Genomic DNA, 72,089 nt, shown 5'->3' with positions numbered 1-72,089 from the left:
TAACGAGGGAGGAGGTGAAACAAGTCTCAACAGGGTCTAAGCCACCAAGGCCGACCCTTTATGGATTGTATCCAGTTATGGCATGATATGTTTATTGGTTTGCATCCTGGTAGTTAGGATGGGGTTATGTTTATGTTTAGTGACCTGGTTAGTGTAACGCCCGTAGATCTGGGCTAGTCAATTTAGAGACGATAAGCATCAAAAATTACTTTTTGACAGAAGAGTGTTTAGAATAAATAATCTTAACCAAGTTGTGGTATATGTCATAAGGTTTCCGTACATATAAAGAACGTTGAAATCCGAGTTATAACGAAGAAGTTATGACCTGTCGAAGTTTCGCGATAGATTCGGCACGACACTGTAGGAAATAAATAGTGAATTTACGATAGAGCGGTATTTAGTCTTAGTGATCTAAACGAAATTCGTAGAATATGTTAAATTGAGAGCGTGCATAAAAAGGACGTCTAAATCTGACTTCGTATGAGGAAGTTATGATTTTTCGAAGTTCCAACTTAGCAGTATGCAGCCCAAAGTTCGAATATGAGATCGAGTGGTTTCTAGCCAAAACAATCTAAACGAGGATCGAAGATCTCGTCGATAATAATGCAACAGTAAAAAGACAGATGAAAACGGACTTCAGATGAAGAAGTTATGAATTTCTAACGGAGTTTTCCTGTCCCGACCTACTAAAAGTAATATAATAAAAATCAAGTCAAAATTAGTCGACGGAGTCTAAATGAGAGTTGTAGAGCATAATCTCACCTACGTGTGGATATAAAGAACATCGAAAACGGAGCTCGGATGTGAAAGATATGAATTTCTGAAGTTCGGGCACAAACCCCGACACCGTGTCAGAGTTCACGACGTGAACATAGGGTTCACGACATGAACTCAGTAATAATGTCTCCAGGAGCCTATCAGACCCAAGTTACGATGACGCACCTAATGACGACTGAACTCATGACGTGAATATTTGAGATTCACGACGTGAATCCAGAAAAATAGCCCTATAAATAGAAACCGAAGGGCAGCCGGCCATGGTTACTTATTCCTACAGTCTCTCACTCTCTACACCCTCTCTAGCCCTCTTGAAGCACCCCCGAAGCCCCTGTATCACCCTAACACCCCAAGCAAGTCCCGAAGCCCCGAGGATCCCGAGAATAAAAGAGTTTCGAGCTGAAACTCTGCCCGCGAGAAGCCCGGTTTTTGGAAGATATCCTGGTTACATCAAATGAATAGTACTTATAGAAACGTACTGTTGTCTGAGCATCGTCTAATCAAGTGATTATGTAGTCATTTTCATCTTACGCATAGATATGAAGTATTTGCTATAGAATATGTGCTATGTGTGTGTGTGTATATATATATATATATGTGTGTGTGTGTGTGTGTGTGTATATATATATATATATATATATATATATATATATATATATTGGTTGTTTATTTGAGATGGACGTTGGATGAATGTTTTATACAGGTTTGTATATAATTTAAACTATATATGTAATTTATATCTACAAATATTTTGGGTAAAACATGTGTAGATGAAATAGTTGGTGTGTGAGGAAAGATGAGTTTGAGGATGAGACGAAAGATGATATAGATCATGAGATGAGGGTGACAGGTGAAAATGAGTGAAACCTTTACCCAAACGATGGCCCCGTCATTCAGCAGAGTAGGGATGACAACCACGAACTATTCTAGACAGTCCTGTGGAACACTAGCAGGCTCGCAACTTGTAGGTGTACTCTAAAAACCTTGGCAACTATGAACTTAGTGCCTTATAGAAGTATGATGGTAGCTATGGATTTAGTATTGTGTAGATGAACGATGGTAGCTATGGATTTAGTACTTTGTAGATGAACCTTGGTAGCTATGGATTTAGTACTTTGTAGATGAACCTCGGGTAAAAATGGACTTTGTGCCAATTCCTTAGGTCAATCCTTAGGAATGAATGAATTAAGGATAGTTGAAGACCCAATGTCCTCTTCTAGCCACCAAGACGGCGCAGGCTTCAGCGCCGGCTACATTGAGGATTGCAGATGGGAGGCCAGTTAAGGCAGAGTCTCTGAAGGCTCAGGGACGTGCCTTCCACCTTACGATCGAGGAGGCCAGGGTAGCACAGGATGTGGTTGTTGGTATGTTTCTATCTTTTATCTCATTTATTATATTTGTTTTATGCTTATCTGTTGTACCTGTGATTAGGTACGTTTCTAGTTAACTCCTTGCATGCATTGGTTTTATTTAACTCGGGGGCGAGTCGGTCGTTTGTATCTCAGACTTTCAGTAGGGAGTTCAGTGTGCCAGTAGGTGAGCTAAAGTGTCCGTTGCGAGTCTCTATCGCCAATGAACACGGGGTTTCTACTTCTTTGGTCTATCGAGGATGCGAGTTGGAGATCATCGGAGTATCCTTTCCAATAGACTTGATTCCTATTCCCATGGGGGACGTGTGCATGATTCTGGGGATGGACTGGATTAATAGATTTGGTGTCATGATAGATCGTGAGGGCCAGCGGGTGATAGTTCGAACCCAAAGTGGGGGAGAACTGATTGTATATGGCGAGGGCACCATAGTGGGAGCAAGGTTTTGTTCAGCTGCCAGGGCTCAGTAGTAAATTCAGCACGGGTGTGCGGGTTATCTGGTGTATGAGGTGGATACGCGAGCCAGGGATCAGATTTCAGTTTTAGAGGTTCCAATAGTCAAGGAGTTTGCTGATGTGTTTCCGGAGGAGTTGCCAAGGATACCTCCGGAGAGTCATGTTGAGTTTCGAATCGACTTGGTGTCGGGTGTGGCCCCTATCGCCAAGGCGTCGTACCGGTTGGAGCCACCCGAGATGCAGGAGCTGTCATCACAGTTGCAGGAACTGTTAGGCAAGCAGTTCATTCGACCTAGCAGTTCTCCATGGGGAGCACCAATCCTCTTCGTCTGGAAGAAGGACGGTTCGCACCGGATGTGCATTTATTATAGGGAGTTGAACAAGTTGACGGTGAAGAACTGTTATCAACTCCCGAGGATAGATGATCTCTTTGATCAGTTACATGGTACATCTTGGTTCTCCAAGATAGATTTGAGGTCGGGGTATCATCAGGTCCGGGTCAGGGAGGAGGACGTGGAGAAGACCGTGTTTCGGACTCCTTATGGTCATTACGCGTTCGTGGTGATGCCATTGGGCTCACCAACACACCAACATTATTCATGGACTTGATGAATTAAGTGTGCAGACCGATGCTTGATCGCTCGGTCATAATGTTTATTGATGATATCATGGTATATTCCAAGACCTGAGAGCGGCATGAGGAGCACCTCAAGGAGTTATTGGGAGTTCTGAGAAGAGAACGGTTGTATGCAAAGTTCTCTAAGTGTGAGTTTTTGTTACGAGGGATTTAGTTCCTCGGAAATCTCGTAACCAGGAGGGGATTCTGGTTGATCCGGCCAAAATCGAGGCAGTCATCCAGTGGGAGGTGTCGAGATCTCCTTCAGACATTAGGAGTTTTCTGGGATTAGCAGCGTACTACGAAAGATTTATACAGGATTTCTCCAAGATTGCAGTACCCCTCATTCATCTTACGAGGAAGGGGGTAGATTTTCGGTGGGGCCTTGAGCAGCAAATAGGGATGCAAACGGATCGGGGATTCCCCGCTACCCGCGGGTACCCGACCCGAACGGATCGGGGATTCCCCGCCCTAGCGGGTAACGGATAGGGGATGGGGTTCAACTATCTTACACGTAACGGGGACGGGGCGGGGGCGGGGATGGGTCTAGGATCGGAGGTCGGGTACGGGGACGGATATTGTAGTCTCCGCCAATATCCGCCCCCGTTTGCATCTCTAGCAGCAGAGGACGTTTGAGACCCTCCGTTAGCGGTTGTGCGAGGCTCCAGTTTTGACACTCCCGAAGTGAGTTGAGGATTTTGTGGTGCTCTGTGATGCATCCATCATAGGCTTGGGGGAGGTCCTCATGCATAGAGGATGAGTGATAGCGTACGCATCACGGCAGTTGAGGCCGCATGAGATGAGATAACCTACGCATGATTTAGAGCTGGGAGCGGTGGTGTTCGCTCTCAAGATATGGAGACATTATCTATATGGGGTCCGTTGTACCATATACACGGATCACAAGATCTTGAGACACATCATGGATCAGCCGAACTTGAATATGAGGCAGCGTAGGTGGCTGGATGTATTCAAGGACTACAATTGCGAGATCCTTTACCACCCCGGTAAAGCAAAGGTGGTGGCGGACGCCTTGAGCCACAAGTTAGCTGGGTTTTCCACCCAAGCGATATGTATGAGGATAGCGGTGGATTCTCCGCTTATGAGTTTGATCAGAGATGCTCAGGTTGAGGACATGCGACCTGAGAACTGGAAGTTGAAGAGGATCAGGGGTGAGAACACCCGGTTTGTGCAGGATAGCCGAGGATTATTAACCCGATGCGGTTGGGTATGGGTTCCGATGTTTGGTGGGGTCAGACAGAATGTCATGGAGGAGGCTCATAAGTCTCATTTCTCTATTCACCCGGGGACCACCAAGATGTACAAAGACCTGAGTTTGAGTTACTGGTGGCCATGTATGAAGCGAGAGATCGTTTGGTACGTCGAGAGGTGCTTGACCTGTAGGATGGTTAAGGCTGAGCATCAGAGGCCGCATGGTATGCTGCAGCCCCTGGAGATTTCCATGTGGATTTCATTACCAAACTGCCGAGGACGGCGAAGGGGTTTGATGCTATATGGGTCATCATAGATCGATTGACCAAGAGTGCCCATTTTTTGGCTATACGGGAGAGTTCTTCGGCCGAGAAGTTGGCCGACGTGTATGTTCGCGAGATCGTTGCTTGCCATGGGGTTCTGGTATCCATTGTTTCTGACAGAGATGTTAGATTTACCTCCCGGTTCTGGCAGAACTTCCATGAGGAACTAGGAACGCGGCTGCACTTTAGTACAACATTTCATTCGTAGACCGACGGTCAAAGTGAACGGACCATTCAGACCCTCGAGGATATGTTGAGGGCGTGTGCTATTGATTTTAGTGGGAGCTAGGATTACCAACTACCCCTTACAGAGTTCGCCTACAACAACAACTATCATTCCAGCATTGGCACCCCGCCTTTCGAGCTGTTGTATAGGCGGAGATGTCGCACCCGAGTTTGTTGGGGTGAGGTCGGACACTGGGTGATGGGATGGACGGAGGTACTCTTGCAGACTACCGAGAAGATTCAGTAGATTAGGAAACGACTGCAGATCGCTCAAAGTCGGCAGAAGAGTTACGCCGACAAACGCCGATCTGAGTTAGAGTTCCAGGTGGGTGATATGGTACTCCTGAAGGTCTCACCCTGGAAGGATGTGATCCGCTTCAGGAAGAGGGGGAAATTGGGTCCCCCCTACATTGGACCGTTCAGGATTGTTTCTAGGGTTGGGAAAGTGGCATACAGGCTAGAGCTACGAGAAGAGCTTAGTCGGATCCATAGCAATTTCCAAGTTTCGCAATTGCGAAAGTGCATTATGGATCAGGAGGCAGTGGTGTCGTTGGATGATATTCAGGTCGATGAGCACCTGAAATACGTGGAGAGGCCTGTGGCTATACTAGAGAGGAAGAAAAAGGTACTACGGAACAAGGAGATACCTTTGGTAAAGGTACCATGGGAGCATTCGAGGGGGTCTGAGTGGACGTGGGAGCCCGAATCTGAGATGCGGGAGCATTACCCGGATCTATTTGCCACAACAGACTTCGAGGACGAAGTCTAAGTCAAGTGGGGGAGAAATGTAACATCCCAATATTTGGTAGGTATTCCCTGTTGGATAAGGTTTCCATGTCCATAACTATATTTGGTATGTACTTGACCCGATTTAGCATGGTCCATTTGAGTTGCATGACATAAGAACAATTTGGATAGACTTTTGTGAGAAGAGCATATTTATGGTTTATTAATATATTATAAGTTATAATATATTAATATGAATTATTTAACTAGTATTGATCAAGAATTAGTTTGGAATTAATTTTGTGATCAAAAGAGATTAATTAAATAAATGGGGATTGATTTGGTAAATGATTCATTCTTATATAGTGGCCTTGTGATCCATAGTTCTTCATGATGGGATAAACCCATGTGGTTACCCATTGATACTCCATGAAGGTTTAAACCCATGGATCATGAGGAATATGGAAATGCATGAGTTACATGGTGTAACCCTAATGTGCACACTATATAAAGAAGCCTCGTCCTTGTAAAATCGGCACTTAAGTGATACAAGTGAGGGCTAGCCGATTTTGGTGCATAAGAATCTTCTCTCAATTATTGCAAGTTGTTGGTGGTGCCATGTGAAGCATTTGAGGCATCACATTGGGGTGCTAGGCTCACAAGGTCTTAAGGAATTAAAGCTACAAGAAAGGTATGTCATTCTACTAGTTTTTATTGATGGGTTTTGGTCCTAAGAACATCCTATGTGCTTATACAAACCCTAATGCTTGGATCTAGGTTTCTCTATTGTACATGCAAGTTATCCAAGACTATAAACCCTAATTCTAGCATACAAGTAATCATATTAACATAAGAATGGGTTTAAGATGTTACCTTGATTGTTATGTAGCAATAACAATCACAATTCCTCCTTGTATTGACCTTAGAAAGCTTAGAGTCACAAATGTCACTACTCTAATGGTTCACAAACACCATAAGCAAGAGCATGAAGAGGAGAGAGGATGGAGGCTGCCCCAAAACGTGTGAAACCCTAGAAGGATGCTTAGCCACGTTTTTAGGTCATAAGGGATGTATATATATATAGGAGGTAATTAGGGTTATCTAACAAGGAAACCCTAATTTGGATGCTTAAGCCCTAAGCAACCCATGGACCCCTTTCCTTAAGGCCTTGGATGATTTCCTTATGTGTTTCCCCATAGAATTCGTCCACTCCTTAATTTAAGACAATCCATGGCCCAAATTGCAATTATCCTATAATTACAATTCCGGTCCCTTAAGTTTAATTAATCTCTTTTAGTCACAAAACTAATTACCAATTAATTCTTGACTAATATTAATTAAACAATATGATTTCTCCTTTAATATATTATTCCCATAATATATTAATAAATCATATTTAATCCTTTCTCTCCATAATTCATCCTATCAAGTTGCTTCGGTGAAGGTAACCCAAAAGGACCATGCACCATCGGGTCAAGTACATACCAAAATAGTTATGGACTTAGACACTAATCCAACATTTATATTACATACACCCCATGATATGCTAGTTAGGATGAAACCTTGGAAAAATGAAAGTTTGCATGTATAATAGAGAAAACATAGATCCAAGGTTTCTAGGGTTGCATGTACACCACAGGAGTGTTAGAATGCTCAAAACCCATCAATGGTATCAGAGCCTAGGCTTGTTTTCAGTTATACTTTATGCTACATGTTTTTGTAAAGTTGAAATTTTGCCATTTTTGCATCTGCCTGCTCACCACGACGTGGTAGTCTTTACCATGACATGGTGATGCACCTGTGTGCAGAATTTTGAGTTTTTGCTTGAAATTAGATGAGGACCATTACACTAAATTCTTTTTTGAACCTAGAAACCTATTTTTCTAAAGGGTAATGTTCTTACTTGTCCAACTGATAGATAATTGTCAAAGTTTCAAGTTTAATATTAAGTTCATATGATTCTTGATGATTGTTGAAATGAATTATGCATGCTTATGAGTTTTGTTAGATCATAGAAATTATTTGACATGCTTGTTAGTTTACTTGTTGATCTAAATGTTTTTATTGGACTCCATAACTTGTCCTCAAGTTATGGAATTCCAAAGGTCTTTTCCATTAAAATCATTAAAACTCATAAGATATAGAAATGAAAGGTTTTGAATAGTTTCAAAACTTTCCCTCAAATTTTGGAATTCGTAAAGTCACTTTAGAAAACTTTAATTCCAATCCCTAGAATTTTAAAAGCTTAAAATTCAACCCTTATACTTTATAGTAGTATAAGTTAATAATATATATATATATATATATATATATATATATATATATATATATATAAGAATAAGTCAATCTTACCGTTAGTAGGCCTCATTCACGAAGCTGGTCTATAAGGGGGGTATAAGGTTGTTGCCTATAAAATGGCAGCTTAATGGGTGTCCACTCTCCCCCACCGCTTCGTTGACTGGTGGAGGGTCGGTAGCTGAACGGGTAGGACAAAGACTATAATCTCATTAACAGTATAATGATAAATATAAAGTAACTAAACCTTTTATAAATTCCCAATCTTAGTTACTTTAGGAAAATGTGAAATTGATGCTAACCCATGAAATTACACTTTGCACTTTGCTAAAGTCATTAGTAGAGCGTTTGTGGTTAACCGACACACTAACTTGGACTTAACAAGAGTGGCTTAAGGTTTATCATAGATCGGTGGAGCGTGTGGGGTTAACCATCACATCGATTAGGTGATAAAATTAAGAGTACCGAGTTAATTTCCATGGTAATTCACACCTTGTTTGTGATCCTCGGTATCCCAGTCACAAACCTAAGGGGCATAATCGATATCAAACATGCCATTGAATTGTCCAATGAATCTTAAAAGATATAGGAGTTTCAATCCAATTAAAACCTAATAATCTATTGATGCCACTAAGGTATCTTGTATCATGTTGGCTACCATGACAGTAGAACTCCAGAAATCCTATGAAGATTTATACCCTTATGAGATGCACCAGGACCTGATGGAAAGATACCATCAGAGTGCTCGTCAGGAAAGGTATGAAATCATCAGCTCCATGATAACAACAAAATTAAAGGACGAAGAGTCTATCACGGGCCACATGCAGAAAATGCAGAGATTCGTGGGCCGTTTGCTTAAGTTAAATTTGAACTTTGATGAGGAGTTAGCAATATATATCATTCTACACTCCTTACCCTCCTGTTATGATCAGTTTCGCATGACCTATCATATGAACTAAGAGGAGGTCACACTTAGCAAACTTCAAGGACTTTTGAGGACTGCTGAAAGTAGTCTCAAAGGTAAGAATATTGTTACCACTCCTACCACCGCCCCTGTTATAGCAATCGAGCAAGGGAAAGGGAAAAAGAGGAAGACCCCTTCGAAGGGTACCATGGGAAAGTCTCTTGATGTCTCCTATTCGAGTGGAACCAAAGGTGGTTATGCCACTCCCTCTTCCAACCCGAAGGATGCACAATGCTTCTACTGTCAGGAAAAAGGGCACTGGAAGCGAAGCTGCCCCAAGTACTTGCAGGATGTAAAGGATGGGAAAGTTAAACCCACCCACGCAGGTATTTACACTATATTGTCTAATAACTCACCACATACTAATTCTTAGGTCCTTGATACAGGGGGTGGAATTCACATTTGTTTTGATTTGTAGGGCCTAAAAGGAAGTGAGTATGTGGAGCACGGGAAGATAAACTTGATCATGGGGAATAGGAAAGCTTCACCTATCACCAAGATTGGAGTTTATTCTTTATTTCTTAGTAGTGGGTTAATATTAGATTTGAATAAATATTGTTACTCGTCTAAAATGGAGAGAAATATTATTTCCTTTAATGGTTTGTACAAACAAGGATTTACTTTTTCATTTGATAATGAATGTGGTGGTATTAATGCTTTTTATAACAGTGTTTTTTATTTTAAAGCATTACCTTGTGATGGTGTGTATGAAACTGTGTCGGTTGTAGACAACTTAGGAAATAATGTATTGCATATTGATTCTTCCACTAGTTTGGATAAGGCATCCTTGTGGCATTGTCTTCTTTGACATTTCAACAAGAAGCGCATAGGCCAACTCTAAAAGGCTGGACTCTTGGAGTTATTTGACTTAAAGTCAGATGATAGTTGCGAATCTTGTTTACTTAGAAAAATGACTAAGTCACCCTTCACTGGTACTTGTGCTAGGGGTGAAGGTTTGTTGGACCTCATACACACAGATGTGTGTGGACCCTACAGAACCGCCACAAGGGATGCTAACCGCTTTTATGTGACTTTTTATTGATGATTACAGTGGATATGGTTATGTCTACTTAATCAAGCATAAGTCAGAAACCTTTGAAAGATTCAAAGAGTTTAAACAAGAACTGGAGAATCAGTTGGGTAGGAAGATAAAGATGCTCTAATTCGATCGGGGTGGCGAGTATCTTAGTATCGAGTTCCTTGACTATCTTAAGGAATGTGGAATTGTTTCACAATTGACACCTCCTAGGACACCACATCTGAATGGTGTGGCTGAGAGGCGCAATCGGACCTTGTTAGACATGGTTCGTTCCATGATGAGTCGAGCTTCGTTACCAATCTCATTTGGGGGGTATTCCTTAGAGACTGCCGCCCGTATCCTTAATCTAGTCCCTTCAAAGAAGGTTGCCAAAACGCCTCACGATATGTAGACTAGGAAAGTTCCCACTTTAGACCATATCAAGATTTGGGGTTGCGAGGCTTTCGTGAGGCGCAAGACTCACGACAAGCTCGAACCTCGAAGTGAGCGGTGTATTTTCATTGGCTACACACATAAATCCTTTGGTTATCTCTTCTACAGACCGAGTGACAATGTTGTCTTTGTGGCGAGGAGAGGAGTCTCACACCCCGCTAAAGCGGAAACATGAGGCGTGACAGTATAAAGGGTCTCATAGCAATAGTTAAAAGACAACACCAACCATAGTATTAAAAATAATTACAAATTTACAATGGGTTTGAACAAAATTTATAAGAATTTACAATGTAAATTAAAATACAACACATGCGAATGCTCCTAACAGTGATGTGTCCCTAAGTGCCACTTACTCTACGATTCCTGAAAAAGCATGTAAAACGAGCGTCAGCTATAAAAATAGTTGGTGAGTACTCACAGATTTAAAAATAATATTAGTTTCATGAATTGAACTCAAAGTTCTGATAAGAGTTTCCATAAATGAAAATATATTCCAAAAATGAGTAAATAAGTTTGCATAAACAAAGCTTGTTGTCATCATGAGAAATGAAGTATGTTGCCCAAATGAGATGTAACGTTCATATTCTCATGGGAAATAAAGTTTCCATAAATAGAAATATATTGCAAATATGAGTAAATAAGTTTTCGTAAACAAATTTTGTTGTCATCATGAGAAATGAAGTATGTTGCCCAAATGAGATGCAAAATTCCTATTCTCATAAGAAATAAAGTTTCCATAAATAGAAATATATTGCAAAAACGAGTAAATAAGTTTGCATAAACAAAGTTCGTTGCTAAAACAAGATACAAGGTTCGTATGTGCATAATGATTATACCATGAGTTCACAACCCAAGCCTGATGACCGAGGGTGCCCTCTTCTATGTCTATTGCTAACATAGGGAAATATGGTAAATTGCACTCAAGCGAATTATGCGAGTGAGGAGTTGTCTACCTCCTAATAGCGCTATCCATAATAACCATAGGCTCAAATGAGTTAATGAGTTGTGTGAACTGATTCAAGGGACTTAAACGCGATAAGGCCTCATGAATTAACAATAACATACACATACATAGCAACATATAACAACCAAGTTTGATACAAGTCAAATTAAATACAACGAACATAAATATTTTAGGACATGCTTTTGCACCCCAAAACATAAAAACCGAAAATAGGGGGAGTCGTGAATACTCACAATGCATTGAGATGATGCAAATGATGCCTTGATCTACGCTCCACCCGTACCACTATCATTTTCCTGCAACGATGTTACAAACTAACGAGTCTCTTATTGAAATCTAATACTAGTATACTTACTACTACAATAGAATTATGCCAATAATGTGTCAAAATTTAATATTGTTAAGTTACAAAAAAAATTCTGAAATGGTGAAATTTTATAACTCATGTGATTAAGATAATTTTGAATATCATTTTCCATATTTTTGTAATATTAATTAAGGGTATTTCAATACATTTAAAGGTGTTTTAAACTCCTAAAAATCCAAAAATACTATCAAACAGTTTCCAAAATTCATCAAATTTTAGATTTTTGTTTGAAATATAGTAGATGTCTTCCAGAAATTTTCCCTTGGATTTTTTATTTGATTACCTATTTTTCCAAATTTTTATGCCTTCATAATAATATAAATTCGTGAAAAATAGAATCCATATGATAAAAATTCCCAAACTTTTTGTATTAATGTTATTAAACATTCTTAAGCTGTGAAAAATATAAAAATGGATTTCTAAACTGTTTAACCAGATTTTATGATTTTTGTGTGTTTATTCTATTAAAAATTGAAATAAATAGAAAACAGTTTCGAAAATTTCCCACAATTTTTGTAACAATGTTATTACATATATAGAAGTTATTAAAAATATAAAAGATATTTTTCAATTAGTTTTGCTATTTTTCTTTGTTTAATCCTCTTAAATAATCATTAATTAAAGAATAATTATTAAATAGTTAAATTAAATTACCAAAATTTTGTAAAGTTCATTTACAGTGTAAATAATCTGGGAAAAATCCCAAAGGTGGGTTTTTTATCTACTGGAATCCAATTTTGTGGATTTAAGTGTATTTAATCTTAGAAAATAAGAGAAAAATAGTATACTGGATAGGAAAATCATCAAAATTTTATTTAGAGTTCTAATATACTTTAAGGTCTTCTGGTAAATATTCATGAATTTTGGATGGTTAAAACTATTTTTCCCGGTTTTTAGTCCATTATAAATACAAAAATAGGGGAAAAATAGGAATGCATTATGAAAAAATTTTAAAATATTTTTCTGAGTCTTACACCTATAATAGAAACTGTGAAAATTGTTAGATACCCTTTTAAATTGTCTAAAGTGGTTTTATGATTTATTGGGGCTAAAAAAAAATTCAAAACCATGCTAAACAGTAACAAAAATCGATGAAACTTAATGCGAAGTTGTTATTTAGCGTAAGGGTCATCCACGAATTTACCTAGGATTTATAGACCTCAGAAAGTATTTTATATGATTTATTTCCCTATTTTATTGCAATAATTATAATAATTCGAGAAAAATGATTTATTTTCTGAAAATTTGTTGAACATCTCATTTTGTTGGTGGAATACAGGAAAAAATTGGATTTGATCAGAAAAGTTGTTTTAGATATTTATTTGGGAATAAATCATCTATAAACCTATTTGAAAGCTTTTTAACAACCAACTTTGATCATCAAGCATCTAAGCTTGAAGATCATCACATGCATGTTGGTTTGAAGACCAATCATTTGTTTGAAATGTTCAAAAATCATTTTTGAAAGAAACTTAGAGTGCATGTGGTGTTTTTCCACCAAAACGTGTAGAAAAATGCATTTCCATGGTTTTGACATAGGTTTAGGTCATGGATCTTCACCATTTTATAACATGCAAGATGTTTTTGGTGAAAATCTACCACCATCATCATCAAAATTGAAGTGAATGAATATTCACACAAATTTTCTAAGAGAAGGTGTAGAAGAAGAAGGAAATGCAAGAAAAACCTTGAAAACTTAAAGGAAAATGAAAGGAAATCGTGTTCTACCTTAATGAACACCACTAGATGATGAAGATTTTGAGTTTGAGGTGTGTTATTGGACTCATTTTCTAGAAAATTTTGTGGGTATAGAGAGGGGAAGAGAGAAAATGGAGTGGTGAAGGTAGAGAGAAATGAGAGAAAATGAGAGAGAAAGTGGAGTGTGAGAGAGAAAGAAGTGATTATGTGTTTTAGGAAGAGGGTGGCTGGTTTTGGGGGATAAGAAAGGACTTCCCTCTCTTCTATTTTTATAAAATTCAAATCTTTTATAAAAATATCAAACTCTTTTATAAAATGTGCACTAAAATCAAGTTTTTATTCATAAACCTTGATTTTTGATTCATAAATTAAGGGTAAATGTTAATGAGTTAAATTTTATTATTTTCTTGAATGCATTTTTATAATTTTAATTATTATAAGAACATATTATAAGGTTGATAACTATTTTTATAGATTTTTTAAGGTTAAATTTTATAAATTTAGGTTTTAGGGCATTTAAGGGTTTTTGAGAGTTTGTAAATCTTTGGATATCAAAATAAATTGAATCTTTGAGACTTTAAATTATTTTTTGAGTTTCATAACCCTTATTCAAATTAGAAATAATGTTTCTAATTTATTTTTACCGGTTTATTGGCATTCTATGTAGTGATTCAGAGATTCAAGCGAAATTGAGGAATCAGGTATACTAGTCCTAGTCTTCAACTTTGACTTAAGTTTCTATGAGACTTTGACCTAATTTCTACTTCTAGGTCAAGTGCATGATGTGTGTATATGATTCATGAAAAGGTGTTCGAGTCAAAGAGTGACCCAAATATGGATAGTCACTACAGTTAAGTAGTAGTAGAACTCACATATCAATGTGAAATCTAAGTACACTATCCTTCAATTCTACTTGTTTCCGAGTTTCTAGTAGGTTATAACTTAGCTTCTAGTTACAAACTCTAGTATATGGCATGCCTATAAGTGCAACTAAGTTTATTCAAATCTAGAACCGACTCGAATTTTAACGGTTGTCACAGAGTCTTTCATGAGAGAGAATTCATAAGCCAAGGAAACAGTGGGAGGCAAACTAACCTTGAAGAACTTCAAGAGTCAAGCGGTGAAGGAACCTCAAACACTAGCAATCAAACTAAGGAGGAAACTCCTGTTGAACCGATTGATGAGTCCGTACCTCTGAGGCGTTCCACAAGAGTTAGGAGCACACCTGATTTTTATTATGGTTTCCATATTACTACATAAGGTGATGTGTTTATCAATGATAGTACACTGATAAATTTGGTTGAACCTAACAACTTTAAGGAAGCCATGGCAGGCCCTGAGGCTGCCAAATGGAAAGAGGCTATGGACAGCGAGATTCAGTCCGTGTATGAAAATCAAGTTTGGAACTTGGTTGACAATGTACCGGGTCGTAAGAGAGTTGGATGCAAATGGATCTTTAAGGAGAAGACCGACATGGATGGGAAGGTACACACTTATAAGGTGTGACTGGTTGCGAAGGGTTTTACTCAAACTCTGAGAGTTGATTATGATGAAACCTTCTCACCAGTAGTGAGGATTAAGTCTATTAGGGTTATGCTAGCCATAACTGCATTTCATGATTAATTGATTATGAAATACGGCAAATAGATGTCAAAACCGCTTTCCTTAATGGAAAGTTGGTTGAGGATGTTTACATGAGTCAGCTAGAGGGTTTTGTTGAGGCAAAGTACCTTAATAGAGTGTGTAAGCTTGAGAAATCCATCTATGGATTAAAACAAGCATCTCGCAGATGGAATCTTTGTTTCGATGAGAAAGTCAAAGAGTTTGGCTTTTTGAGGAACGAGGATGAGTCTTGTGTATATGTTAAGGCTAGTGGGAGTATAGTTAGCTTTTTAGTGTTGTATGTGGATGACATACTACTCATAGGAAATGACATCCCAACCTTGTAGGTGTCAAGTCCTGGCTTGGGAAGTGTTTCGCTATGAAGGACCTTGGGGAAGCTGCCTATATCCCAGGGATAAGGATATTGAGAGATAGGAGTAAGAGACTAATTGGACTTAGTAAAAGTACCGACTTGGATAAGGTGCTGAAAATATTCAGCATGCAGGATTCCAAGAAATGTGATTTACTGATCCAAAGTAACACCAAACTGAGTAAGACTCAAAGCCCAAGTACAGAGGATGAGATGATTCGAGTACCATATGCTTCCGTTGTAGGCTCGATCATGTATGCTATGACTTGTACTCGCCCTGATGTGGCCTTTGCTTTGAGCATGGTCAGAAGATATCAAGGGAATCCTAGCAAGGCTCACTGGACTGCGGTGAAGAATATTCTCAAGTACTTGCGAGGGACTAAGGACTAGGTCCTTACCCTTGGTGGAAGTGATGACTTGAGAGTAGTGGGGTATAGTGACGCCAACTTTCAGACTGACAGGGATAATTTCCACTCTCAGTCGGGCTAGGTCTTTACCCTAAATGAAGGAGCAATTACTTGGAAAAGTTCCAAGTAGGAGACAGTAGCTGATTCAACTTGCGAATCAGAGTACATAGCACCAAGTAAGGCGGCGAAGGAGGCAATATGGCTGAAGAGCTTCATTGGAGACCTTGGAGTTGTACCAGCTGTATGTTGGATATAGTGTCTAGGTCCATAACTTTATTTGGTATGTACTTGACTCGACCCGGCATGGTCCATTTGGGTTGCATGGCATTGCAATACTTGGATAGACAAAATGAGAGAAAGTACACTTGTGATTATTAATATATTATAAGTTCTAATATATTAGTAATAGTATTATTTAATTAGTATTGATCAAGTATTAATCTAGTATTAATTTGGTGATCAAAGTGAGACTAATTAAATATATAGGGTTGATTATGACAATCATCAATTCTTTTATGGTCGATTAATGATCCATGGTTTATGGGTTTGGTTATAACCATATGGAGCTCCATGGATAGTCCATGGGAGTTACAAACCCATGGGTCATGAGAAATGAAGAGTCATGACAATTAGGGTTTACATTTTTAACTCCTAATTATGACACACTATAAAAGAAACCCTATAGCATGCAAAATCGGCACTAAGGGTATTCATAAGATGGCATAACCGATTTTTGAGGCTAAGTGACATTCTCTCAAGTTACTCCAAGTTTGTAGTGTTGTGTGAAACATTTAAGGCACAACATTTGGGGTGCTAGGCTCACAAAGTCTTGAAGGAATCCAAGCAACAACAAGGTATGTATTTCTACTAGTTTTTATGTTTTATGTAATCCCCATGCCATGCTAGTTAGGAAATAACCTTAAAAAAGAAATTTGCATGTATATAGAGAAAACATAGATTCAAGGTTATTAGGGGTTGCATGTACACGTAGGAAGTGTTAAAATGCTCAAAACCCATCAGTGGTATCAGAGCCTAGGATTGTTTTATGTATACTTGATGCAATTTGCAAGAAAAATCGTTTTTCTGGAATATGCCAGTTTACCACGAGGTGGCGACTGTTCAGTGATTTTTTTTTGTTTTTGGCCTGTTTTGGATTAGAATCATTACCACAAAGTGTTTTTGTTCTTAAAACTTGATTTTGATGTTATGTTAATGTTTATTCTCATCCAAATAAATGGTTATTATCAGAATTCCAAGTTTTATATGGTTTATTTATGATTCTTGAAATTGTTGATATGAATATTTGTTCTTATGAGTTTTAGAAGATCATTGGAATTGTGTGTAACTTGCATGGTTGATTAATTCATGATCTTAATGGCAATGATGGTGTCCATAACTTGTCCTCAAGTTATGGATAACCAAAAGTTACTTCTTTAAATTGTGATTAAAGAACTAAAGAGGTTTCATAAAATGAAGAGTCTTTATTTTTGTGAACCATTAAAACTCATAAGTTACAAATTGAAGAGACTTGGAATAGTTTCAAATATTGCCCTCAAGTTTTGGAATTTGTAAAATCTTACACTTTAATTCCAAATTAATTTTTTTTAAAAGTTAAAAAAAAAAATCAAACTTTATGGACTTCATTAAATTAATTAAAGTGTTTAATTAAAAGAGTTAACAATTCCATAAAGACATGGTTTAAGTTTAATTAAATTAAGAGTATAGTTTAATTAATAGATCAAACCACCAAGTATTTTAAATGTTTAAAATACACCCTTATACTATTATTATAATTTTAATTATATAGATATGTATAAGAATAAGTCAATCTTACCATTAGTAGGCCTCATTCACGAAGCCGGTCTATAAGGGGTATAAGGTTACTGCCTATAAAATGGCGTTTAATGGGTGTCCACTCTCACCCACCGCTTCCTTGACTAGTGGGGGGTCGTTAGTCGTAAAAAGTAGGATAGGACCTTAATTCTCATTAAAAGTATAATGAAATTATAAAGTAACTATACCTTAATAATTCCCAATCTTAGTTACTTTAGGAAAATGTGAATTTGGTGCTAACTTACAAAATTACACTTTGTACCTTACCAAGTCGTTAATGGAGCGTGTGTGGTTAACCGGCACACTAAGAAGAACTAGTAAGTGTGGCAAGGGGTAACTTGACCTTATTACAGATCGGTGGAGCTGTGTGGCTAACGACACATCGATTAGGTGATAAAGTTAAGGGTACCAAGTCAATTTGTATGGTTATTCACACCTTGTTTGTGATCCTCGACATCCCAGTCACAAACTTGAGAGGGCACAATCGAGATTCAAACATGCCATTAAAAAGTTCAATGTATCCCAAAAGATCTAGGAGTTTCAAAACCAATAAAACCTAATAATAAAATATTTTGTTCTTATGGTGGAAATTGGTAAATAGTCATTTACCTACCTTCAACTATTTTATAACTTGGATTACGACATCCCTCTTCCAGTTATAAATAGGTTGTTGGATCCTAGCCTTAATATTTCATATTGGGTGTTATATTAAGGACTTTAAATCAAAACCCCCTTACCTCAGCCTCCACAACTTACATTCGTCCTCCCCAAACCCTAGCATTTCCTTTGTGTGTTTAAGCTTATTTACTGTGTTCTTGAGTGCTTTAAGAGGAAGGTATTGCATCAAAGTGTTGGAGAAGAAGATCAAGCTTCTAGATCTGAAGTTAGCTTGTGCCCAAGAAGCTCCAGAAGGTATAAAGTTCCAAACTTTATGAATATATGCATAGATCTCATCATTTTACTTTATTAGAAGAATTTCTTGTCCCAAAAGCCATAAGGTGGTGCATGTTGTGATTTGGACAAAAAGAGTTGTCCTTCTAGACTCTTGAAGGGACCTTGAGTGATAAAAATGAGGTCCCATTAGCTGTATGTGTCCCATGCAAAGAGAAGTAAGGTCTTAATGGATTAAGACAAAGCATTAAGAACTTTATTGACATCAAAAGTGATAAAGTTCGTGACTTTATGGAGCCTAGGCATGTTAGGTCTCTGGATCTGAAGTTTGGGATTAAATGCTTAAGCCATTAACCACTTAATAAGGTTTTGGAAAACTGTAGAGTACACCCAACGTAAATCCAGTACGCCCAACATACTTGGTCAGCCAACCCGATGGTGGTCAACGACTGGATGAGTACGCCCTGCGTACCAGAGGAGTACGCCCCACGTACGTCCTCTGTTGGGCCTCTGACAAAATGGACTTCGTATTTTGGGTTGTTTATGGGATATATGGAATTGGGCCTTCACTGGACCTTGTAAATGAGATATTTTGGGCCCAATAGTGATAGTGGATCATGAGGTTTGGCCCAATTAGGGAGTTGGGCCCAATTTAGTAAATTGGGCCGATAATGGGCTTATTATGTGGACTTTCAAGTCAAGGACTGGGTATTCGGGCCTTGACCCAATAAAGAGAATGGACTTAATGAATGGTGTGGATATTTAGTCAAGAAGGTCATGTTGGGTATTAACTTACTATTTATTGTGTAATAGTTTGGGATTCCCGACGAGACAGCAGTCAGAGATTTGCAGTACTTCAACACTACTTGCAAGGTGAGTTATCCTCACTTTATCAATAGGTATAAGGCACCAAGGCCGACCCATTATGGACTGTATCCAGTTATGGCATGATATATTTATTGGTTTGCATCCTGGTAGTTAGGATGGGGTTATGTTTATGTTTAGTGACTTGGTTAGGTCGGTGTCCTGGTTATAGGATGGTATTATGTGATATGCTAGTATGATATGTTAGATTGGTAACCTAATAAATTGGATGGTATTATGTGTTATATGGTATGGTATGTTTGATCAGTCCGTTGTCTGTAGACTGTTAATGATTATCTGTTATATTTGCACATGTTTGTTTGGCGGTTGAAGCTTATCTACTTTGTGCGAAAGCCAATAGACCTGGGCATTCCAACCTGTTGGTTGTGTGCCGTGAGTATTCCATCCCGAGGATGATTGGACTCATAGTATGTGGGCATTCCAACCTGTTGGTTGTGGGCCTTGGGGTATTCCATCCTGAGGATGATTGGACCCATAATATGTTGACATTCCAACCGATTGGTTGAGGGCCTAGGGTGTTCCAACCCGATGATTGATTGGACCCATAGTGTGTTGTTTATGATTATATGTGTATCGTAGTGGGTATGGGTATTTTGGGGGAACTCACTAAGCTTTTGGGCTTACAGTTTCAGTTTATTGTTTCAGGTACATCAGGGGATCGCGGCAAGACGAAGGCATGATCGTACAGCTCCTTATGTTTTATTTATGTTTCTGGGAAAACTCTGATATTATACTATTTTGAAAACAAATTTGTAATAACTACTGGTTTTAAATTGACTTGAATTTTATGGTTGTTACAGGGGAACTTTGTAGAGAATTTCGTGTGTGAGAATGCGCATAAGTTGTTGGGTTTTGAGCATTCTAACACTCTTAAGTGTACATGCAACCCTAAATACCTTGGATCTATGTTTTCTCTATTATACATGCAAATATGAACTTTCCAAGGTATTCATCCTAACTAGCATAATAACAATGATTCGTATGAATATTTCAAGTTAGAATTGCATACCTTTTTGATGTAGAATGTCTTCATGAAGCTTGAGTGCCTAGTGCCCCAAGTGTGACACCTCAAATGGTTCACACAACACCAAATACACATGGAATGACTTGAGAGAAACGTACCACTCCTTGAAATCGTCTAGCCCTCATATTCACACACTTGTGTACGATTTCTTGAGCCATGGGACTCTTTTATATGGTGGCTATTAGGGTTACACCATGTAACTCATGACTTTACCCATTCCTTATGCTCCATGGATTTTAACCTCCATGGAGTATCCATGGGTCACCCCATGGACTTAGTCCAACATAAGGAATCTTGGATCACAAGCCCACATATAAAAGAATGAATGATTTACACAATCAACCCATATATTTAATTAGTCTCCTTTTGATCACTTAATTGATTCCAAATTAATTCTTGATCAATACTAATTAAATAACCTTATTAATATATTAGAACTTATAATATATTAATAAACCTTAAGTGTTATTTCTCTCATTTTAGTCTATCCAAATGCATGATGCCATTCAACCCAAATGGACCATGTCGGGTCGGGTCAAGTCTTACCAATTATAGTTATGGACTTAGACATTAATCCAATAGTCTCCCACTTGGATAAGTCTAAAACTATTATTGCGTATAACATCAAGAACCGACTGGCAATCGTAGCTCTCAAAAGCTTCCGTCGAACTCTGACCTTGCCGATGATCTCTAACCTTTGTCAATGACTTGTCCATTAGATAAGTGATCATATATTCCTGCATTCTATATATCATATGGACTGAGACATGGATTATAATCATTCTCTCTGTCCATCTGTTGTTTCCGATTTCCGATTCATGATGACCGACTGATTGAACAAATCAAATCAGTCCTGGCTTGGCCAAGCACTCACATGTATCATCCTTAAATCATCGATGGGCCCACAGATATCGCTTTTATCCCAAAGGTAAAAGGAATGGATAAACTTCGACTCATATGGCTTGTTCTACTACTTGTTGAATCATACAAAAAGACACGTTTTATAACATCGAGTTACCAATGCGTTTTCATGTAATCAATGTACAACCAACTCATAGTAACAACTCATATCTCTAGGTTTGAAGAATATAAGATATTATTGTCTCATGATCACTCGTGATAAAATCCATGAAGTGATTTCAATGAGCGCGGGTTGAATCACATACTCAGAACTTATGAGCACTCATGCGTGTTGTAGCACCACCTTGTCCAACATCTTAGACCTCTACAAGCCCAACCCATGACATTCTTGATTCATATCTACTTCCAACATATGACCGACTGTGGATGGTTTGAATAACTTAGTAATTCAGGAAGAACGACCTACTTATTCTGGAAGTCAAAACATGCAAAATGAAACACAAGAATAATTGAATCCAATATGGTCTCAGAACTTATGAACATAAATAAAACACCTTTTATTTATCACCATATGATAACACATTATTCATTGCATACTGTTTCAGCTATCAACTTTATTCTTGAATTAAAACAATAGTTGTCCCATGCTCCAAGCATGTACACTATGTTTTTCTAAACAATAGCATTGCTATACACCTAGTATGCACTCTATGTTTGTCTATGATCCTTACTTTGTGAAATAAATCAATTGACCATAATTTCAATGATTCTAATTTCACAGTCCCGAATTCTTATGTCAAATGCAGGAATTCCAAATTCATGCCATTTACCGAAATCTGTTAGATTCTAAACTTATATGCATTGATTCTCTTGTAATGATTATGAAAAAAGTCACAAAGACTTGTCAAAAAACATTACAGAGTATTCCAATGGAGATCAACTCCATGGAACCGAAGTCTCATATTCGAAGTTCATTGCCTTTGAACATTCTTCTTGCATTAAGTTTCCTAATCTTACACAGATAACTTCCACCTTCCCATATTCCCATTTTGACTATCACTTCTGAACAAAAGTTGCATCTTTTCAGAATATGTCAATATGGTCCTTCCAAAATTAACACCATACTTCAACTGTTCCTGAGCAACCAATCTTTGGTAAACCTTAGATTGTCCTCAACAATTGCTTAATCCTTTTAGTCATATCCAGTTATAGACCTTTTCCCTTCTTAATGCTCCAGGCATTTGGAAACTTTTAGAAAGGATGAATATAGCACATGTATTTGATCCTATATCCGAAGCATATGGGACACGATTCATGATGTCTCACATAAAGACTAAACCAATCTTTTGCTATAATATTTCCATTTCAATTTGCCAAGTTCTCATAATTCAGATTATGAAAAGGGATGTCGTAATCATAATCGAATTTTAGAACGCAAATAATGGACCCATATACAAAATTTTCTTATGTTGAGCCATTCTAACATAACATTCATATATATACTTGACTAAATTTGATTAAAATCTCACGATCTAAGCTTATAGATTTGAGATGAATTATAATTTTCTCTCCCTTAATTATAGCAAAACAACTTTTTCCCATTTGAAACCTTTTGTTTTCTATAATTAACATTGCTAACTTGCAACCTTTATCATAATTATCATGCTCCCACTAACATGATGATTATTAGCATAACACTTATGTTCCCACTAGCTTTGACATGTACTCAGAAATCAGCTGAACTTCTAAAAAATAATACTTTATTGACTTTCTTACCAAAGTTCAGATTTCTGATACTAGATTGCTTTGATAAAACTTTATCAATATCATACACCTTATCTTAGATAGCTCACATGTGTGTCTAAAAAATTTTAAGAACTATGAAAAGGGATGCCGTAATCATATTCTTAATTGTTTAGACCTTTGCCACTTCTCACAAGTCCATGTTAGTGTGTCGGTTAACCACACACGCTCCACTAACGACTTTGAGAATGCAAATATCACAATTGCTATCTAGTTAAAATCTACTTAGTGAAAGTGTTTCCTCACCATCATTTTCATGAATCGGAGAGAAACCTTATGACACTTAGATTTAATGGTGTATGTGTTCTTATCCATGTGAATTGTCAAAACCATAATCACAAGACAAGGTTAGTGACAAATCCAAACTCTTATGGATTGAACTTGTGCAATCTTAACTTCTTGTCACCTAGCAGCCCAAGGGTCTGTCATTGCTTCCAAGTTGTTATGCAACAAATTGAGAACTCTAAGAACTCATATGCAAAGCCAACTTTACCTGGAATGGGCACAAAATATGTCAACACAATAGGTTATAAACCTCAAGTCGTGTGCTAGTGAAGAACTTTAGGTTTTATTCATGATTAGTTCTTGAGACTTTCAAGACCTTTAAGACTCTCACTGTCCTCTTGACATATAAGACTTTCTTGCAAAATATTCAAGAGATAGTGTGGATTCTAATCAAGACAGACACTTAACACAATTAGCCTTAGTTGGTCTTTGTTTTATCAAAAACATCACAACTAACCAATTTCAAATGTACAAGAGTAGAAAACTTTTACTCTTACATTTGACAAGTGTTTTAAACCTTCTTTAAGACATGTCACTCAAGTTACAATCTTAGAGTATAACTCTATGAATTGTTTTTGGAACGAAGTATGAATCATCTTCTTGATTTAACCACTTCAACAATTCATAACTCATCTTCTTAACTATCATAATGCACTTAGAGGATGAATTATAATCATTAAGATGATCTTAAAACATGATAATAAAATACTCTCCCATCTTTTCAGATTTGAGAAACTTTTATCCTTCTGCCTAATTTGATTCTTCTCATTCGTTCTGCCATACATCGAAATTTTTCCAATGTATCAGAATTACACTTAAACTTGTAAGTGTAACCATATTTACTAAACTTTAGTAAATCATGACGAATAATCTTATAGATCTTTTGTGGTGGACTTGATCAGTGCACAAGAATGTGTACTCGATCTCTTAGTCCTTCACTTGATTCACATATACATGTGAACAAGGGACTAGTCTTAATTTTCCAAAGCTAAAAGTTCTCATTCATCATACTATACAACTTGCATGATTTCCAAGTTTCTATCCAACTAAAACCTTGGGTGATGATAATCTTTCCTTATTTGGTAAATTTAGACACTACCACAAACGAAAGAATCAAATCCATTTTTCCAATATTGTTATCAATGGAATCATATAAGCAACACTTTTTCACAAATGCCATTGTAAGGATCCTTAAAATAAATAAAATCAAATATTTTCCTTTTATTTTAAAACTTTGCGGAAAACTTATCCTTACAGTGCAAATGAAAACCTTGTTGTTATATATTCCAAAGCAATGTGTCATAACTCCTAAGTAACAACTCAAAATTCTGATGCGATCGAAATCCATCTTGCGATCAGAATCAGCATATACTTCCTTTAAGATTTCTCTCTTTCTTTGATTCTTATAACATCACCAGGTGACCCAGTCACATCATGTAATAGAATCTCCAAATAGGAGCTTAACAGAGTTAGACAATGGACTTTACCTAAAGTAGAGTCAAAGTTATTGACTTTAACATCCTTAGGTAAATTTGGCAACTTTGCAATCAATGCCCCTTCCTTTGTCAATTTAACATATGGACGCTTTCGTAATGGTACATGGGACTATCACAGACTTAGCATTTCCCGTTACCATTTGGTCAACCGAGTTGATTGTGGCCGAACCCTTTCCATTGGAAAAATAATGCTTTTTCTGGATTTCCAGTGTCATCATTGTCAATGTCCATAAAGTTTTTGGAAGTTGATCTTAGCAAATTTGCTTTACTAGCCCACTAAATCATTGTTGATTCAGTAGCACCAAGCAACTAGATAAGATCATTAAGGGTCTTGTCATAGTCTTTTTCATAGGAGTCCCAAAGGAACTCACTATGTGACTTAGAAAGTGATTGGACATCCAACTTTCTCAAGACTTTGACACCCAACTCTCCCGGCTTGTCAGTATGTGACTTCATCTCCAAGATGTGAGCACACCTAGACCTTGCCTTGCTAATAGGGCTTGAGTGACCTTGAACTTGTGGGATAGGGAGAATAATTGGAGGAGGTGGAGGAAGTGAAGTTCCAAGAGATTTGGGAGGATCATAAATGTCTGAACTAGACATCTTTTGGGAGATATTCAAGATAGTTGATTAAAAGTCCTTAATATAACACCCAATATGAAATATTAAGGCTAGGACCATACAAACTATTTTATAACTTGGAAGAGGGATGCCGTAATCCAAGCTATAAAATATTTGAAGGTAGGTGAATGACGATTCACCAATTTCCACCAAGATAAACGAAATGTATAATTAAGTTTTAATTGGATTTGAAACTCCTAGATCTTTTGAGATACCTTGAACTTTCAATGGCATGTTTGAATCTCGATTGTGCCCTCTCAAATTTGTGACTGGGATGCCGAGGATCACAAACAAGGTGTGAATAACCATGCAAATTGACCTGGTACCCTTAATTTTATCACCTAATCGATATGCCGGTTAACCATACACGCTCCATCGATCTATGATAAAACTTAAGTCACCCTTTGCCACACATTGTCAGTCCCATGTTAGTGTGCCGGTTAACCACACACGCTCCACTAACGACTTAACAAAGGTGCAAAGTGTAATTTCATGGATTAGCACCTTATTCACATTTTCCTAAGTAACTAAGATTGGGTATTTATAAGAGTTTAGTTACTTAGTATTTATCATTAATACTTTTAATGAAGGGAGAATTCTCATCCTTGTCCTACCCGTTCGGCTAACGACCCTCCACCAGTCAAGGAAGCGGTGGGTGAGAGTGGACACCCATTAAACTACCATTTTATTGGCAGTAACCTTATACCCTCCTTATAGACCGGCTTCATGAATGAGGCCTACTAACGGTAAGACTGGCTTTACTCTTATACATATATATAAATATTATTAACTTATAATATTATAAAGTATAAGGGTTGAATTTTAACTTTTAAAATTCTAAGGGCTAACTTGGAATTAAAGTATTCATAAGTGAAAACTTTTCAAATTCCACAACTTGAGGGCAAGTTTTGAAACTATTCAAAACTAATTATTCCATAACTTATGTGTTTAAACTAGTTTAATTAAAAAACTCTTCAAGTTATGGAAGACTTTAAACTAATAAAAGAATGTAACTTTTCTTTATTTTGTAACTTATGGAATTAATTAAGGTTACACATTTTTATTACTTAATGAAGTGACTCTTGAACCTCCATAACTTGAGGACAAGTTATGGAGTCATAAAACTATTTAATGAGAACAAGACTCTTCATTTTTGTAACCTTTGCCAACTTTTATGAGTTTTAAGAAACTTAAATGTGACATTTCATGTAACTTGAGGACAAGTTACACAAACACATTTTAGAATCAACTCTTAGATTAAAATGGATTGAAAACTACAAAATCAATTAACTTTTCTATTAATCTAAGCAACTCATATGAACATGTGACATCTCCATTTTCACGGCTAGAAAAGACCGATTTTGTTTATGCTTTGTTTAAAAATAAATAAAAGTGTTGCGGAATTTGTCCCAAAACAAAATATGATAAAGATTTATCAACAACATTTCTGTAAAAATGTATTTCATTAAAAAGACTCGGGATGTCATGTTCGATACAGATCATAAGCATAAACAATACAACATAGGCCTTACTACATTATTCTGTATTTACAGGCCTAAAATCCATTAATCTCTCATCCCAAGACATCACATCTATGGTCATGCGCCACTACCTGTAATACAAGAAACTGAGTGGGTCAGGCTTGGGAGCCTGGTGAGCACATAGGGTTTTCAACCCTCAATAAATAAGTTTATTAACTTTATCAAACCAAACAAACCCGATTACCCGTTCCCGTTATCCTCACTTTACGTCCCTAAAACATCTAACACAAGGGACCTAATCTAAGGACTATCATCGGGGTGGACACTACTGCTAAGGGGATTCCTCAGCAATAAATGTCCTTAAGGCAACCATGTGGGGGATGGATTACACCTGGTGAGCACACAGTTCAAATAAACACCTACAGGTTGCGAGCCTGCTAGTGTTCCACTGGACTGTCTAGAATAGTCCGTGGTCGTCATCTATACTCCGCTAGATGACTGGATCATCAATAACATCTATAACGAGGTCTCTCATTATTTTATTTTATCACACAACTATTACATCTACTCATGTTCTACCCAACACATTTTGTAGATATAAAATACATATACAGTCTAAATTATTTAAAATGTGTATAAAATTGTTCATCCAGCATAGATAGCAAGTATACATATAATATGCACACACAACACGTAATTTATATAAATACTTCATATCTATGTGTAAACTAAAAGTAACTATGCACTCACTTGAAAGGTAGTAACTCGGCACTCGGACAACGCTTCGATACTCTCAAAACAATTTTCCCTCGATAAAACAGCGGATTTTAAAGAAAACCGGGCTTTATTTGGAGCAGCGTTTCGAAACCGAAAGACACTTTTTCTCGGGACTCCGGGAGCCTTAGGCTTCCTTAGGGTGCTAGGGGATTTTTCCTAGGGTTTAGGGGTGATTTGGAACCTTAGAGAGAGAAAGATTTTAGAGAGAGAAGGGTTTTTGTGTGTTTTTCTTCGGCAACCCTTGTAGCCTATTTATAGGTGCGAGCCCTCGGTCGTACGCTGGGCGTACAGCAACACTACGCGGGGAGTAGTTCGGATAAGGTCACAGGTGGCGCGACTTCGGTGGAGCGACGTGGAGGCTTGTAGACCGAGGATGGTTCTTCGTACGCGGCGTGTTCCGAGCTTGGATGCTGGGCGTAATGCGAGGGGTGACGTGTCGCAATCCGAAGCGACTTCTGAGACCATCATCGGACGGTTGTGGTGCTGCCACGTCATCGATTTAGCAACAGACTTCGCAATTTCATGCTTCAACTTTAAAAATTCGTAACTTTCGCGTACGAGCTCCTTTTTCGACGTTATTTATATCCACGCGAAGGTGGGAACGTACTCTACAACTTTCGTTTAGACTCCGTCGGCTAATTTTGACTTTATTTAAAAAGTTACATTATTAACAGGCCGGGACATGATTAGTCCGTTAAATTCTCATAACTTTTTCATCCGATATCCGTTTTCGTCCATCTTTTTCTCGTTACGCTACTCTTAACGAGATCTTCGATTCTCGTTTAGGTCGTGTCGGCTAAAAACCGCTCGATCTAATATTCGAATTTCGGGTTGTACACTGCTAATCTGAGACTTCGAAAAATCATAACTTCTTCATACGAAGTCAGATTTGGGCGTTCTTTTTATGGACGCTCTCGGTTTAACGTATTCTACGACTTTCGTTTAGATTGCTAAGGCTAAATCTCGCTCTATCGTAAATTCACTATTTACGCTTCCCGGTATCGTGCCGGTTCCGTCGCGAAACTTCAACAGGTCATAACTTCTTTGTTATAACTCGGATTTCAGTGTTCTTTATATCCTCCGAAATCCTTGTTTCGACCACTACAACTTTATTTAAAGATATAGTGCTTATCTCACACTTTAATTTTGACGCTTGTTTTTATTCTTTATTAATTATACATTTATAATTAAATAATAAGCACATAAATACACACAATTCACATAATACTTAAATATTTCATCTTTATTGCGTCAAAAAGAGTTACAATAGTTGACTTAGACTATTACATCGTCCAAAAATGCCTAGGCTTGGAACCCGGGTGTTACAATTCTCTCCCCCTTAGGATGATTCCGTCCCAGAATCATGCATCAGCAAACAGATGTGGATAGCGACTCATCATTTCATCCTCTGTTTCCCAAGTGAGATTCAGCCCATTCGAATGTTTCCATCGGACTAGCACTAAGTCGACCATCTTGCGTCGTAACTTCTTAGTATTACGGTCAACAATTGCCTCAGGCTCTTCAATCAACCTCTTATTCTCATCCATTCTTAACTCTGAGATTGGAATTATTTCGAGAACTTCTCCCGTGAATTTCCTCAGATAACACACATGGAAGGTGTTATGAATACCATCGAGTTCTTCGGGCAATTCCAGCTTGTAAGCTTGGTTCCCAATCTTCTGAAGAACTTTGAACGATCCAATAAACCTTGGACTCAACTTTCCTCGTTTCCCGAATCGTATAAGTCCCTTCCACATTGAGACTTTAAGCAAAACCGAATCCCCAACTTCGAAGGTCATCGATCGTCTTTTCTTGTCAGCATAGCTCTTCTGACGATCCTGAGCTGCAAACATCCTTTCCCTAATTACCTTTAGTTTCTCAGCAGTTTCATGGACTATCTTGGGGCCCATAAACTGCTTCTTTTTGGATTCAAGCCAACAAGACGGCGTATAACACTTTTGTCCGTACAAGGCTTGACAAGGTGCCATCTTGATGCTCGAGTGGAAACTGTTGTTGTAAGAAAATTCTACCAGAGGTAAGTGCTCATCCCAATTCCCTTGGAACTCAAGGGTACATGCTCTCAACATATCTTCCAGTGTCTGAATCGTTATTTCGCTCTGACCATCAGTTTGCGGATGGTAAGTAGTACTCAAACACAACTTTGTACCCAACTCCTCTTGTAGACTCCTCCAAAACCTCGACGTGAAACGACTATCACGATCTGATACAATTGTAAGAGGAACACCGTGAAGTCTTACAATTTCCTTCACATAAGCATTTGCGAGCTTATCCATAGACCACTTCTCGTTGGCTGCTATGAAGTGTGCACTCTTGGTGAAACGATCCATGACTACCCAAATCATGTCGTGACCGTTCTTCGTCCTGGGCAGTTTAGTCACAAAATCCATGGTGATGTCTTCCCATTTACCCATGGGTACAGGTAAAGGTTCTAAACACCCATATGGTTTCTGATGTTGTGCCTTAACTCTCGCACATGTCACACACTCGGCCACATATTTCGCAACATTGAGCTTCATCGTCGGCCACCAGTAGTAGGGTTTTAGGTCCTTATACATTTTAGTGCTACCGGGATGAATCGAGTACATGGTCTTGTGTGCTTCTTCCATCAGATGGTCTCTTATTCCTCCCATCTTAGGTACCCAAATCCGATCTTGGAATACCGTCAGTCCTCGACTGTTTGTACCGAACATTAACGTCTTGCCCAAACGTTCTTCTTTTCGGTAATTATTCTTTAAAGCTTCTTCCTGAGCCTTCCTGATACTTTCCACAATCGTCGATATGATTTCAATTCTCAACGCTCTTGGCCTTTTCCTTTTAAGGTTAACTTTCCGACTGAGAGCATCAACAACACCATTTGCTTTACCCGGGTGGTAAAGTATCTCACAGTCATAGTCCTTGAGTAGTTCTAGCTAGCTTCGTTGCCTCATGTTCAATTCTTTCTGATTAAAGAGATACTGGAGACTCTTATGATCAGTGAACAACTTGCACTTCGTGCCGTAGAGATAATGCATCCATATCTTTAGAGCGAAAACTACCGCTGCCAACTCCAAATCATGAGTGGGGTAGTTCTTTTCGTGTTCTTTCAATTGTCGAGATGCGTATGCTATCACCTTTTCTCTTTGGGTCAGAACACAACCCAAACTGACTCCAGATGCGTCACTGTAAACCGCGAAGTCTTCAACTCCATCTGATAGAGAAAGTATCGGTGCTTCACATAAATTCTTCTTTAGCTTCTCGAATGCCTCATCGTGTTTCTCATTCCACGTATACGTAGCTCCTTTGTGAGTTAAAGCTTTCAATTGAGCAGCTAACGAAGAAAAGCCTTGGATAAATCGTCGGTAATATCCGGCTAATCCTAGGAAGCTTCGAATCTCTGTGGGATTTTTCGGACGTTCCCACTTCATCACAACCTTGATCTTTGCAGGGTCAACCATTATCCCTTCTTGGTTAACCACGTGACCCAAGAACTGTACTTCTCGTATCCAAAAGTCGCATTTGGAGAACTTAGCGTAAAGCTTCTCCTTCTTTAACACTTCCAACACTTCCCGTAGATGCTTGCCATGCTCCTATTGGCTTTTCGAGTAGATCAGAATGTCGTCGATGAACACTATCACAGATTTATCGAGGAATGGTTTACAAACCCTATTCATCAAATCCATGAATGCTGCTGGAGCATTGGTTAGTCCAAATGAAATAACTAAGAACTCGTAGTGTCCATATCTCGTTCTAAATGCAGTCTTCTCAATATCCTGCTCTCTTACCTTCAGTTGATGATATCCTGACCTAAGATCGATCTTTGAGAAGTAGCTCGAACCTTGCAGCTAATCGAATAGGTCATCAATCCTCGGCAATGGATACTTGTTCTTCGTCGTTGCCTTATTCATCTCTCAGTATTCTATACACATTCTCATACTTCCATCCTTTTTCTTCACGAATAACACCAGAGCTCCCCAGGGTGATGAACTAGGTCAAATGAAACCATTGTCCAACAGCTCCTGAAGTTGCGTCATAAGCTCCTTCATCTCCGTCGGTGCTAACCGGTAAGGTGCCTTTGCTATCGGTGTTGTTCCTGGTAACAAGTCTATACGAAACTCCACTCGCCTATCAGGTGGTAATCCGAGAAGATCTTCGGGAAAGACTTCCGGATAATCACACACAACCGGTATATTCTGCACCTCTTTCTTCTCCTTCTTAACATCGATTACGAATGCCAAGTATGATGCACATCCTTTGGACAAACATTTCCTGGCTTTCATCAGGGAGATGATTCCAGAATTCACTTTGCATTTGTCCCCGTACACCATAAATGATTCCTTTCCGGGTAGGTTTACCCTTACTATCTTCTTTCGGCATAATATCTCGGCATCGTTGGCGCTAAGACAATCCGTACCCAAAACGATGTCGAAACCGTTTAACTCTATGGGTAATAGCTCCTCATGGAATTCGTTTCCGTTTAGGTCGATGACTACGTTCTTAATACGATTACTAACAGGTACGAATTTGCCACTGGCAACTTCTACAATTAGGGCATTATCAAGTTTTTCTACAGGCAATGCTAATTTTCCTCTAAATCTATGCGATACAAAGGAATAGTTTGCTCCCGAATCAAATAGTATATTGGAAGGAAAACCATTTACAAGAAAGGTACCTGAAGCGACGTCTACTGCCTCCTTCGCAGCCTCGAGCGTCATCTGGAAGGCTCTCGCCTTCGGCTTCGGTGGTATGTTGGGCCTTCCTGCATCTTTCTTCTTTGGGCAATCCTTATCAATATGCCCTTCTTCACGACACTCGTAGCACACCCTCTTGTTGATGGTGCACTCATTGGCATAGTGCCCCCTTTTCCCACACTTGTAGCATGTTATTTCCTTGCTACATTTTCCCGAGTGCTTCTTCTTGCACTTCTCGCACCATTTCAATTCATTTCCTCCTCCCCCAAGCTTCTTTGAACCGAACTTTCTCTTCTTTTTGTTGGGTTTAGCAGACCCTTCAAATTTCCTCTTCTCGCCAACCTCAACTTTGCTGGCAGCTCTTCCCTTAATCATATCCAGAGTAGGTGCCTGACGCACTGGCACCACGTACTCCCATGGAAGTCCCTTTGCGTACTTATCGATTTTTGCCAGCTCATCCGGAACAAGACGCAAGGCAAACTCCATCTTTTCTGTGAAGTTGTTCATGTATTCATCGATTGACATGCTTCCCTTCTTCAGGGTTAGAAACTGGTTCTCTAGCTCGAGCAGGTTTTGAGCTGAGCATTACTTTTGTTTGAATTGCACCAGAAATTCTGCCCATGTCAGTTGCAGGGGCTCGTTGGGGCTTAAAGTCTTCCCTAAGGTATTCCACCAACGTACAACGCCTCCTCGAAACTGACGCATTGCAAACATGGTCTGTAGTTTTCCTCTGCAACCGCACGTCATGAAGGCTAACTCCATCTCCGAGATCCAATCCATGACCCCAATCGGATCTTCCTTTCCTGTGAAAGTCGATGGCTTGCAAGTCAGAAAATCCTTGTACTTGCATCCATTCCTCTCGACTCCGTCATCTTGGTTGTTTTGTTGAACTATTGGTGGGTTGACTTGACCAACAGTCCCACTGTAGTTTCCCTCCTCAGTCTGCCTTTCGTTCAATTCGGGTTGTTCGATCTGAATAGTTGCTTCCTCTCGATTTTGCTGGAGCAAACGTCTGGTTTCCTCCATTTGACGATCCAATATCGCCTGGATCATCGCTTGCACTCCGGCCATCGTTATTGGCTCAGTAGCGGCTTCCACAACCGGTATTTGCTCAATCACTGGGGGTTGGTTTATGTTCCCATTTGCATTCACGTTTCCGCTACGGGTCCTTTCCATCTTGATCTATACACCGAATAAGGTGAATTTAGATCTTTATTTAGGACTGATGTTCAAATCATCCTTATCTCTCCGAAACGTTTACATGCTAGTTCTAAGATCGTAGTCGTACGTTTAGAATCCTAAACACATAAGGTTTCTATATCCGATCGGCAACAGACCATAGATCCGAAAAAATAACAACATATCATGCACAAAGCATTTAGCACATAAAAGCATTTTAGGCACAATTCCTAAAATAAGCTAGTGCCCACACCTCACAATCATCGCTTAACATTCTAAGTTTAAGTTTAGAAATCCTACAAATTCCTAGTAGGACTGTTCATTATTTGGATAAAACTGAATTGTCCAATTGGACAAATTGGATTGGACAATTTGGTTCGGATATTCGGATTTTTGGATTGGTTTTCAACAAAACCAAATTACTATTTTGGATTTCGGATTAGTTTTGGTTTATAAAATATGAACCGAATAATCCAAAAAAACCGAATAACAATTTATTATTTATTTAATTTTAATATAACTATAATTATTTATTAATTTTATAATTTATTTTTCCAAATAAGTTCAAAAAGTTTCATCTAATAAAAAACATTAATATGCATTTTCTCTTAAAAGTTCTTTATCTATTGAATATTACAATGTATACATTCTTAATAGTTTATACATTTTAAATCACAACTAAATGTTTTTTTTTCTTCTTCTATAAAAATTGGATAATATTATAACTATATCTCATTTTAAAATGTTTTAGTTTTTGAAAACCGAATTATAAAAACCGATCCAACTGAATTGTAATTTGATCGGATCGGATCGGATTTGAATTTAGTTTAGATTATTCGGATCCATATTTTGAAAAACCAAAATCAATTTGGATTTACTTAATTGGATCGGATCGAACCGATCCATCCAAACGAACACCCCTAATTCCTAGTTCTCTTAAACTAATGCTCTGATACCAACTGTGACATCCCCATTTTCACGGCCAGAAAAGACCGATTTTGTTTATGCTTTGTTTAAAAATCATAGTAATATTTTAAATAAAAGTTTTGCGGAATTTGTCCCAAAACAAAATATGATAAAGATTTATCAACAACATTTCCGTAGAAATGCATTTCATTAAAAAGACTCGGGATGTCATGTTCGATACAGATCATAAGCATAAACAATACAACATAGGCCTTACTACATTATTCCGTATTTACAGGCCTAAAATCCATTAATCTCTCATCCCAAGACATCACATCTATGCTCATGCGCCATTACCTGTAATACAAGAAACTGAGTGGGTCAGGCTTGGGAGCCTGGTGAGCACATAGGGTTTTCAACCCACAATAAATAAGTTTATTAACTTTATCAAACCAAACAAACCCGATTACCCGTTCCCATTATCCTCACTTTACGTCCCTAAAACTACTGCTAAGGGGATTCATCAACAATAAATGTCCTTAAGGCAACTGTGTGGGGGATGGAGTACACCTGGTGAGCACACAGTTCAAATAAACACACAGTTCAAATAAACACCTACAGGTTGCGAGCCTGCTAGTGTTCCACTGGACTGTCTAGAATAGTCCGTGGTCGTCATCTATACTCCGCTAGATGACTGGATCATCAATAACATCTATAACGAGGTCTCTCATTATTTTATTTTATCACACAACAACTATTACATCTACCCATGTTCTACCCAACACATTTTGTAGATATAAAATACATATACAGTCTAAATTATTTAAAACGTGTATAAAATTGTTCATCCAGCATAGATAACAAGTATACAGATAATATGCACACACAACACGTAATTTATATAAATACTTCATATCTATGTGTAAACTGAAAGTAACTATGCACTCACTTGAAAGGTAGTGACTCAGCACTCGGACAACGCTTCGATACTCTCAAAACAATTTTCCCTCGATAAAACAACGGATTTTAAAGAAAACCGGGCTTTATTTGGAGCAGCGTTTCGAAACCGAAAGACACTTTTTCTCGGGACTCCGGGAGCCTTAGGCTTCCTTAGGGTGCTAGGGGATTTTTCCTAGGGTTTAGGGGTGGTTTGGAACCTTAGAGAAAGAAAGATTTTAGAGAGAGAAGGGTTTTTGTGTGTTTATCTTCGGCAACCCTTGTAGCCTATTTATAGGTGCGAGCCCTCGGTCGTACGCTGGGCGTACAGCAACACTACGCGGGGAGTAGTTCGGATAAGGTCACAGGTGGCGCGACTTCGGTGGAGCGACGTGGAGGCTTGTAGACCGAGGATGGTTCTTCGTACGCGGCGTGTTCCGAGCTTGGATGCTGGGCGTAATGCGAGGGGTGACGTGTCGCAATCCGAAGCGACTTCTGAGACCATCATCGGACGGTTGTGGTGCTGCCACGTCATCGATTTAGCAACAGACTTCGCAATTTCATGCTTCAACTTTAAAAATTCGTAACTTTCGCGTACAAGCTCCTTTTTCGACGTTATTTATATCCACGCGAAGGTGGGAACGTACTCTACAACTTTCGTTTAGACTCTGTCGGCTAATTTTGACTTTATTTAAAAAGTTATATTATTAACAGGCCGGGACAGGATTAGTCCGTTAAATTCTCATAACTTTTTCATCCGACATCCGTTTTCGTCCATCTTTTTCTCGTTACGCTACTCTTAACGAGATCTTCGATTCTCGTTTAGGTCGTGTCGGCTAAAAACCGCTCGATCTAATATTCGAATTTCGGGTTGTACACTGCTAATCTGAGACTTCGAAAAATCATAACTTCTTCATACGAAGTCAGATTTGGGCGTTCTTTTTATGGACGCTCTCGGTTTAACGTATTCTACGACTTTCGTTTAGATTGCTAAGGCTAAATCTCTCTCTATCGTAAATTCACTATTTACGCTTCCCGGTATTGTGCCGGTTCCGTCGTGAAACTTCAACAGGTCATAACTTCTTCGTTATAACTCGGATTTCAACGTTCTTTATATCCCCGAAATCCTTGTTTCGACCACTACAACTTTATTTAAAGATATAGTGCTTATCTCACACTTTAATTTTGACGCTTGTTTTTATTCTTTATTAATTATACATTTATAATTAAATAATAAGCACATAAATACACACAATTCACATAATACTCAAATATTTCATCTTTATTGCTTCAAAAAGAGTTACAATAGTTGACCTAGACTATTACATCGTCCAAAAATGCTTAGCCCTGGAACCCGGGCGTTACAGAACATGATATTTCAAGTCAAACACTTTTTCATGAAATTAGCCTAACCATTAAACTAATACAAATCATGAATCTATTGACAATTATCTTAGAAATTGGATTAGCATGAACATTACCTCATCAAAAATAGGTTTACAAGTCCAAAAACAGCTTTTGGTAATGTTACTAGTCCAATTCCAGCCAAAAAACACGAAAGTTAGCTGTCAGGGCCCAAAACTCGTCGAGTTCTATAGAGAACTCGTCGAGTTCATGCATTAAACAATGAAATCGTCGAGTTTATTGAAGAAACTCGTCGACCTTTTCTGTCTGGACAACTTCTTGGCTTCGGAAAATGTATTTGCATAAAGTATAACAAGAAAACAAGCCTTGGCTTTGATACCACTGTTGGGTTTTGAGCATTCTAACACTCCTAAGTGTACATGCAACTCTAAATACCTTGGATCTATGTTTTCTCTATTATACATGCAAATATGAACTTTCCAAGGTATTCATCCTAACTAGCATAACAACAATGATTCATATGAACATTTCAAGTTAGAATTACATACCTCTTTGATGTAGAATGTCTTCATGAAGCTTGAGTGCCTACTGCCCCAAGTGTGACACCTCAAATGGTTCACACAACACCAAATACACATGGAATGACTTGAGAGAAATATATCACTCCTTGAAATCGTCTAGCCCTCATATTCACACACTTGTGTATGATTTCTTGAGCCATGGGTCTCTTTTATATGGTGGCTATTAGGATTACACCATGTAACTCATAACTTTACCCATTCCTTATGCTCCATGGATTTAACCTCCATGGAGTATCCATGGGTCACCCCATGGACTTAGTACAACATAAGGAATCTTGGATCACAAGCCCACATATAAAAGAATGAATGATTTACACAATCAACCCATATATTTAATTAGTCTCCTTTTGATCACTTAATTGATTCCAAATTAATTCTTGATCAATACTAATTAAATAACCTTATTAATATATTAGAACTTATAATATATTAATAAACCTTAAGTGTTATTTCTCTCATTTTAGTCTATCCAAATGCATGACGCCATGCAACCCAAATGGACCATGTCGGGTCGGGTCAAGTCTTACCAATTATAGTTATGGACTTAGACATTAATCCAACAGAAGTATCCTTAATATTAGGTTGTACCGATGAAGTAAGAGTAAATGAATCATCAATAAATGATGTTAACAAGAGGCAATCCAACTGTTGTGATGAACCCGAACTTGCAAAGGGAAAGATTGCTCATCAAAACAAGCATAGGTAATAAAAACTCGGGATGCAATTGGATCAAGACATCAATACCCCTTATATTGAGAAGAGTAGCCAAGAAAAACACACGGAAGACTTCGTGGTGACAACTTATGTTTAGCACTAGTCCCGTAGATATGGAAATACAAGACAACCAAAAACTCAAAAATTATGATAATTCGGAACTCGCGAATATAGAATCTCAAATGGAGTTTTGTTGTCGAGAAGTTTACGTATAACAATCTGTTGATGATAATCACACAAACCTTTGAATTTACTACCAAACTCAAAAACAGAGGAAGAACCCATTGTCAGTTGTCTAAGCTGGCCGCGAAGACTTTGAACCTGTTCAACAGATGAGTGACTATAAACATGTTTGAGTGCAGTCCAAATCTCAGTAGAGGTGGAGAGACCCATAACTTCAGAAAGAGCCTCCCTAGAAAGAGAGCGGTTTAATATGATTAGTTCCTTTTGATCATTATCGCACCAGGTAGTGTAGCCGGATTCACGACTTCTTTACCCTCTTGAATGATGGTTGGAGACGGGGCTTTAAACAAGCCTTCAATGCACACCATCATTTTTTTGATACGTGAGAAGAGGAATCATGTGATTTTTTTCATAAGAGATAATTAGAGGAGGTAAGCTTGTGGATAAGCAGATGTAGAATAGTAGCCATAGGAAAAGTACCATCAGAAGAGGAAGAAGCCATAACAACGATGAAGAGGAGGGACGACTAGGGTTTAGAATCAAGAAGAAGAAGAAGAATAAGACGTGATGACCAATTTCTGGCTGATACCATGTGATTGTGGTAAATCTTACTACCAAAATAGGTGAGATACGTGTATATTTATATAACAATAAATTACAATAATGATATTTGAAGAATAAGATAAATATAAGATATAAACAAAATATTATTTTAAGCTATTAGTACTCTAGAATGTGGCGTTTTGGAGAAAATAGTCATTTTTTCAAAAACAAACAAAGATTTATTTTGTTAATGATGTTAGATTTCAAATATGTTAAAATATTAGCAACCACCCACAATGTATTACCATTTACTATTTAGTAAACAAATTACTAAATTCCGGTGACTTAAGACCTTGTGGTATACATACCACGAAGCAATCTGTGGTCTAGCTGGCCACGAAAACTTCTCGTGCACACCACCACGACATTCCGTGGTCGGGCGTGGTCGTGCTCTTCCGTGCTCCCGACGACAAAATCAAATGGAGAACATGATTGGCTGTGGGTTTATTTAGCCGTTGAACGACTATTTTGACTTTTTTTTTTCAAACTTAATTCACTATATAAATAAACATTCTATTTTCACCAAAACTTACACCTCATTTTAATCTTCATTCTCTCCAACCACAAAACACATATACATGGATTCCACAAAACATATTGAATTTCTAAAAGCTTTTGACTCGGATGACGACGTAGAATTCGTCGACACATTCTTCAACGTTGTGCAACACATTCACGACGAAGAAAGTTTGAATGCAGCTCGTACAAGGGCGGTCGTCAATCGTGATCGCCAAGCCGCACACGACTTATTGGTACGTGATTACTTTGCCGATAATTGTCTTTATAATGACGACTCCTTCGAACGCCGTTTCCGTTTGAATAAGGCTATATTTTTACGTATTAGTAATGCTTTAGAATCTCGTTATGATTTTTTCAAACAAAAACCCGACGCTAGAGGAAGAATGAGTTTTAGTAGTATACAAAAATGTGCGGCTGCTCTTAGGTATTTGGGATACGGTATAACATTCGATGCATCTGACGAATACTTGAAAGTATCCGAGAGGACCGCCGTTGAATGTGTAGATTGGTTTTCTGCATGTGTTTATGAAGTTTTTCACGAAGAATATTTGCGCAAACCTACTCAACGTGATATTGAGAGATTATATTCAGCTCATGAAGAGAGGCATGGATTTCCGGGTATGCTTGGCAGTCTAGATTGTACGCATATGGCTTGGGAAAAATGTCCAACTGCATGACGTGGTCAGTTCACTCGAGGAGATATAGGTGAACCAACTATTATCCTAGAAGCTGTTGCATCTCAATATTTGTGGATATGACATGCCTTTTTTGGAGTAGCGGGGTCTAACAATGATCTTAATGTTTCTGGCCAATCTCCACTTTTCAACGATATTTGGACTGGCAAAGCACCTGATATGACGTTCACGGTGAACGGGCACGCGTACAAATATGGTTACTACATTGGTGATGGGATATACCCGGATTATTCTACATTGATGAAGGCATACTCGGTTCCTCGAAGTGAAAATGCAAAGTTTTTTACAAAAAAAAAAACAGGAATCGGCGAGAAAGGATATCGAGAGGGCATTTGGAGTCCTTAAGCAGACATGTAATGTAGTGAAATATGCTACACGACTCTGGGATAAAGAAAAAATTAAACGAATGGTCCTAGTATGTATTATAATGCATAATATGATTATTGAAGATGAAGGTCGAGCGATTTGCACGTATGATCCGAATGACGTTGTCGTTCCAATTGAGGAGTTCGTATCGGGAACGAATGCGTTTTTAGAGCGAGTTGTTGAAATTAATAACAGTGAAACGTGTTTCAATCTTCGAGAAGATGTCGCAGAACATTTATACCAACATAGCATGAACGACGATTAGGTTTTTTATATGTATGTTTCTTTGTTTTTTTAATTAATGTAATTTTTTTTCTAAATTAACTAAGTAATGTAGTTTGAAGTTGTAATTTTATTTTTATAATTAATGAAACACTAGTTTAAAAAAATGAATGCTTTTTAATTATAAAAAATATAATTTTATTGTATTTTTGAATTAAAAATAAATAAAAATAATGATGTGGAATGATGTGTTAGTGGTATGTATCCTATATTAGTGGTAGATGATTTAGGTGCTGATGTGGCACCCACCACATATGTGGTATGTGGTGGGTATAACGAATGATCTAAGCCTATGATCACAAGTATAATTTTATCCGGCTATCCTTCAAATTGTTTTGGGTTATACGCTTTTATGTGAACAAATAAGATAAAACAAGAGTAATAACGAAAAAAAGAACATAAACATGGTGTATATAGAAAACTTCCATATGTTCAGTATTGGTGTTTATGATAGCATTCAATGAAGACCCAATATTTTCAACTTATATTTAAACCGGATGAATGAGTGGATTTAGTTTATAAACCAAAAATTGACTTGCATTAACTCCAAGTAATTAAACCAAACCAGTTTGCCGTCAATTATGTTCAGAAACTTAAAATTGTTTGTAATCGATGATCAAAAACCGAATTACAGATGTATATTATATGGTTAATCGCAAATGTCTAAAGATAAAGAAAATGGAAGGAAATTAAGCATATTTGTGTGATTGAAAGAAGGTGAGTGTTGGTTAATTTAGGGGTTGAAGATGTCAAATTATACACAAGATAAAGAAACACACTGGAGATGTGTCTGTGTAGAGTCATAACGAACCAAACAAACCGGCGTGTGTTGTGGGTGGCTAACGGCGTTGAATGTAATAACGGCAACCTGCCCAACCCCAACCCAACCCAACCCGATCTATCTCCCTCTCTCCTCTCCTGTTTTCTCTCTCTCACACACATGACATGACGACATGATCATCTGGGATTTTCATTAATCTTCGTGAACTTAGGAGCAGGAGTCTTGTTCATCTCCGGTCTTTAATTTTCTTCACTTTCTCTCTGTTTCAATTTCTTTGTTTCTTATTTTTTTTAATAATTCTTTCGGCAGATTATTCCTCTCTCTCTCTCTCCCCCACACTCTCTCTCTCTCTCTCTCTCTCTCTCTCTCGACGGGGGGAGCGGACTGAGGGCGTGGGAATCTCGCCGTTAAACGCAGAAAGACCTCCGCAGGTTCGTACGCTCCCTTCTTTTTAACATTACAGGCAGACAGATGGGGTTTCTTGTGAGTTAAAATTGATCAAGACTTGTGATATTTAAATATTCAGCTAATTTCATGTGGTTAACGTGCAATGTAGGGAAAAAAAGTAGAGAGAGAAAGACAGAAAACACACAGACACAAGGTGGAGAGAGATAGAGAGAGAAAGAGAAGAAGGCATCAAAGGAAGCTTTGGAGGTTCTTGCACGGCACAGAAACCTAGATCCCTTCTCCAAATCTCCTTTCTCCCTTGCCTTATGCCGTAATCCATTCGATTTATCTCTTTCCCATTTAATCCTTTAAATTCTCTATCTCTCTCTCTCTCTCTCTCTCTCTCTATCTCTCTCTGCATCTCCATTTCATCTTCGGGAATTCTCTCTTGATCTCTTATGTCGTTTTTAGTTTGATAAAGGTGCGTGCTTTTCCCTTTTTTTTCTTTACCTTCTCACAATTTTTGTTGCATTTCATGATCCTTTGATCCGTTAAGTTTGAACTTGTTAGTTTTTTTTTCTCTTATTTTTGAAGAAGAGAAGACAAACTATCCAATTTGGTGCTGAATTCTGGGTTTTTGTTGTTGATTTCAGCTCCAAAACAATTTTACTTGTTAGATCGGCTTTAGGTTTCACGGCTGTTGATTTTCAACTCCAAGGCAGCTCTACTTGTTACATAGATCGGCTTTAGGTTTCATAGCTCTGATTCTCAACAAAGATGCTTCCTTTTATGTTTGTTCGGAAAAAATTAATTGCGTCTTTCCTTAAACTGCTGAGATTTTAGTTCCTTAACAATATGAGCCCGTCTTTAATCAATTTTGAATTTTAAGACTTGTCACAAAAGTGTATTTGTTTTTCTGAATTTTTTTTGTGGAAGCTGACCTTTTATTGGTCTAGATTAATATCAAAATCTTAATCCCTTGCTTGTAATTAATAGGAAGTTGGGTGGTTGAATTGAATTGGTGAAACCCCAAAGGAAAGAATTTTGTGTTTGTAGTCTTTTGAGGGTTAAGCATGCCATCTGAACTAATGGACTCACATGGTTTGTCCCCATCTTCATTCTTATCCGAAGAGGTGCAACATCCTAATGAGGTACTGCTGTATCTCCTTCCCCTTGCATTGTTTGTTTCTTCCGGATCAGGTTTTCTTTTCTTCATTTGTATAACTTCCATTTGCATTTGCAGAGACAAACTGGGTTCAGGAAGACAGATGGTATGCCTGACAACTATGGTGAGCAGTGATGGATACTTACTTTAAAAGAAAAAAAAAAGAAAGAAAAAAAATCTTCAAAACTGATACTATGCGGTCTCTGTTCAGGTCTAAACGATGGCAACGTATATGCAGTTGGTGACAGTTCGGTTGTGGAAAAACAAAAACAGATGTCATCTGATTCTCATATGTTGAAGCGCTTTGATGTCCCTAATCTTTACCATAGCCAAGACCATAATAAAGTTCATATTAGCTTATTAGAGAATAACACAGTGGGAGTGGGAGCAGGGAGAGCAGCTAGCCATTCTTTGAGGAGAGCTGCTGATAGTGATAAAGGAAACAGATCTAATCTGAACATGGAACATAAATCTTATTATCTTAATGCTATGGGTGATCACTACGAGAATGGCCTCTTTTCAAGTTCATTATCGGATCTTTTCAGTAGAAAATGTAAGTTACCCTTTTCCATTTCCATTGATGTTGTTACACATGGAAATTTATGTTTGTTTATTTGTTTGTTTGTGCAGTGAGATTATCAGCAAATAATAATAATAATAATAATAATAATAATGGTATGTATGGTCATTCTGTTGGAGCTGCTGCCTCCCAGTATGAAGAAGAGGAACCATTTGAATCTCTTGAAGAGATTGAGGCCCAAACTATCGGGAATCTACTCCCAGATGATGATGATTTGCTCTCTGGGGTGACTGACGGGCTTGACCTTGACTGTAAAGTGCAGCAGCAACCAGGCAGTGGTGATGATGTGGAAGAATTGGACTTTTTTAGCAGTGTTGGGGGGATGGAGCTGGGAGAAGATGGCGGACAAAGAAATTATGAAATTTCTGGGGAACAACACCACCCCCATGGAGAAAACCCATCAAGAACACTATTTGTGAGAAATATCAACAGCAATGTGGAAGATTCCGAGTTACGCATCTTGTTTGAGGTATGTATCCATGTTTCTTTCTTTCGTTATATATATATTGTATATATTGATGTTGATGACTGTGCAGCAATATGGTGAGATCCGCACTCTGTACACAGCCTGCAAGCATCGTGGGTTTGTGATGATATCGTACTATGATATAAGAGCAGCCCGACGAGCCATGCAAGCTCTTCAGAACAAGCCATTGAGGCGTAGAAAGCTTGACATTCATTACTCCATTCCAAAGGTTGCTTTTTCCATCTTTGTGTATGATACGGTTTAGTTCATGGTCTTGTTGTGCCTAAAGACTCGTTGGTTTCAGCTTATCTATACGTCAGTGTGCTATCATATTATTATATTAAAGAAGTTATATTGCTATAGTCTTTTGATTATATACAATGTTTTTTTTTTGTCAGGACAACCTCTCGGACAAAGATGTTAATCAAGGCACTGTTGTGATATATAACCTCGATTCTAGTGTTTCTAATGATGAACTTGGCCGTATTTTTGGCGTCTATGGTGAGGTTAAGGAGGTAAGATTGATTTTGTGATGATTGTGTTTTGAGGTGAGTGTGAGTTGGTGGTAGTATAATAATAGTTCTCCTGGGAATGGGATGATGCAGATCCGTGAAAATCCACAAGGAAGTCGTCACAAGTCCATAGAGTTTTATGATATTAGAGCTGCAGAAGCTGCTTTATGTGAATTAAACAAGAGTGACATTGGAGGAGGGAAACAGATGAAGCTTGAACCCAGCTGTCCCGGTGGTTCTAAACGGTATAGCTGGTTGTAAGTTTGTAATCAACATTCTTTTCTTATTACTATATATTTATAGATATATGTGTTGATGTCAACAGTCCATTTCCCGAGCTGGATCTTGATGAAACTAGTGCGTTGTTGCAAATGTGTAGCCCTCCTACTGATTTCACAACAGAAATATCTGGTATGATATCTGAGTCACATCACTCTTGGTTGTATTGTACCTGATGTAGATTTTATTTATTTATTTATTTTTAGCACGACCAGGTTCACATGTTCGAGTTAACATGGACAATGGAACTCGGTTGGGTGTTCATTCTGCAACTGCTGCTGCCACTCAACTACTAGATGTCGAACTCCAACATCAACATCAACATCAACATCAACATCAACGTGGCATCGGTATTGGCATCATCCCCTCACTGAAATATGATTTCAGGAGCACACCAAATTACCACCCTCACTCACTTCCAGAGTATCAAGATGGCTTGACCAATAACTTTCTATGCAATTCTCCTAGTACCATGGCTGGCAGAATGTCTGAAAGGGTGGCGGGGAACAGGCAGCAGCAGTTTAACAGGATCGGTGGCGGTGGCTCAATTGGACGCTCACTTGAACTTAATGACACTGGTAAGGAGGCTTGTCTCTCTCTCTCTCTCTCTGTCTCTCTCTCTCTCTCTCTCTCTCTCTCTATATATATATATATATATATATATATATATATATTGCTGAATCCAGATCATGATTTGACTCGGTCTCTGGTATCTATCTCAGTGTTTGGCAGCTCTGCTGGGAATGCTGCCACTCATCCTTACATGTGGAATCCTTCTCCCTCTCCACATAGCCATAACATGATGTGGCCCAATTCACCATCTTTAATGAACGGGGTCGGAAATGCTCATAGTGCTCCACTGGTGCATGCTCTTCCCAGAGCACCAACTCATGCCGCCAACACTTTTCTGCATATCAACAACCAGCAGCAGCAGCAGCAGCATGTGGGATCCGCACCCTCTGTGAATCCTTCTATCTGGGATAGACGCCACTCTTATGCAGGGGAATCCCCTGAGGCATCAGTTTTCCATCCAGGTTCTCTTGGGAATATGAATATGAGGGTTCCAGGTCTGGATTTTGTGTCTCATTCGCATAATATGTTTCCTCCTCATATGGGTGACCTGCCAATTCCTTCAAAAACCATCCATCATCAGAATAATGTAATGTTTCCTACTCGAGGACAACTGATTCCTATGATGGGTTCGTTCGATTCTTCTTCTTCTTCTGGTGACCGGGCTAGAATCCGTAGAAATGAAGCCACTTCAAATCAAGCTGACACCAAGAAACAATTTGAACTCGATCTGGACCGTATAATGCGTGGGGAAGACAGAAGGACCACGCTCATGATCAAGAACATCCCTAACAAGTATGTATATTTATTTATTTATTTCATCCATTCATTTTTATTGAATGTGGAAAACTGCAGGTACACTTCTAAAATGCTGTTGGCTGCAATTGATGAACGCCATCGGGGAGCATACGATTTTATCTACTTACCCATTGATTTCAAGGCTAGTACATATCAATATATATATATATATATATATATATATATATATATATATATATATATATAGTGTGTGTGTGTGTGTGTGTGATAGAAATAGAATGGCAGAGATTAACAAACAGTATGCTGTTTATGTTGGCAGAACAAATGCAATGTGGGTTATGCGTTCATCAACATGACTGAGCCTTCCCTTATTGTTCCGTTCTATCAGGTATGTATGTGTTTAACTAAAAACTAGCCTAGCTACTGCTAGTATTTGATTAATGAATGAAAGAATGAATTACAATTTACAACAGGCGTTTAATGGGAAGAAGTGGGAGAAGTTCAACAGTGAAAAGGTGGCATCCCTTGCATACGCTCGCATACAGGGAAAAGCTGCACTGATTGCCCACTTTCAGAATTCAAGTTTGATGAATGAAGATAAACGCTGTCGCCCAATCCTTTTCCACACTGAAGGTCCAAATGCAGGGGATCAGGTAATTCCATTGTGCTTTTAGTTACATTCTTGATTGATTTCTTCTTATAATGTATGAATTATGATGTGATGTTTGGTATGCAGGTGCCTTTTCCGATGGGTGTTAATGTTCGATCTCGAGTCAACAAAAGCAGAAACAGCAGCACAAATGAGGATGCGGGAAATGGTGAGGCCTCTTCAAATGGCGGGGACTCATCTTCAGGTTCCACAAAGGATTTTGAGTGCTGAGAAAGCCCAAGGCTGCTGCTCCTTTTTGTCGTGCTTGCTAAATGCTAACCTTCTTCTACTTCTACTTCTTCTAGATAACAAACAACAAACAAACAAACAAACAAACAACATTACCATAATTAATTGAAGCCAACCCACCTCAAATTTTCTAATGTACATTGAGCCATGGGTGGGCCCAGGAGGGAAGAGCAGCTTAAAACAAATGACATTCTTTTTCTGTACTTGTGGTGCTGACTGAGATGAAGCTTCTAAATTTTGGGTTGTTACTTGCAAGGAGAAGAGGCTTATAGATTTTGATGAATTAAGAGGAGGGTACCTACTGATTTATAGCAGTTGATAGGCAGACCGGGGGAGGTGATCACATCAACAAAGCCTCTTATGGTCTGATAAATCGAGTATCCTGTTTTTTGACCCTAGAGCCCTCCCCTTTGCTTCTATCATTTCTGCTTCCTTTTTGTCCGTGTTCATTTTTGCTTGACATTTTTTGCATTTTATTTTGGAGAAGCTTGCATGAAATCCTTGTTTTTTTTTTAATGAAGTTTTTGAACATTTTGTAGTATATCATGCTTGATTTGTTTGCTGTTTTGGTTCTTGTTGAAAATCAGGCAAAATCGAATAACAATATTAGGTTTTGATCCCCACATTTAGCAACAAAAGCTGTGACCGATAGGTTCTATTGATCAATGATTAAACTGTTCTCTTATCTTTTGAGATCATGAGCACACCTGAGATAAGACCCAAATAACATACTATTCAGCTCTCATCATGCATAAAATAAATCCACAATCTTTGCCAAAGATGACGACTTGCCCTTCAAATGTTATCTAGCTATAAGGTAGATGAACTAGTGACTCGTAACATTCTAGTCCTTTGTGAAGGGTGGGTTCATGTTTTTTGTGGGTGTGAAAAACTTTCAGAACAATGGAAGAGACTCTTGATTTTCTCCATGTTAGCCTTGTAATTTGGCTAGGCTGAAAAGAAAATGCAAACATGATTCACAATGTGGACATGATTATTTGTTTTCATGGAATACAATGCATAATCTCGATTCCTGCACTCCCCCTCCAGCTGGAGCATGAAGATTACGAATGCCCAACTTGACTGCAAAAGAATGTAGATGTTCGGAGCCCAATGGTTTAGTTAACAAATATGTTAACTGATCATGAGAGTTAATTCGAATTAGTGTGATTTCTTTTGATTCTATTCGTTCTCTCACAAAGCAACAATCAATCTCACATGTTTTGTTCGCTCATGAAATACAAGATTGTGAGCTATGTGACATGCTAATCCATAGTCACACAAAAGGGGTGTCGGCTTATTTATGTGCTCACCAAAATTCACCAGCAATCATCGTGTCCAAAGAATCTCACTAACGCTGGTAGCCATTGCTCGACACTCAGCTTCTTCTGTTGACGAACGCGGAACGACCGACTTTTTCTTTTTGATTTCCACAAGATTGGTGCTCTACCCAAGATTAATAAGTATCCAGTTCATGATCGTCGAGAGAAAGGACATCCCAACCAATCAGAATCATTGTAGGCTATTAGGTCTGTTCCTCTTTCTTTTGGTAATGATATGCCTTGACCGCCTTGACCTAAAGTGGTTTTGAGATATCTAAGCACTCTTATGGCAACTTTTTAATGATTTTCTCTAGGATCACATATAAACTGGCTTAAGACATTAACCTCATACATGATATCTGGTCTAGTTGCTTGAAGGTATATAAGTCTCCCAATTAGATGTCTATACATGCTGACATCAATTGGTTCATGTTCATCTCTCTTATCGAGCTTGAGGTTCTGTTCCATTGGAAACCAACTAGGTCTGCAACCAAGTAAACCAGTGTCCTCCAAAATGTTTATTGTATATTATCGTGGGCTTAGACAAGCCATTCTTTGATGCGTGTTAACTTAATTCCCAAGAAGTACTTCAGGTTGCCAAGGTTATTTAATGCTAAAGCTCTTATCAAGACTGGACTCTGTGCTTTCGATCTTCTTTACATCATTACCAACAATAATAACGTCATCAACATAAATTAAGGTTGCCACAAAAGTATTCCCGTTTTTGTGAATAAAAAGGGAATGATCTATGTGTGATCGACGAAAGTCCAAATTGCAAAGAGTAGCTGTGAATTTGTGATACCAATTTCAGGAAGCTTTTTTCAACCCATTCAAGGATTTCTTAAGCTTGCAAACTTGAGTCATTCTCTTTTCGAAAGCCTTGTGGTACTTATATATATATATATATATATATATATATATATATATATATATATATATATATATATATATATATATATCCTTTTCCAAGTCACCATGCAAGAGTTGTTATTTACATCCAAATGATGTATGATCCAATCTTTCTTTACTGCCAATGTCAATAACACGCGAACGGTTACAAGTTTGGCTACTGTTGCAAATGTGTCGAGAAAATCCACACCTTCCATTTGAGTATATCCCTTTGCTACGAGCCAAGCATTATATCGTTCAATGTCCCCGTTTGGTTTGTACTCAATTTTGTATACCCACTTGGAGTCTATTGCCTTCTTTCCTTCTAGTAAGTGTTCAAGTTTTCAGGTTACATTTTGTTCAAGTGCATCGACTTCTTTTCTCATTGCTTCTTTCCACCATTCATCATGCACGACTTCAATGAAAGACTTTAGCTCATTGTGTGTAACAATGGCAACTAAGAATGCTTTGTGAGTCTTAGAAAAATTACTATAAGAAACATAGTTAGTAAGAGGATGTACCGTTGAGGCAACAAGATTGGTTTTGGGTAGTGGATGATGTATCGATGGGGGTAATTTAGTTTCATAGTTGTTGAAGCGTGCATGTTGCGTTTTGGTTCGTTTTCCCCTTCGATTATCCACACAATCACTTTCTTGGGTTACTTCCAGATCCGTTTTCATGGGAACATCGTAAATCTGTATGGGAGGGTTACATAAATTGGGTGACTCAAGTTCTTTCTTATCTGATTCATTTGCTACCTCATGATCACTTGTGTAATCATCATGAGTGGAGCTCTGTAGTGGTGTCGATTATGATGACATATGTGGAATTGATTAGATCTAGTGAATCATTGTACAAATCATGAAAACATGGAGTAAATAAATTTGGGTTTAAGCTCTCATTAGTTTTTGATAGAAAGAGTACAAATAGGTTTGCTATTTCTTTCTCTAAAACTAACACTTCAAAATGATCATTACATAAATGAGTGTCACCCACTTCCTATTTATAGGAAAGACAACTCATTACACAATACAAGATGGTAAGCGCAAAATACATTCAAGCGTGACTTTGCACCCTAACATTATCCCCCCTAAAAGTTAGGATTGGATGTTGTGGCTTCAATATCAAACGAGCTCGCACAATCAAGACCAAACTCCCCCTTGAAGTGATACCGGTCTTCAAATCTGCAAATGAATACCCGAAGCTTCGAATACCCACTCTTCATTCTTCCCCTTTTTATAATAAAAAAATGATTATAAAATCCATTAAGGGTGAGAAGCGCCCGAGAAATAACCTTCACATAACTCCCCCGTGATGTGTGCCAAAAATGAAACCACGAAAAACTTGCATGGAAAAACAATCACGAAAAAGTCTTGAAAAATTTCCGACTTTTGTGTGAGAGTTGCAAGAATTTTGAAAAATCGGGTAAAGACTGTCACTTTCAAAATTCTGCAGGGACCCGTTGTGCCCAAAAACAACCTAAAATGCGAAATACTCCCCCATTTGCGAAACTAGGTATAAAGCGTTAAATCGCATTAACTGTAGGGGTTGAACTTGTAAATTCTTCAATTTCTCGACATTGTTAGTCCAATTTCGAAGTGGGGTATTTTCTGCCAAGTTTTCGAAACTACAGGGACTAAATAAGAAACTTCATCCTTCTTTATAATTTTTTTACACCAATGTCGAAGTTGGACCATTTATGCCAAATCTTTAAAAGACGAGGGACCCAAACCGAAAATAATTGTTTTCTTCCCCAATTCACTTCATTACCAGATAACAAATGAGATGTTTTCACCAAGAAAAGTCAAAATTGAAACAACATCCCTTCGCTTTTCATCTCAACTAGTCCGGAAAAAACGAAGTGTCTTCTGAATAAGAGGAAAGTCGAAAACGAAGCCATTCGAACTTCTGGATCATTAAACCACTAACTCTTCCTTCTTCGCTTTTCATTACAGGGACCCCAAAATCGAATTGTTGATTAACAGTCCCTCAATAACGAACTCCAAACAATTGCTAACGAACCGATATCGACTCCAACACTTCGTTAATGAATCACAAATTGATCATTGACAACGAAATACTCACAAGCCACTTCGCTTTTAATCATCCGTCATCAAACCATTGACTCCAATTTCAAAGAGACGTCTACATTCAAACACAATCTTCCCATTTTTTTTATCAAACAACACTCAACCTCGACCATCGAAGCAAAACTTTAAGGCTCTTCGTTCTCTGCTTTTCTACACCATCGACATCAATTCTCAAAAACAAAACCATTGAGACCCCAAAATCGAATATTCAAATACATTTGGGTTGTATGCCCCTTCTTGTTGCAATTGTTGCAGTGTATTTCCCGACAAGCGCCTGTGTGGTGAAAGTTGCACTAGTTACATTTCGGTTGGAGCGACATTTCCCGACATATTGTCTTAATGGCGTTGGAGCGGCAGGGGTAGTGGCAGCGTGAACAACAACCATTTGTTGTTTCTTGGCGGGGCCCTGGGCTGGATGGTTATTCTTTTTGTTCAAGAACTTTCTTTTATTGTCGCCCCCTTTCGTTTTCTTGGGGGAGAGGGTCATTATGCCTTGGCGGACTCCGTGATCGATGAGTCTATGGGCGAAGCGTTTGGCACTGTCGAAAGTAATCGAATTTGAAGCTAACACGTTCCCTTGAATCTGGGGGGATAGTACCCAAATGTATCTTTCCACCTTTTTACTTTCCGGGGTGACCATCCCGGGACATAGTACTGCTAGATCATTGAATCTGGCAGTATAGGCTGCGATGTCAGAGCCTGTCATTTTGAGGTTCCACAACTCCTATTCCAGCTTTTGCACTTCGCCCCTTGGGCAATACTCTTTTAGCATTAAAATCTTCAAGTCCTCCCAACTCATCGAATTAGATACTAGGAGGTTCAATGACTTGACATGGCCGTTCCACCAGGTCAGGACCCTGCCAGAGAAAGTGCAAGCTGCAAATTTGACTTTGCTTGCTCGGGGCACGCACAAATTTCAAAGACTGATTCAGTTTTCTCGAACCATTGCATTAGAGTGATGACACCTCCGCTTCCATTGAAGGATTTGGGTTTGCCATTAGTGAAGTCTTTGTAGGAACATTCCCTTGTACATCCCTGTCTGTCTCCTTGGTTAGAATTTGTAGTACCATTTCCTGCCCCACTGGTACCGTTGGTGCTGATTTGTGACATGGCAGCAGCAACTGCGACTGTTACCGTAGCCTGGAAAACGACAGGGTCGAATTGTGGAGGTGGTGGCGGTGGTGGTGCTGTTGTGGTGTTGTTGAAACGCCTGTTAGATTTGCACGATGGCATTCTTATGTCATAAGGTTAAAGACGAAATGACGGTAAGTCTTCAGTAGTGGTTATAAGTCGGATGTCATTGCACTAGATTATATTAGTTCTATATGTATTGTGCTCCGTCTTTAAAGTATTTGCAAGTAATTCATAATAGAAGTCTATGTAAAATAAACTTATGAGTTTTAATAGTGATGCCTTAAGTGAAGATCTGTGACCTGATCCATACCAGGTCCTTCTAAAATCACTTGGTGTATACAAGTTATATATAATTAAGATTGAATAGATCGTCGAATAAATGGTTCTACCCTAAGCCCACAACCAAACAAGGAACATGACTTAAAGCGGACTCATCAATCCTAGGTCTATAGGATCTTAATTATATATGACCCCGACATATACTCTAAGCAATCATAGATTTACCATGAGTATCCAATTGTAAAAACAAGGTTATGAGATTAGTGGTAACACTCCTAATGAAATAAAAATGCATGTCAATTTCATTGATATAATTTAGTACATAGCGTTTGGAAAATTTGACCTTGATGCAGGTCTACATTACATCAATGTAAGGGAAAATTTTGACACCATCACGAACCCTCGAATAGTGTAGTCACTTAATCGCGGGGTCTAATCTATATGTAGAAAAGAGTAGCACCAACGCCTACTCGTAAACCTAGTCTATATCAAAATGTGAATAGTGTATGCACTACTTGCGACGGGTGTTGCTCTGAGGGCCATAAAATGAAGATATGAAAGTATGCATTTCCCTAATCTCTGCTCTGGCTTCTGTCACTCGACGTTCTGCTTCTATCACACGTCCTTCTAATGCGGCTTGGCGTTCCAGAAAATCTCTAACCTCGGATTGAGCTGCGGTAACTTCCTCCTGGAGAGTCTCGGTGTGATCTTGAGTCCGATCATGGTCTTCGTCCAGACGGTGAAGACAAACTGCGGTGATCTCAGTGGTGGCACCAACTTCCATGAAGTGGTTGATGGATGCCCTTGCTTGTTCACCATGGCGAGCGATGCGACGAACTATGACAGGGAGAGCCCTGTCTGCTGAACCCCCTCTGTCAAGATTGTAGAAGCATCGTTCCATACCGTAGGGAGGGCGCTGGCCCTGTTCCTGGCTCCATCTCTTCACATCTACCTCCCATCGAGGTGTCAGGCCCTGAAAGTTCCGTCTGGGAGCGGGGACAGGAGGTGGATTGTAGACTTCTGGTTCTGAGTAGGTTTCTTCCTGATCCTCCTCATCCTCGTCATCTTCTTCCTCTTCTGAATCGTCTTCGAGGTCTTCTTCCATCATTTCCTTAGGATCCTATACGATCGAACTAGCATTCCCTTGGTGAGGGAAATGGGGATGTCCTGGTATGTGAAATCCTGCCATTGCATCTGTGCGAGAATAGGGATGTGAGAAATATATGCAAAGCTTAAGTGTATAATTCTTAATATTTGAGGGAAAAATAAATTTTTAATAGAATTGTGGCCCATACCGGGTCCTTCTATAATTACTTAGTGTATACATGTTGTATATAATCAAGACCGAATAGGTCGTCGGATAAGTAGATCAATTCTAAACCCACAACCAAACAAGGAACAAGATTTAAAGCGGAATCACAAATCCTAAGTCTATAGAATCTTATTTATATATAACTTTAATATACACTTTGCAATTATAGATCTACCAGTAAGGGTCTTTAGTTTTTATGTGAATGATTTGATTTTTTTATCAGAAGTTTCCTTATGATTACTAGTTTTAATAAATATTGAGGCCTAAATTTTGTTGTTACGGTTCTTATTATATCATAAAATACTCCCATAATATTTTTAAATTTTTTATGTTTGGTTCTAGAGTTTCTTGCTATGAGAGGTTGGTAAGTTCTAGACTTGTTGTTCTCCACGACCATTCCCCTGCGTACGTTGGTCATATCCCGGATAAATATAGTTGACCAGACTATATTTATCCCCGATCTGATTACATACCCTGAGGCCTACTGATAGTATTCAACCCATCTCAATACTTTTTGTTTTGTTATTGTTACGACACTGAACTAGTGAGCATGATTGTACTTATACTTTTATAAAAATATCATAATATTTTAAAGTATACTCGTACGAAAATGTTACATCAGAGAGTTTTAGTCCCATTGTATTTATAGTTTTTATATCTTACGTGGTTTGATATACTTAGTTCACTATAAACAATGCTATGATACCAATCTGTCACACCCCCAAACCAGAACGACGGAAACGTTCAGGGGCGGATGATATCATGTACAATATCATAATAGTTGAGTAATAGTAAAGAAAGCAAACACAACCATCATAAATATAATTTAAAAGCTTACATTGTTGCATGAGTTACATGTTTCCAAATAAATTACAATATGATGACAAAATGTGTTTTGAACTGATGCCTTAGCGACTCGCCCTCAAAATCTGGAGATTACATGTTTTACTGGTTCCATGAGAATACAAGTTGTTTTGAAAAAGTGTCAACAATTAAGTTGGTGAGTTCATAAGAGTTTGTATGAATGTAAACCTTTCCGTGTAAAGTAATCGTGTTTATTTTCCATAAAATCCGATATTTTCTATAAAATGAATTGTAGTCTTAAAATCTTCCAAGACTGAAATGTATAAGTTATCCGTAATTAAAGTTTGTAATACGTAGTTTTTAATTTGCATAAAACCTTTTTATTGTACGTTAGCCCCGTAAACCAAAATGTATTGTTAATACCCCATGTGAGTTATTATAACCATGCTAGCGACTAGTTGGCCTGAGACAACGTTCTTCAGGCGTCGGAATGTTATGACATTTGTCACCCCAGACTTGTCGGTCTAAGGCCATGTTTGATTTGGATCTGCCTGGGTCAAGTCAGACAAAAATGTTTGACTCGGTTAGCTCCATGTATTTGATATGCCTTAGCTTTGCATCTGACCGGGTCAACAATGTCTGACTCGTTCATACCCAAAAAAATTGTTAAATGAATCTGACTGAAATTCATTCCACCATTTCCCCTGCACCACCCTCATCCTCCTTCCTCAACCATCAATTTAATCCCTGGAAAGGGAAAAAGAAACTAGAACATAGGCGCACAAAAAAAAAAAGAAACATGAACACAGACTTCATCTAATCAGGAGAAGAAGACAACTCAAAATTGGAATTAGGCAGTTTTGATCCTTGAAGATACCCATCTTGGCTGAATCTACCACAACTTTAAATTGTCTTGCATAACTAATTTATGGAAATTACTAGTTGGACCCTGAACTTTTGTAATCAATAATAATAATAATAATAATAATAATAATAATAGTAATAATAACAATAATAGCAATAATAATAATAACAATAATAATAATAATAATAATAATAATAACAACAACAACAACAATAATAAAAATAATAACAACAACAAAAACAACAACAACAACAACAACAACCATCATCATCATCATCATCATCATCATCATCATAATAATAAAAACAATAATAATAATAATAATAATAATAATAATAATAATAATTATTATTATTATTATTATTATTATTATTATTATTATTATCCATCACTAGAGCATCAGGGTAAAATGGTCATTTTGCATCAGTCAGCACATTCAGTCAGATGTACAATCAAACAGAATGGTTTCTTACTCAGTCAGAGTTTATTACTCAGACAGAACTTTCCCAGTCAGCAACTATCAAACGGGGCCTAACTGTAGCTAACAGTTTAGGTGCAAGATTTTTAGTCCCATATAGATCTGTACACAAGTATCACGCTCTCCCTACAAGAGATTCTGGTTTATAATACATGACTTATGTTATGTACTTAAAAGTATGGTGAAGCCAAATGTCTCACAAAATTTGTATCAATAGGTTTATGTATGAAAAATCCATTTTTCTTGTAAATGTATGTATTAACCTTTCATAGTGTAAAAATAGTGTGAATATTCCATCAACTATTCCTATTATAGTTTGTAAATGTATGTTCTGTCAAAATGAAAACCTTTGTATATTAACGAATTTGCATGTAAAAGTTTTTATTTTTGGTAGTAACGTTATTTTACATATAAAAATGTATATATATAAAATGTAAGAAAACATAAGTAACAGTTTGTAATTTAACACAAGTTTCCTTGTGTTTCACTTGTATCCCCCCCCCCCCCTAAAACATAGAAAAACTTTGGAAAATGTCGGGGTATGAACTCACCTTATGTGTGATCGCGGTTAGATAACGAGGTAAAAACGGTGACCTTCGAGTCTAGAATACGGGGAGCTAGTCGTATCCTAATAGTTTAAACACATGATAATGTGTGAGGATATGTAACTAGTAAAGCAAGTGTTGCACAATCACTACGTTTATGAAGTGTACTTACCAAAATCCTAGGGAATAACTTTTGAATAAGAAGTCTTCTGGGGATTGTTATGATCTTGAGGTTGAAAGGAAATTAGTCTGAGTTCTTGAGAGATTATGAGGGGAATATGTTAACTGTGAAATGGGTTTGGAAATGATCACAATATATATATATATATATATATATATATATATATATATATATATATATATATATATATATATATATATATATATATATATATATATATGAAGGAAGGATAAGATGAGGTAATGAGAAGTGACATTTACCTTGGTTAGTGTATTTTATTACCTAGGGAAGCTAAACTGCCAATCAAGTGGGTCCACTTGCCCACCTTTATGGTGATTTCGGCCAAAATGAGGGTGATTTCGGTCATGGTATGACCGAAATCACCTAGTGTACCATTCCTAAAGTTGATTTCGGTCTTGGCATCAAACAAGAAGGAGATTTCGATCCAAGTATTGGAGATTCCGACCTTAATGGGCCTAAACTTGGTGTTTTCGGTCATGGTGTGCTTCAATGAAGGTGATTTCGGTCTAACATAAAAGAAATCCCTAAGATAGTGGGCTTACAACCGAAAACACTTTAGCCATGCAATTCCTTTGACTTTTGATGACCCCTTTGACTCCTTGATGTCTTTTTGATTTGTATTGACTTCAATGGTTTATTACCACATGGTTTTCAAAGGATATGTATAATAATAACTTATATGAACATGCCCTTTTGGCTTTCAATGATCTAATGCATCAAAGTTATGTTTGTGAATTCATTTGTACATGGATAAAGTTTAGACCTTGCTTGCTCTAGAAATTTTCCAGTTGTCACAGATGGAAATTTTGAAGGAAAATGAGCTTGATTCATTTGATATATGTGAATCCTATTTATATGGGAAGATGATTCGCAAGTGTATTTATCTATTAGTAGTTAAAGAACAAAGAGCTTGACATACAATTATACATAAGTGATGTATGAAATCTTTTCAATCCATGAATAGATTTGGTGATAGATGTTTATTCAAATTCACTGATGACTTTTGTGTTGGATAAGGTGTCTAAGTCCATAACTATTTCTGGTATGTACTTGACCCGACCCGGCATGGTCCATTTGGGTTGCATGGCACCATGCAATTGGATAGACTAAATAAGAGAAATAACACTTGTGGTTTATTAATATATTATAAGTTCTAATATATTAATAGTATTATTTAATTAGTATTGATCAAGAATTAATTTGGAATTAATTAAGTGATAAAAAGATAACTAATTAAATATATGGGTTGATTATGTAAATCATCCATAACTTGTATAGTGGGCTAAGAGGCTCCATGGATTATCAAGTTGGGTTAAACCCATAGGATGCTCCATGGGAGTTACAAACCCATGGGTTATGGAAATGAAGAGTCATGACACATTAGGGTTTACATGGTGTAACCCTAGATGTGTTAACACTATATAAGGAACCCATTCTGCACCAAAATCGGCTACACATGAACAAGTGAGGGCTAGGCCGATTTTTGCAAGTGTAAGATTCTTTCAAAGTTTACTCCTTTGCATTTGGTGTTGTGTGAAGCATTTAAGGCATCACACTTGGGGTGCTAGGCTCACAAGGTTTCAAGGATCATAAGCAACAACAAGGTAAGTTATTCGATCTTTCATTCAAGTTAAAATTGTTCCCCATGTATGCTAGATAGGAATATAACCTTGGAATTCAACTTTGCATGATAATTAGACAAACATAGATCCAAGGTTATTAGAGTTGCATGTACACTTAGGAAGTGTTAGAATGCTCAAAACCCATCAATGACATCAGAGCCTAGGCTTGTTTGTTTGTTATTTGTGCAAAATTGTTGGAAAAAGTCGATTTTGTGCTGTCTGCCTACTGAACTTGCCGAGTCCATGGGGGGACTCGCTGAGTTCATGTGTAAATTCATCCTACTCGCCGAGTAGGTTCGTGCACTCGACGAGTAGGAGCCTCAGAATGCAGATTTTCGACTTTTGCTGCTGGAAATGGACTAGAAACATTATCCTAAACTGTTTTGGTGTTATAAAACTTGTTTTAGATGGTGTAATGTTTATGCTAATCCATTTACAATGGCTATAATAAAAAAATACAAGTTTATGAGTATTTATGATTCTTGAAAGTGTTCATATTCATGTTCTTGAACTTATGAAGATTAGATGATCATAGGAATTACTTGTAACCTTCATGGTAGTTTAATTCATGATCATAATGTGTTTTAATGGAGTCCATAACTTGTCCTCAAGTTATGGAAAATCAAAAGTCACACTTTTATTAAAGCCATTAAAAGAACACAAGAGTTATAAAAATGAAGAGTTTTCATTTTTATTACTCAATTAACTCATAAGTTATAAGAAATGAAAAGTTTTAAAAGTTTACAAAACTTGCCCTCAAGTTTTGGAACAAGTAAAGTCTTGATTAAATCCCTTAGAATTTTAAAAGTTAAAATCCAACCCTTATACTTTATAATATTATAAGTTAATAATATATATGTATAAGATCAAGTTGTCTTACCGCTAGTACGCCTCATTCACGAAGCCGGTCTATAAGGGGGGTATAAGGTTGTTGCCTATAAAATGGCAACTTAATGGGTGTCCACTCTCACCCACCGCTTCGTTGATCGGTGGAGGGTCGTTAGCCGAACGGGTAAGATAAGGACTTATAAATTCTCATTAAAAGTATGATGAATATTATAAAGTAACTAAATGTTTTTTATTAAATTCCCAATCTTAGTTACTTTAGGAAAAATGTGAATAAGGTGCTAATCCATGAAATTACACTTTACACTTTGTTTAAGTCGTTGGTGGAGCGTGTGTGGTTAACCGACACACTAACTTGGACTTAACAAGGTAGGTAAAGGGTAACTTAAGGTTTATCATAGTATCGGTGGAGCGTGTGTGGTTTACCGGCACATCGATTGAGTGATAAACTTTAAGGGTACCAAGTGATTTGCATGGTTACTTCACACCTCGTTTTGTGATCCTCAGTATCCCATTCACAAAAATTGGAGGGCACACTCGAGATTGAAACATGCCTTTGAAAAGTTCATTGAATCTCAAAAGAATCTAGGAATTTCTAAGAACCAATTAAAAACCTAATATTTATATTTCGTTTTTCATGGTGGAAATTGGTGAATCGTCATTCAACTACCTTTCAAATAAGTTATAGCTTGGATTACGACATACCTCTTCTAAGTTATAATATATTGTGATTGGATCGTAGCCTTAATATTACATTTGGGTGTTTTATTAAGGACTCTCTTAATATCTAAACTAAAATTGTTCTCTTCTTTCAGATCTCTTCAAACAATGCTGCTTCTGGCTCTAATCCTAATGGCTCCTTTACCCTTATGAACTTGTATGGGAAAGTCACTTTTGATGGATCCAACTTCAATGAATGGATCAGAAACATCAGGATGATTACCCGCTACGTGGACAAAGAATATGTCCTTGACAAGGAGCTTAAGGAGATAGATGAGACCACTGCAACTCCCAAGGAGATCGCTGACTTCCAGGCACATGAAAGGGATGCTACAAAAGTGGCATGCATCATGTTGGCCACCATGACAGCGGAACTCCAAAAGTCCTATGAGGACTTCTACCCTTTTGAAATGCACCAGGATCTGATGGAAATATACCATCAAAGTGCACGACAAGAGAGGTATGAAATCATTTGCTCCATGATAACAACCATGATGAAGGGCGGGGAATCCGTCACGAGCCACATGTAGAAAATGCAAAGGTATGTAGATTGGTTGCTGAAGCTTAATGTGAACTTCCCCGAGGAGCTTGCAATAGATATCATTTTTCACTCCTTACCATCATGCTATGATCAATTCAGCATGACATATCACATGAATAAGGAAGAGGTCACACTCAGCAAACTTCAGGGACTCCTCAAGGCCACAGAAACATGTCTTAAGGGTAAGTCGGTTGTTAACATTCCTACTCCAAACTCCGCCCCAATTTTGGCAATCAGGAAAGGTCGAGGGAAGAAGAGGAAGAGCTCTTCGAAGGGTACCAAGGCTAGGACCCTTGATGGCTCTTCTTCAAGTGGAACCAAGAAAGGTTTCATCACTCCTTCTTCTGACCCAAAAGAGGCTGAATGCTTCTATTGCCATGAAAAGTCACATTGGAAGCGGAACTGCCCAAAGTACCAGCAAGATGTGAAGGATGGGAAAGTTAAACCCAACCATGTAGGTATTTACACTATCTTATATAAAAACTTACCCCATTCTAACTCTTGGGTCCTTTATACCGGTTGTTGTATTCATATCTATTCTGATTTGTAGGGAATAAGAAGAAGTGAGAATGTGGAGCATGGAAGAATAAACTTAATCATGAGGAATAGGAAAGCTTTACCTGTCACCAAGATTGGGGTTTATACTTTATTGCTAAGTAGTGGGTTTAATTTAGATTTGAATAAATGTTGTTATTCGCCAGAGATGGCAAGAAATATTATTTCCTTTCATGCATTGTATAAACAAGGTTTCACCTTTTCATTTGATAATGAAGTTGGTTCGATTAATGCTTTCTTTAATAATGTTCTTTATTTTAAAGCATTACCTTGTGATGATGTGTGTGAAACTGTATCTGTGGTTGATAACTTAGGAAATAATGTATTTTGTATTGATTCTGTTAATGATAATAACTTGGATAAAGCATCATTATAGCATTGTTGTCTTGGACATATAAGCAAGAAACGCATAGGCCAACTCCAAAAGGATGGAGTGTTGGATTTATTTGACCTAAAGTCATATGATAGTTGCGAATCATGCTTACTTGGAAAAATGAAAAAGTCACCCTTCACAGGTTCTTGTGAGAAGGGTGAAGGTTTGTTGGATCTTATACACACAGATGTGTGTGGACCCTTCAAACATGCCACAAGGGATGCTAATCGTTATTATTTGACTTTTACTGATGATTACAGTAGATATGGATATGTCTACTTAATCAAGCATAAGTCAAAGACTTTCAAAAGGTTTAAAGAATTTAAACAGGAAGTCGAAAATCAATTGGGCAGGAACATTAAGATGCTTCGATCCGATCGAGGTGGTGAGTATCTTAGTTCAGAGTTCCTCGACTCTCTTAGGGAATTTGGGATTGTATCACAATTGACACCTCCCAGGACACCACAGTTGAATGGTGTGGCTGAGAGGCGTAATCGAACCTTGTTGGATATGGTTCGTTCCATAATGAGTTGAGCTTCGCTACCAATCTCATTTTGGGGGTATGCCTTAGAGACTGCCACCCATATCCTTAATCTAGTCCCTACAAAGAAAGTTGCCAAAACTCCTCATGAAATGTGGACTGGTAAAGTACCCAAACTAGACCACATTAAGATTTGGGGTTGCGAGGCTTTCGTGAGATGCGAGACTCATGATAAGCTCGAACCTCGAAGCGAGAGGTGTATTTTCATCGGCTACCCACAACAATCCTTTGGTTACCTTTTCTACAGACCATGTGAAAATGTGGTCTTTGTAGCTAGGAGGGTTGTCTTTCGAGAGAGAGAGAGTTCATAAGCCAAGGAAACAATGGGAGGCAAGTTGACCTTAAAGAAATTCAAGAGTCAAGTGGTGAAGGAACTTCAAACCCTAGCACTCAACTTGAGGAGGAAACTCCTGTTGAGCCAATTGACAAGTACGTACCTCTAAGGCGTTCCACAAGGGTTAGGAATGCACCTGAGCATTACTATGGATTCCATATTACTGCAGAGGGTGATACACTTACCAGTGATGAGACACTGATATGTGTATTTTTATATATATTTTTATACACTTTATCTTAATATTTTGGCCTTATTTATTCTATTTTAGAACTAAAAAGTACTCATAATGCTTTGAATTATGTTTTGCAGCTATTTGTTGTCAATAAAGCACAAAAGAAAAGACTGAAGCGGAAACCGGGCTTAGAAGCTAAAAGAAACAAAATGGTGCTGAGGTAGCGGTTACGCCCCGCGTACCTGCTTGCAACAGATATACTTGATCGCGTGATTATCTTGAGTACGCGCTGCGTAATCCTAAGTACGCCCAGCGTACTTAGGTCGGCCACAAAGATTATAAATGTCGATTTATAGCTAACCAGAGAGGAGGATTCGACTTCTAACCTAATTTAGTCGACAATTAACTTCTGTTAAGCCGTTTTGAGGGTCTAGAAGGCGGCCGGAAGGCCGTTAAGCTAACGGAAGCGGAAATCGGAAGGATTGGAGAGCGGATACATGTTGATTATCATATGGTTTGCTGACGTGACCATGTTTAGCATTCTATTGTGGTACTTTTCTGTATTTAGTTTCTGATTTAGGTGTAAAGACCTTTTACTTTGTGTTTATGATTGAATGAAGCTTTGATTATTAGACTAATTGCTATATTAAATAGTTTATTTGTGTTTAATTTATCTTGCCAAGCTTGTTAAAAGATCCTTACGTGTTAATGATGATTATTTTCTGTTAATTGTTAAGTGAATTAAGTTGTATGAACATCTGCTTGATTTACTTGTCTCTTATGATTTTTGATGACCATCGAGATTATAAGACTAGAAATAACGAATGTGAAACTAGGATTAATTTGAGAATAAGTAAGTTAATGTGTGAGCCTTGTTTGATGACCATCAACAAGAGGTTGATTAAATGTCTACATTGATTAACTATATTTACAAGTCTTGCTTGATACGAACTGAACACTAGGAAGCATGTTAGTTTAATCAACTGATCACTGTTTGAATTGACTTGTTTGCTAAAGGATTAGTTATAGTGAACGCGAATCTAATCATTTTAGGAATCGGTGAACATTGAATAAATGAATTTGTGTATGCAATTGTCTATGTTTTAAGGTGCAATTTATCTAAACCAAAGTACCTGAAGAGATTTGCTTTCCTGTTAGTTTATCGAGAGTTGTTAATTGATTTATTAAACCATTTTATTATTTTCGTATAACCTGTAACCTATAATCAAATATATTAAATTAATCCACCGTTTCCTGTGATCGACACCCGACTTACCTAAGCTATACTGTAATTTGACTAGGTACACTGCCTATAAGTGCATAGATAGTCTAAGTTTGTTAGGTTATAAATATTAAAATTAATGGGTACTTTTGTGCACAACAAGTTTTGGCGCCGTTGCCGGGGAGCGGCTTGTCATTAATTTATTTTATTTGATTATTCGTTATTTGTTTTTAGTTAGTTTTTATTTTTAGCTTTTATTTTTAGTTTGATTTTCGATGATATCATTTCACTTGTCGGGAAGGTTCTTGTTTTTATTTTGCAGGAATTTGGGATTGTACACATTGCTTGACTTTACTTTCTGCATGGGTTTCGAGAATGAAAGCGATTAGGGAATTCTTGACCTGCTTAGCCTACTACTTTGTTGATTTGTCCAACTCAATCCATGAGGCGTAGTATAGCAAGGCGTATTGTGGTGGTTAAGTGGAAGACCGAGCTCTTGCTGTTCTTGACTAGTTAGGTCACTTCTTGTTCCGCTTCTAGTTAATGGTGCAAGGAAAACAAAGGAAATATTATAACGGGTCCCGAAAGTGGGTGTTTTCGCAAACCAATTCTTGCATGCAAAGGTTTTTGATCAACCATTGTTGTTTGATCTTGACAAAGATAAGTGATTATGACATCTCAATTTTTTTTATCACTCATCGTGAAGTCATCATTAGCTTAAGAAATTAAAAAGGAAAAAATAAATAAGTTTTAAGTCCCCTAGATTAAATAATTAAAAAGAAAAGGAAGTTAAATTAAAGAAAAAGGAAATTTTCAATTAAACTTACGCCCCGCGTAAGTTATATTACGCCATGCGTAATGAGCCCCGAATCGCGAATGAACATTTCAGGGGGATGGGGTTACGCCCCGCGTACCCTTGTGTTACGCACCGCGTAAAGCGACCAGGTAAGTATATCTTTTGACCCTTTGACTTCTTCGTTATTCTTTTCCCTCTTCTACTCTCGCGCATACACTGTGACGGCCGAGCTCTCCTCAACATTTTCGATTGTGCTTCTTTTCTTGTAAAATTCGACACACGGGTAAGTTTTTCGGTTACTCAATGGCTTTGATTTGTGTTTAAATCGATAAAATAAGCTGCATTGTGCCTTTGTTCGAAATCTAGGGTTCGTGTATTTTTCGAATTAGGGGTCGATTTCACACATTCGTGTTTGGTTATGGCTTGAATGCACCGATTTCGGTTAATACACTAAACCCTTGGACCTAATTTCATCTTAATCCCGTCCCACACCCATCGATTGAAGCTTGGGGACGTACGCCAAGCGTATGTCCTGGAAACTCCGATTAACTGCCCATATGAAGTTTCCTTGTAAATTGTTTGCTAATCTTGAATGGATAAGGAACGATGGTTTATTATTTGGGTAGTTCCGTTTTTTTTTATGCCTTTGGACCACGCAAGCTAAAAATTTAGATATGCCATGCATGACCTGCTGTGTTTATTTTGAATGTGGGTTATGATTTCTGCACAAGTAAAAGGAACCAACACAGAATCGTGCACCTGGATGTACGCCCAGCGTACGCTGGACATACGCCCAGCGTAATGCCCTATCCAGCTCCATTTTTTTTTTGGTTTAAAATTCTATTAATGCTGCCATATTTTGTTGGTTTTGTGTTTTGTGTTAATGTGTGCAGATTATGGCTCGAAGGGCACAAAGAACCAACCCTCCCGAGGATGTGACCGATCATCGCTTTTTACAATTTCCGCAAACGCTGAACGATGCTACCAGAGCGCGTTATGTCACCAACTTGAGCTTGCTTCTCACAAAGGAGATTGACATTGCACCCTCATTCGACTGGGAGTTGGCTACCAGGACTGGACTCGCTGCATTGATCCAGGAGTTTTTGCAATTTACACACTCGGACGCGAGTGGTGTGGAATTGTTTGTGTGTCAGGGATGGGCATGTTTGTTCAGGATCCAGGAGCCTGTGTATCGGGAGTTTTTGCTGGAGTTCTACGCTACAGTTTCCTATGATCCTAGGAAGCCACTCGATGACAGGACAGCCTTTGCTTTCAGACTGGGAGGAGTGAGCCGGGAATGCAGCGTGATAGAGCTCGCGACTCGGGTGGGTATTTACACAGCCGACGAGACGAGGAGTGTCCACTTCCCGGCATTCCTTGCTGACTGTCTCACGGAACGGCCAGCGGACTATAATGAGAACACATTTTGGGCCGAGATTACGGGAGGAGTTTATACACCATTTACCGCTCGAGGGGGGATGATTCGGTCCACTACATACCGAATGTTGCACCGGTTGATTTCTATGTCTCTCACGCATCACAAGAATAGTGAGAGAGTGCCTTCGACAGACCTGTATTTCCTATGGGCACTAGTTACTCCAGGGAGGCACCTGAACCTTCCAGTTGCTTTAGCTGCATACTTGGGACGGAGGGCCAGGGGACTTAGGGGAGATAGCCCGATATGCGGAGGGCATTTTATCACACGGTTAGCTCGATCATACCAGTTGATGACACGTGAGATCACGAGATCGATGGTGTTTCACGACATGAGGCCGATGAGTCTTCAGCTATTGGAGTCGATGCGCGTATTAGAGCGGGGTGGTGATGGTGCTTTGAGAGTTCGAGCAGATGATGAGGCAGATGAGGAGGGTGCTGCCGAGCCACAGCCGAGACGGGTCCAGCGGCGTCGACCTGCTCCTCGAGGAGCGCAGCAGGGACCTGAGCGGGAGATTGATATGCGCTATCTGGCTCAGGGCATTGATCGTCTTAGCGAGTATGTTGCACATGTGGACATGCAACAGCAGTGGTATGGGAATGCGTTGAACGCATTCTTTGCCCATCAGGGGTTTCAGTATTCGGTTCCCTTTCCACCACCATTCCAGTCACGATTTGATGGGGCCGGTACTTCTGGGACACAGCCACATGATGATGGAGATGACGAGTGATCCTTTTTTTTATTTTGTTTTATTTGTTTTGTGTTATTTTTAGTTTAGTTTAGTTTTTAGTATTTGGTATGTAATTAAACTTTGATTTAGTTTGTTTTTCATGTTGATGCTCTTTGGTTGTTTAGATTTCTGCAGAATTTTTCGCCCTTAGGAAGCTGGCAGTAAGTTCAGCAGCTAGGTCCGACTGTTGCTAGAGAGAGCGGTATGAGAGTTGAAGATTATAGTCGAGACCCACGATTTGTCATAAGTGTGGGGTGCATATTTATTTCGTGAGCGATCGTTTTGAAGATTGGCATTATTACGATGTTTTGACTCTTATAATATGGATGAGCAGTTCCCATACTATAGAATTTTATTTCGACGCGAGGAAGAAGTATCGTCCCGGCTGCCACGACATGGTTGACACTTTCCTATGTTATGGGGGATTTTTCATCGCGAGTAGAGGATGTCATTCTTGACGAGACGACGTGGTCGACACTTTCCCACGTCATGGTTACTATACTTTGCATTTATTTGCAATATTTTGCACCACATTTTTGAAGATGGCGGTCTTGATTCTATTTTTCGGCAAATTCAGAGGCAGCAGTTCCAGTTTTCAGTCTTTCGGCGATATTTGAAGCAACTTGTAGCAGCCCCATTCGATCTCGCCACAGCTACCCAGGGGAGTCTGTTCCTTTTTCTCCCTTTTTATGTTCTTAATTTGTTTTAGCATACAATGAGGGCATTGTATGAAATAAGTGTGGGGTAGGGGATCGGTAAAAGTAAATTAAAATTAAGAGAAAAATGAAATTGCTAGAATTTGGAAAATTTAAAAATTTAAAAATTTTAAAACTTGAAATAATAGTTTAAAAAAAATCTAGTGATAATTTAAATTCTGCTAATATTGTATGAAATGATCCGATGAGAACTCAAATGTTTAGTTGAGCCAATACACGTTATAGTGCATTTGTGGCCTCCCTTATTTTAGTGAAATCATGGAACAAAAACACAACCCCGCTTGGTTTGAGGGATGCAATATGTTTAGCAGCCTAAACCTGAAATGTATCCAGGAAAATTATTATCATTAACCAATAAAGGTTGAGGTTGAGCGCCTCTGCTTAAGCATGTAGGGATTTGAGTGAAAAAAAAGTGAGTTACATGTTAAAAAAAAAGAGAAAAGAAAAATTACGAAAAAAGTTTGAAGAATTTTGGAGCAAATAAAGTAAAGATCAAAAGATCAAAATTCTGAAGAAATTCAAAAAGTTGAAGATACCAGAAATCAATTCAAATAAGGTGTTGAATTCAAAGAAATCAAAGATCAAAATGCCAAAGAAATGAAGAATTCAAATAAAGCTCCATAGTGGTATCGGAAAGTTGTAATTTTCTAGAATATGTATGCTTAGGTTGCTCAACTAAAAATACCTTGAGGTTAGGAGGTTTTCTGCGGATGGATTCGGAGGGTTGCATAAAATGAGCATTGTTCGGAAAAAGTGGGCGAGTGTTTATGAAGATTGTGAGTATTTAAAATATGGGGGGGTACTTTAGGAAAATATTAGACACAAATGTACGCGTTGAGGTCTTGGCATAATGGCTGAGTTTTAAATGGATTGTTTAGTGCGATATTGGTAAACTAAAAGTGAATTTGCTTGGGGGCAAGCAAAGGCTAAGTGTGGGGTATTTTGATATGTGTATTTTTATATATATTTTTATACACTTTATCTTAATATTTTGGCCTTATTTATTCTATTTTAGAACTAAAAAGTACTCATAATGCTTTGAATTATGTTTTGCAGCTATTTGTTGTCAATAAAGCACAAAAGAAAAGACTGAAGCGGAAACCGGGCTTAGAAGCTAAAAGAAACAAAATGGTGCTGAGGTAGCGGTTACGCCCCGCGTACCTTAAGAGTACGCCCCGCGTACCTGCTTGCAACAGATATACTTGATCGCGTGATTATCTTGAGTACGCGCTGCGTAATCCTAAGTACGCCCAGCGTACTTAGGTCGGCCACAAAGATTATAAATGTCGATTTATAGCTAACCAGAGAGGAGGATTCGACTTCTAACCTAATTTAGTCGACAATTAACTTCTGTTAAGCCGTTTTGAGGGTCTAGAAGGCGGCCGGAAGGCCGTTAAGCTAACGGAAGCGGAAATCGGAAGGATTGGAGAGCGGATACATGTTGATTATCATATGGTTTGCTGACGTGACCATGTTTAGCATTCTATTGTGGTACTTTTCTGTATTTAGTTTCTGATTTAGGTGTAAAGACCTTTTACTTTGTGTTTATGATTGAATGAAGCTTTGATTATTAGACTAATTGCTATATTAAATAGTTTATTTGTGTTTAATTTATCTTGCCAAGCTTGTTAAAAGATCCTTACGTGTTAATGATGATTATTTTCTGTTAATTGTTAAGTGAATTAAGTTGTATGAACATCTGCTTGATTTACTTGTCTCTTATGATTTTTGATGACCATCGAGATTATAAGACTAGAAATAACGAATGTGAAACTAGGATTAATTTGAGAATAAGTAAGTTAATGTGTGAGCCTTGTTTGATGACCATCAACAAGAGGTTGATTAAATGTCTACATTGATTAACTATATTTACAAGTCTTGCTTGATACGAACTGAACACTAGGAAGCATGTTAGTTTAATCAACTGATCACTGTTTGAATTGACTTGTTTGCTAAAGGATTAGTTATAGTGAACGCGAATCTAATCATTTTAGGAATCGGTGAACATTGAATAAATGAATTTGTGTATGCAATTGTCTATGTTTTAAGGTGCAATTTATCTAAACCAAAGTACCTGAAGAGATTTGCTTTCCTGTTAGTTTATCGAGAGTTGTTAATTGATTTATTAAACCATTTTATTATTTTCGTATAACCTGTAACCTATAATCAAATATATTAAATTAATCCACCGTTTCCTGTGATCGACACCCGACTTACCTAAGCTATACTGTAATTTGACTAGGTACACTGCCTATAAGTGCATAGATAGTCTAAGTTTGTTAGGTTATAAATATTAAAATTAATGGGTACTTTTGTGCACAACAAGTTTTGGCGCCGTTGCCGGGGAGCGGCTTGTCATTAATTTATTTTATTTGATTATTCGTTATTTGTTTTTAGTTAGTTTTTATTTTTAGCTTTTATTTTTAGTTTGATTTTCGATGATATCATTTCACTTGTCGGGAAGGTTCTTGTTTTTATTTTGCAGGAATTTGGGATTGTACACATTGCTTGACTTTACTTTCTGCATGGGTTTCGAGAATGAAAGCGATTAGGGAATTCTTGACCTGCTTAGCCTACTACTTTGTTGATTTGTCCAACTCAATCCATGAGGCGTAGTATAGCAAGGCGTATTGTGGTGGTTAAGTGGAAGACCGAGCTCTTGCTGTTCTTGACTAGTTAGGTCACTTCTTGTTCCGCTTCTAGTTAATGGTGCAAGGAAAACAAAGGAAATATTATAACGGGTCCCGAAAGTGGGTGTTTTCGCAAACCAATTCTTGCATGCAAAGGTTTTTGATCAACCATTGTTGTTTGATCTTGACAAAGATAAGTGATTATGACATCTCAATTTTTTTTATCACTCATCGTGAAGTCATCATTAGCTTAAGAAATTAAAAAGGAAAAAATAAATAAGTTTTAAGTCCCCTAGATTAAATAATTAAAAAGAAAAGGAAGTTAAATTAAAGAAAAAGGAAATTTTCAATTAAACTTACGCCCCGCGTAAGTTATATTACGCCATGCGTAATGAGCCCCGAATCGCGAATGAACATTTCAGGGGGATGGGGTTACGCCCCGCGTACCCTTGTGTTACGCACCGCGTAAAGCGACCAGGTAAGTATATCTTTTGACCCTTTGACTTCTTCGTTATTCTTTTCCCTCTTCTACTCTCGCGCATACACTGTGACGGCCGAGCTCTCCTCAACATTTTCGATTGTGCTTCTTTTCTTGTAAAATTCGACACACGGGTAAGTTTTTCGGTTACTCAATGGCTTTGATTTGTGTTTAAATCGATAAAATAAGCTGCATTGTGCCTTTGTTCGAAATCTAGGGTTCGTGTATTTTTCGAATTAGGGGTCGATTTCACACATTCGTGTTTGGTTATGGCTTGAATGCACCGATTTCGGTTAATACACTAAACCCTTGGACCTAATTTCATCTTAATCCCGTCCCACACCCATCGATTGAAGCTTGGGGACGTACGCCAAGCGTATGTCCTGGAAACTCCGATTAACTGCCCATATGAAGTTTCCTTGTAAATTGTTTGCTAATCTTGAATGGATAAGGAACGATGGTTTATTATTTGGGTAGTTCCGTTTTTTTTTATGCCTTTGGACCACGCAAGCTAAAAATTTAGATATGCCATGCATGACCTGCTGTGTTTATTTTGAATGTGGGTTATGATTTCTGCACAAGTAAAAGGAACCAACACAGAATCGTGCACCTGGATGTACGCCCAGCGTACGCTGGACATACGCCCAGCGTAATGCCCTATCCAGCTCCATTTTTTTTTTGGTTTAAAATTCTATTAATGCTGCCATATTTTGTTGGTTTTGTGTTTTGTGTTAATGTGTGCAGATTATGGCTCGAAGGGCACAAAGAACCAACCCTCCCGAGGATGTGACCGATCATCGCTTTTTACAATTTCCGCAAACGCTGAACGATGCTACCAGAGCGCGTTATGTCACCAACTTGAGCTTGCTTCTCACAAAGGAGATTGACATTGCACCCTCATTCGACTGGGAGTTGGCTACCAGGACTGGACTCACTGCATTGATCCAGGAGTTTTTGCAATTTACACACTCGGACGCGAGTGGTGTGGAATTGTTTGTGTGTCAGGGATGGGCACGTTTGTTCAGGATCCAGGAGCCTGTGTATCGGGAGTTTTTGCTGGAGTTCTACGCTACAGTTTCCTATGATCCTAGGAAGCCACTCAATGACAGGACAGCCTTTGCTTTCAGACTGGGAGGAGTGAGCCGGGAATGCAGCGTGATAGAGCTCGCGACTCGGGTGGGTATTTACACAGCCGACGAGACAAGGAGTGTCCACTTCCCGGCATTCCTTACTGACTGTCTCACG

The 72,089-nt window shown here is 38.1% G+C and overlaps 2 protein-coding genes across 4 annotated transcripts; both read left to right on the top strand.

Annotated features, from left to right (window-relative positions):
- Positions 1-39,530: 39,530 nt before the first annotated feature.
- Positions 39,531-40,797, top strand: LOC145102315 (uncharacterized). Its single transcript, XM_079039698.1, has 3 exons — positions 39,531-40,089; positions 40,249-40,412; positions 40,468-40,797. Exons 1-3 carry the CDS (start codon positions 39,531-39,533, stop codon positions 40,795-40,797), a joined length of 1,053 nt encoding a protein of 350 aa, XP_078895824.1.
- Positions 40,798-41,519: 722 nt separating this feature from the next.
- Positions 41,520-47,752, top strand: LOC145100852 (protein MEI2-like 4). 3 transcript variants are annotated; one of them, XM_079037970.1, is made up of 17 exons: positions 41,521-41,830; positions 41,905-42,026; positions 42,152-42,463; positions 42,979-43,133; positions 43,226-43,271; positions 43,359-43,700; positions 43,778-44,196; positions 44,264-44,422; positions 44,592-44,708; positions 44,799-44,950; positions 45,031-45,116; positions 45,191-45,562; positions 45,707-46,349; positions 46,410-46,494; positions 46,633-46,701; positions 46,787-46,966; positions 47,050-47,752. In XM_079037970.1, exons 4-17 carry the CDS (start codon positions 43,056-43,058, stop codon positions 47,191-47,193), a joined length of 2,892 nt encoding a protein of 963 aa, XP_078894096.1. In that variant the 5' UTR covers positions 41,521-41,830; positions 41,905-42,026; positions 42,152-42,463; positions 42,979-43,055; the 3' UTR covers positions 47,194-47,752. The 3 variants fall into 3 exon arrangements, with proteins under 3 accessions (XP_078894098.1, XP_078894096.1, XP_078894097.1); XM_079037971.1 differs by adding an exon at positions 42,636-42,732 and having other exon boundaries at positions 41,521-42,026; XM_079037972.1 differs by having other exon boundaries at positions 41,520-42,026; positions 45,200-45,562.
- The last annotated feature ends 24,337 nt before the right edge of the window (positions 47,753-72,089 follow it).

This window comes from Lactuca serriola, chromosome 4, assembly GCF_051521515.1.
Source record: "Lactuca serriola cultivar US96UC23 chromosome 4, Lser_US96UC23_V15, whole genome shotgun sequence".
Taxonomy (NCBI): domain Eukaryota; kingdom Viridiplantae; phylum Streptophyta; class Magnoliopsida; order Asterales; family Asteraceae; genus Lactuca; species Lactuca serriola.
This window is presented reverse-complemented; position numbering and strand designations above follow the sequence as displayed.

Bases quoted from the DNA above. Each gene is read 5' to 3' on its own strand.
- LOC145100852 (XM_079037970.1), top strand. From the start codon at position 43,056: ATGCCATCTGAACTAATGGACTCACATGGTTTGTCCCCATCTTCATTC. The intron at 43,272-43,358 runs GTGAGCAGTGAT...GTCTCTGTTCAG, and splicing joins TGGTATGCCTGACAACTATG to GTCTAAACGATGGCAACGTA. The intron at 46,495-46,632 runs GCTAGTACATAT...TTATGTTGGCAG, and splicing joins ACTTACCCATTGATTTCAAG to AACAAATGCAATGTGGGTTA.
- LOC145102315 (XM_079039698.1), top strand. From the start codon at position 39,531: ATGGATTCCACAAAACATATTGAATTTCTAAAAGCTTTTGACTCGGAT. The intron at 40,090-40,248 runs GTATGCTTGGCA...TTTTTGGAGTAG, and splicing joins AGAGAGGCATGGATTTCCGG to CGGGGTCTAACAATGATCTT. The intron at 40,413-40,467 runs GCATACTCGGTT...AAAAAAAAACAG, and splicing joins ATTATTCTACATTGATGAAG to GAATCGGCGAGAAAGGATAT.